Source organism: Lottia gigantea (assembly GCF_000327385.1).
Source record: "Lottia gigantea unplaced genomic scaffold LOTGIsca_131, whole genome shotgun sequence".
Lineage (NCBI taxonomy): Eukaryota > Metazoa > Mollusca > Gastropoda > Lottiidae > Lottia > Lottia gigantea.
Genome location: NW_008707443.1, coordinates 499775 through 571863, shown reverse-complemented (window position 1 = coordinate 571863; position 72089 = coordinate 499775). Strand labels below are relative to the sequence as shown.

Genomic DNA, 72089 nt, shown 5'->3' with positions numbered 1-72089 from the left:
GGGTTTTAATCGTATAGTCTAACATCGAACTTGAACGGTTATATACATTCATGTTAAAGTCATGATAATTGGACTGGTATTGAAACAGTGTAAGGGAGATAACTGGTATAAAACTAATTACCGCTCACCATGGACTTGATCTTAAATGAAAGTTTTGTATCTATGAAGAAAGTCAGCTCATACATTTTTTTCATAATAATTGCTGATGTGAACTATTTGTGATTGCTTAATAATAACATTATCCACAGATTATTATCGTTTACGAAAAGATGCACGTTTTACGTCACTGAAAGGCTTAATCTTTACTGATGATCAACCTCGTTGCTTCTCATCTTCACAATGTCAAGCTATTACGCCCTTAGACTTATACCTTGACTGTAATAACCGTCTTTTTGTATCACGGAATGCAGCAATTTGACTGAATAGTACTCCAGCGAATACAGCTAATCAGAGTCAATAATGACTAAATTATTACAGACTTTTTGTCGAGGCCTCTGGTTTGCTGTATTTGCTCGCGTACAATCCAATCAAATCACTGCATTTACAAACTATCTTGATAGAAGAAAAGCGGCCATTAGAGTCAAGATATAAGCTGAAAGTCGTAATAGCTGGACATTGTGAAGATGGTTGCTCCTATGCACTGGTTGGATATTCGACATAATTTTTTTTTTTACATATGTAGAGTTCAACTGAAGCATGAACAATTATATAATTTTTTTCTCGTCATTTCCATGTTGTAAACGCCCTGTTGATACACTTTGGTTGACTTACATAAGTTTACATAGTTTTATAGTTGACATATATCTATGTAAATCGTTAAGTCATAACTTTAAACATCTCATAAAAAATGTTGCTCTATGAATCATTTTCAAAGGGGTCAAAAAAGTGACAAGGTGAGGAGATCTCAGGCAATTCTTTCTTTTTTTTTAAATGATTAGAAATTTAGAAGTCCCCCCTCCCCACATCTTTTTGTTAGGATATAATACGTTTAATGGGTAGTTGCATATTTGGGAAAATCGATAATGCACTTCAATGTATTTTCAGCATTTAAAAACAGATAGTGTTTATTTGAACTCTTTTGTTATGAGATGCAACAACATTCTCTTATTCTGTACAATTGTATTTGTTTAAGACTTAAAAGTGTATTTTCATCTTGTCAATGAAGCTTCTAGAAAATAAAATGAAAGATGTTGTTTGTTTCTGAATAACACTTTGCCCAGTTATGATATTTCTACCATTTGCTACCCTTTGGTCTGAAAGGTTGATATGGACAAGAATCCATATTCTTTGGATACTAGAGTCCGCTTGTGTTGTAGGCTGGACATGACTAATATTACACATACAAAAAATATATATGTTACACACTGTAAAACGCTACCCCTATTCATGATCGCCGTTAGTTTATAACATAAAATATATATGTTGCAGACCGCAAAACGCTGTCCCTATTCATGATTGCAGTTAGTACCAATATTATGTTTACGGGATATTCTCTTTGGACAGTCATGATATTACGGAAATATACATGAAAAATGATACCCTTATACATTTTTTATTCTTACATGTGTCTGTTATCGACAATATCAAACCCATTATTCAAAGAGTAACTAAAGGGATTTACGAAGAAATAGAAAGACCACGTCCGTTTCCAACCCGGAAATCACCGTTGCCGGAACTTGCCTTTTTTCAAAGAAACTTGACAAGTATAGGGATGTTATTAATGATGAAAATCTAAAGTGTTTGATTTTGCTCTGTGACGTTGAATTCAATCAAAAACACGTCAAGTAGGACTTAGAATCTAACTAACTCGTTATGAGAATTAGAGACTACAGGAACCCGAGTAGACGACTTCAATTATTCTTATTGATTGGAACCAGAACATTCTGATTGACTTTCAAAAACTATCTTGATCTTTCATGTTAACCTGGGCGACCTTTGGCTGTATATATATATATATTGCTATCCTCACATAAAATGTTCGGATTGTGAACTGTATAATTAAAATACCTGCACATGTTAGCATTTTGCTTCTTTTATGATATAAATAAGACTGGAAGGCAAGGGACAAGTTGTTCTCAGACATCTTAGTCTGATAATGGTTACCAAGAAATAACTTGATGTGGCCAATTTTTACTTCCAACTGTTGTATACTCGAAATATCAGCCAACAAACAGGCATCTATAAACCGTGTTCTACAAGTCCAAAACTTTGGTTCAGTCATCATCGCATTTCGTTAAATTACTCTGACTTGTCAACCGAAGTCAATCTGATGTCGACGAAATTATGAAAAACCATGAAAAATCCATAAAATTCTTCGTTCACCTTGATTCCAATCGCATTATTAGCACGAATTCATGAAAGTACTTACATATCCCATTTAGAAAAAAAAAGCTTTTTTGCAAATATTGTAAAATAAAATTCACGATCTATCCCAGAAAATATCTAAAGTATTATGCCTATATAGCCTAGTAAAAAAACCGTTTTATTAAAATATGTTTTACTTGAGGATCGGTCTTTACATTGAAATCAGATAATAGCTCATTAAATAGCTGTGGTTGCATATGAATATATCTATTACATTTTTTCTTTCATTTTTTTACAATTTACACGCCATTCAGGATATTGTGGGAAAATACCTAGTATTATATAAGAATTCACGAGGAAAATATACTGGAACGAAAACGATTCCCATGATTGAGAGCATGCAAATGAAAAGCTGTGATGAAGACATCGTTGGAATTAGGGTTATAAACAAATGAAATTGAATCGTACGTAATAATTTTCTGTTTTTATTTACAGTTACTAAAAATAGGTTTGTATCGATTTTGGTCTATTAGAGCAATCAATGCTTGTATTTCTAAATTTAATGATTCACCTAATTTTCCATACGAATATTTCTATTTTAAATTTATTTACCAAAATTATTAGAAACCGTTGTTATGTGTCAAGATTGGTTATCAAATACCGAAACATTTATAGAACGTGACTAGTCCAAAAAGGTAGTAAATGAAAGTGCGCTGACAAATGCACTACCCCTTCGAATACATCCTTTTGAATTAGAGTTCGTTGTTGTGTTTTAGAATAGAAGAGAAAAATCGATTAACCCTCGCATCTAAACTGCAATCAAAGATTATTCATTAAGCATAAAATATAAAGGAAAGGGAAACTAGTTAAGTGATCCGGGAACAACTCGATTTAATTACAAACCAACATTTCAACAACTCTAGGTACCCATATAATGATGCATTCTCACGCCATCATCTCCTCTGATGAATTTATTTCGATTACAGACTCAGTTGGAAAATGATTAGTATGAGAATTGTTGTGTCGTTTTGTTTATTTCAGTTACTATGGATACGTAACGAAAGGTTAGGTACTAAGATCTCTTGACGATTGTCTGATCAATTCTCATTCCAAGGTTTTAAACGTGGTTGTCATGCTATTGTGTGGCTGTTTACAAGGCTGCAATAGCAAAATTTAAGATTTCCGACGGACATTGGTGTCCGGATTATCTGGACAGTCACCTGAAGCAAAAGGACAAGGTTTTTGCACAGCACAGTAAGTCATTTTAAAGTGTCTCACTTTTACGTTGCCATGGTTTCTTGGGCTGTGTATTAGACATGTCCTAGAGCCCATCCCTGCTATTCTTAACAGGAACATATTAATCTGTGGCATGTGTATGGAACATACCAATAAGGTGTCTGTGTTTCCTGGCAGCAGTGGTGCTGGCTGGAATATTTAAGTTCAATGACCTACAGTCTAGTTTCCCTTGGAAAAAAGGATACATTCTGCTGTGATTCTGAGCGCTTATTCTGCACGATAAAGACCAAATATGCCAGAAATAATTGTCTAGCTTCAATTTCCTCAAGGGAAATAATTGCTTTTTGTTGAAAATTATCATAGGCTCTTTGACTTTAGACTTACTAATATAACATGGAAATTCATAGATTCCAATTTTTATGAGAATGAGATCTTTTGAGATTATACACTCGAAAAATAAAATATGGAATATCGGACTTTTCTGAAAAACCTTTAGTTATTATGGAAAATTGTACGTAACGTTTTTGGTATCGTATTGCAGGTTAATTCATGAAATCGCTCTGTTTTTTGTATAGTGAAAGAGTAGAAAATCGATTTTAATTTCGTGTTATTCTAACAACAATTAGATGAAGTAATGACACATTAAAACCCCGTTTTTAAACATTAAAGCGTAAGTAAATCGGCGTGTAAAATCATCCTGGATGGATATTTCTTTTATTATCATTCATTAGTCATTGAACCATTGCAAGAAAATGTTCGACATATCTCTTTAACAAATACCACTTTTGTCCAATTAAATTCGTTGATTATCCTTCAATTCCACTTGAATTATCTGTTATTTACAATGTTTACATCCGTTGCCATGGTAAATAAATATTTGAAAATTCCGTCTGGGCGTTAACAACACGTTATGGAAGTAATCGTACTCTGAAAAAAAAACGTATAAAAGAACATATTTTTTAAGGCTTAACGATTGATTTCAAATAATTATTTCATTATTGTTAATTGGTCGATTTCACTGTCTTTTATTGAAAGTCTGAGCTAAATATAGCCTTCTTTAATAATTATTACAGACAGATAATGAAGGGATGCTATTGTGCTGTAAAAACGCTATATTAACGTGTGTAATTATAAGGCTAATCTTAAGGGTTGTTTAAACAGCCATGATTAAAGCATTTCGATTTTTTGTCTTTTTTACTTGAAAGTGAGCTTAATTCTGTCGATAATAATTTTCTTTGGTTTACTGCTTAAAGTAACTGTGTCATGGAATGGTAGTCGTTATTTCACGAGATCCGCTTGATATTAAATAAAAACCGGAAATAGTTCGTAGCATCTGTGGATAATATGTAATAAAGTGATGCGTACTACTTCTTAATTGTTATAATGGAGAGATACTTCTTACAGTGTGCAATGAGGGAAATTGTACTTGATGCCCCCCTTTTTATTAGTGGGTGGGGGGATATCTTTTTCTTTTTTGGGGGGGGGGGGGATGGAGAGAGATGATATTGACACAGTCGATAGAACTTCAAAATGTACAAATTATAGGACATAGTGCTATGCTATTTGGACTCTTCATAACGGGCAACCGAATTTAGACAATGTTTCTCTAACCGTGACTCTTTAACTACATGTAAATGAGCATAATGCTAATAACCATTAGCCTGTCTGCCACCTGACAATGTATCACTAGAAACAATGAGAAAACTTGATGTGTAAGACAATCACCTTTCAAAAAACTATCAGCCAATATCAATCATTTTTCATTCAATTACCTTGGTATCATTACAGCCTCTCAACCTCAACAAGAATAAGCCACCGAGCAAAAGTAAATTTATACACCCGGTAAGTGCCGGCATGAAAGCGTAAAATAACGTTTGATGCTTGTGAATTCATACAGTAATTTTAAGACTGGAGAATTGAATAAAATAACTTTGGAGACCGACGAATTGTGTTAAATAACATGTTGTGCTTCTTCAGTTTTAGCTCAAGATTTGTGGTTTACGATAGTGGCGTTTTCTCAGCAATACATGTATAAAAATCAGAGACCATTGCTCCCGAAAATTTCCCATCAAGAATTATTTGTGAGGTTACCTTAATTGACACTTCTGGTTAATATATATATACATAAAAAAAGAAATGTATTACTCTATAGTCTGTATAGAGCCTAAGCTGGTACAAGCTCCATATACTATCTTTAACCTACCCCATTCCAAATACATTTCAAATTTTTCTCAAGACAAGCAATCTAAATTAAATTCCTCGTTCATCATGGCTTTATGCCTTATGACAATAGTTAAAGATGAGCTCTGTCGCTTTCCTTACAACTAATCCCCAATTTGTGTTGAACTGAAAACGACCTTTAATATAATAATGGGGTGTTCTAGTCAAAGGTTGTAATTTCTTGTCATTTTGCCCAGCTGTCAGACTTAGACCGTCTTTAACTGCTCTCATCGTTCAAGACATCTGTCTATCCTAAGTCGATACCATTGTATAGGGAATCTTGGACCTAAAAAGCAATACGATGATCATAGTCTGTGTGTACATGATAAATCTGATGCTATCTTCCCATTTAGATTTCGAATGGATGATACAATTCAGAGTAAAATAACAAAGACCCAATATGATGTAATTCGCCATTCTAGATCATTCACCTACATGGACGATTTATTTTAACTTCATACTTGATTTGTTAAAACGCCCCTTGAAGTTGTCTATTTATACATTTTTGGGTCAGTGACGACACTGACTTGTGAGTTAGCTTTTTTATCGACACATATCCACCTCTCATTTAAAGTAAAATCAACATCACTAGCTTTCACATTCCTGTCGTGGTTTTAGGGTCATGTGAGCCTATCTCTTGTCAATGTAGCCATGTCGTATGAACTATTTGACTGTCACTAGGGGCAAAAGCTGTTTAAGGGAACAGATTTTATCGTTACAAGGTAGGAACATCTTTTACACTTACCAGATTTGCTGCATTGTGTCATAATGTATATGTTTTGCCAATTTGTTCTAATTATCTCAAGTTATGGTGACCCGAAGTAGATCAATGAATCTTGAGACGATTTAGAATATGTGAAAAGCGACGTGTGCAGTGATTCGTTGAAAATAAGTTTTATCATATCGAAATATATGGGGTCTTAACTTACATCGATGGGTAGATTGGCACCTAGTCGTTACAGAGAAATAGAGAGAGATCGTCCACAAAACCCTTATACAACGATAAACGTCTGGTTATGATTTTGAGGACATTTAAGTTTTAGACGCTTACACCCTTTTCTTGTACCGTGTTAGATATAAATAGAATTTACCAAATAAGCAACATTATCAAAGGCTCTGAAAGGGTTGATACCCCAACCACAATGATCATGTGATCTGGAAGAACTTGCTTCCACTATCTACTTACCAAACGTTCAACGGTGGTGCTAATATTCAATTTTTGAATTTGAACTTGAACTGAGCTCACAGGTAGAACTTAATTGGCATTATAATAATTAATCCTATTAAAGTAAAAATAAATAATAGTAATAGAGAAACTGCAATATGTTTGAGCTATTTTATTGATTGTATTAGATTTGAGTGTGCACTTCAAGTTATTGCTCGAGTTTTTATTATATTTTAACTGGACTAATTGATATGAAGGGGAGTATACATTCTCTGAATGAAACTAGTTTGTGGTATCATGTGTAAATGAAAAACTCGTTTAACCGTGAACTTTGATACGACGACTAGTCTAGTTATCACGGTGGGTGGGTACCCGTATCATATAGTCTGGCGAATTGAATTGAATGAAGTTCATCTAGTTTGTTGTATTGATTATGAGACATGCATACACCTGTAGCAAGTTGGATCTCCCTCTTAATGATGAATAATTAGAAAGCAGATTGCTACTGTAAGCAGTGTACGTCTCTACAATTCGAGGAAAAGAATGAATCTATCTTACAATTTATGATTTGTGGTACAAAAACCATGACAGGGAATATAATGTCCATTTATCGTATCCTTGTTTGACTTAATTAGGACGTGCAACGCCATCAAGTAGAATAGTCACATAAGCCTGCTCCTTTTTAATCTTCCAACTTGGAGGTATCTGAAACGTAAACATTTAAAAACTGACAGGCATCGGATAATCAGCCTGAATCACTGATGTGGGAAACTGGTCTGAAAATCATTTGATCTGTCCCAGGGTTTAGGTTACTAGAATGGTGTAATAAATCGCCACTGTGCTGCTCTTCTAATGTCTTTTGTTAAAATCTACTTCTAAATCTTCAGGATGATCAATGATACACTTTCACTTGATGGGCTGCAAATTATCAATGCCAAAAAACAGTAGAAGGCACCGAGGAAAACAATGTTATCACATCAGCATGTAGATTGCAATTCTGGTAAATGTATTTATAGTATCCGGACAACACTAAAGATGGCGGATAATGAAGACAACATCAAAAATTACAAGATGGCGACAAATGATACTCGTTTGATGTGGATTACCTCTAAAAGCATTATTGTGTATTTCCTGAAATGAATATAAGCCAGGATCTTTACCACATTTTGTCTAGATAATCACCCAATGGGAGTCAATAACATTGGGCTGTACTATAGGAAAGTTGGTTGACTATTAATGGTACAACTGCTGCCGACATCAGGCTTCATATACGATTCTTGTTTGAAGCAAATTGTTAGTAGAGACAATCGTTGTTGTATTGTGTGCATTGTAAGATATTCTCATATATTTCTGCTTATCATTTTAATGACGATATCAGTTTTGGCTCAATAGACCACTATTCAAATGATGATGAAGCGTTGTTAACTAATTGCAATTAGAAAACTCATCCGACATCGAGAAATGGCACGCACAAAACTAATTCATTAGCTATTGCCCCAGGGTAAGATAAATGACACCATGCATAAGGTCATTTTATGTGATCAGTTTCTCAATTCATAAAATAGATAACTATTTGAATTGCATATTCGTTCATTGAATCTGTATTTCAAACCTGACCAGAAATACGAAATGAAATATACGTTTTGGAGTACTGAGCTAATTATAGTAATGATATAAGGAAACGTTTTAATGTGTCCCTGATACATAATGGCAAGAAAATTTCTTCTGAATAAATGTTCAAGTATTGGAAAATCTTCAGGTTCTGTTGTGTGTACTACTTTACTAATACCAATTATTTATTACTAGGCGTTATATTAATTGTACTAGATTAATAACCTTAAGTGATAATATTCTATTAATAGTAATAATTAATGAATGCTATCGGATGAATTTATTTTATTGGTAATGTATTGAGACCTTCACATGCTTTGAAGTAGCTGGCGTTGGGAAATGTCACTTTGATCCGATTTCCATGTTACCGGGTACTGAAACTAATTATCATTATACAGGAATGTGTCTGTTTACTTTATAGATTCTGAATTTCCTGTGTCTGTGAGCTGTTGTCCTGTCCAAGAGTGCATTGCTTTAACAAGAACTACCTCCATTAAATACCATAATTAACTTCTATTTTCAAAATAAGTTTCGGATCCTTTTAGGCCTATTTATCTCGAAATTTCAATTTTCTAGCGGATTAATTTGGAGATGAATAACTCGTTACCACAACGGTGTCTGTGTCTCTTAATCGAGCAAGCATAGACCGACATGACTTTTGTCTTAGAATATTTGTTGTTCTTTTCACTATTCTGATGGATAAAATAAGTCAACAAGCTCTTTTTAAAACTGCATATGGCTTATCCAGTACATCTTATAGGATAACTGGCAGATACCAAAACTCTTTGCAGTTTGCTGTTGAATGCAGGTGCCAAGATAGAATGTTAATATAATACAATTCTATGTAACATCTTGTCTGATTGTGTTGGTTAACGACCTTAATCAGTCGTTTCGTAAATATAATGTTAGTTTAATTGCCTAGTGAAGACAATTCTATTTTAGAATATCACACGTCATAAGGAAAGAATGTTGGTTCTAAGAGTCAAGAGCAATATTCCCATCTGGGCGACATTTACAAGTAGAAGATAATAACTACTTTAATCTCAGAATAAACTTGAATTGTAGAAGTCATTCTTGTTTGATTACACAAACTTACATTGATCTCTTATGTTATTTAGAGACAGAAATTAATTCTTTTAAGGTGAATAATTTTATACGGTTCATTGTATTTAAGCACATTTTCATATCTTTGAGTTCTCTAAATGGCCTGTCTGTGGTTATCATTACCTTTACAAAAATCAGGGCATCAAAATTTGACTACATTGATATCAATATATTGATCGACATATACAAAACAAGATTCCTCTTTGACTTTGTTGGGTTGATACATAGATAGATTGCTCTCTTTCTTGCTATACGATGTATACATTTTGTGAATAATGATCTTACTAAAATGAATTAGAAGAGAGGTAAATATGGCGGACACCAAATATTTGTTTCGTCACATAGAAGAGCTGTGTCAATATGACGTAGTTCAGTTTGGCACGCTAGATCAATACGCAATGTCACTTTCGAGTGCACCAAGCCAAACAAGAGCCAAATATATAGGGATATTTTACCTGCTGACAATTGGTGCATACTAGAACTGTGCCTTATATATGAACTCATAAGTTGTCATTGCGTTGGTGGAAATAAGTCAATGTCCTCTACAGAAAATAAGTAATCGTGTTTCGTTAGGTTTAGGTTACACATATACTACGAGCATTTACGGTATCGTTTAACGTATCTTGATAATGTAGTGCATTCAAGTGTATAAACTCTAGGACTATTTTCTTGGTATACATTTTTTACAATTTTTTTCATTGTCCAGCTTATAAGTCAGAACAGTCTGATGCTCCTGGTCATTCTGATGCTCCTGGTCAGCAAATCTTCCCCTAAGGACATTTCCCATCTGCATCTGCATCATCAGCCAAACCATCTGATATTTGACATACTTTAATATATATAATTTATAAAGTAATATAGTGTGTTCTGAACGGAAACAATACACTAATTAAGAATTGCGAACTCTGACCTTTGAACATGACCATGACTAATATTGAGAAAATTTAGGTCGCACTATTATTTCAATTACATATTTGAATTCGGACTTCCTTTTCTGAATGCGAAGCTATGGAAAACGTAGCTTTTGGCGAAGCCTGATAATATAATCATTGGTATTCGAATATTTAAGGATTTCTGAAAGGTTTGTGAATTAGATTATATACATATATAAGTTAAATGAACCTTGTTAGGTTATTCAAGTCAATGAACCAATGACTCCGAAGATGGAGACCATTGGCATTGTTTACGCTCCTCCAATTGGCCATTGCTGCCAGTTGGAGTTGTTGCTACTTTTCGATAATCCATGCTTACTTAATTGACCGGTCCGATAGTCTTTTTATTAGAGAAAGAATAAATACATTAGATTTGACCTCAGGGCGTGGAATTTTGATTGCTTGATATTTTGACAGTTAAATAACGAATGTACCCAAAATAGTTCAACTATATATAGTGTATCAATCTCGGTTGAATATTTCACATGGATGGATGATTTGGGAAAGACAGAATGATATACGGCTCTTGTCGGTCAGATCTCAGAACGTAAGAAAGCATGAGTTCTGAACTGATCCAAAAAGGTCAAAAAGTCGCCCGTTATCGACTTCGCCCTAATGCATATCATATATTATTGAATTATTTTAAGATTTGATTTCGTAATGTACTCTTTGACTTATCATCTTACTTTTGCACTCTGTTTGGGTGTGGTTTATTGATTCATTGGAAACAAGTACGTTGTTCTCAGGGATTATTGCACGATTTTATCCATTGATTAGATACATATATATTATGCTGCTATGTACAAGCATGCTCTAGATTGTGGTAGATATGCAAATAGACGAAGTACGGTTCTTAAATTCTAGTGTATCGAATGCTGTATCAGACTTGGTACCATACACGGCTGTAATATGCTAGGCTGTTTTGCAATCGACCGACATACTAACACCTGTATCACCATGGTTATGGATCATTTACTAATTCTATTGGATCGCACAATTTAACTAATAATCAAGAGCTATAGACTAGGTTTACAACTCGTTAGAAATAGCTATGCTATCCAGATAAATAATACATGAATAAAATACAAGACTTCAGCTTATTTTTCTAAAATTGTATAGGCTTGAATATTGACATTGTATGATAATAGAAAAGGATAAATATATAGGTTTTAGCTACTCATCTTACTTATCGCTACATTCACCATTCAGAGCAGGTAGAAACATGTCTTGTGGTCCAAATACCGTCCCTCCCTATACTACGTGTTAAAGAAAGTGTCTAATATTAAATTTTATGAAAAGAAATCTTATAGTTTATGACCTAAAAATAAGCTTTTTCAATTGTTGTTACGCTCAAGTTGACTTAATTCAACGTTGATCAGATCCCAGTTGCTCTCATATTATGCCAGTTACGAAGTCGATCTGATCCCCTGTTAAGTGGCATATGAAGGCATATATATGTGTGCGATGTTCTCTTCCAACTTCAAAGCTACTAGGCTCTGCAAACACTCAATATGTGTGGTACTCTTTGTAATTCTTTTTCTCTCATTACACCTTTTACCACTGTATGGTTAAGTTCTTTAGAAACAACGTCATTGGAACCTTTTCACTGGATGGTTATTTGGCATCTAGCCTGAAGGGCTGCTTTTTGATAGAATTACATCCATACGTCTACCTACCTAATATTTAACAGCTGAAAAGAGATGCAGTTGTTCATTGTCAGTGTTCAAGGATCGTATCCTCCTTCAATCATTAGATGGTCGTGAACCGTAAAAAATTTGGCATGAGAAATTTTTACATTTGCTTCAACAAACTTTTCAACAAAAGGGTCAATGTAGGACATTATTGAGGGGATTAGCCCGTGAATATCGTACGAGTTTCAATCAGTTATTGTACCTTTAGGATTAAAAGGGGTTTGGAGGGTTCTATTTCGTATATGAAATACAATACCAAATCTTATGTATATATAATTGATAGGTTTTGTTGATGGTTATTGATTAAATGTATTTTGGTGTTAGGGTTGCTCGCGTCCAAGGGAGAACTCTGTGTCATGCACAAAGGTATATCTTTTTATACTTGTATATCATTCTTCACAATAAAACAACGCCTCAGTCATCATCATTATTATTATCTCTTGAATCTTCCAACTTCTGATCAGAGATCTCGTGAAAACAATATTTGTATATTTTCTAGGAGATGTCAACGATCGAGGTAACTATTGTTTTATGCATTTTTTGTGACTCTTAACTTTAATGTGTAAATTAAAATTTTGATTGTAAAAGGGGGCGTTCCTACACATTTTCCGGAAAAATCTACGATTTATCAATTAACAAACTTGATAATTACATTATCTGGTAAAGATAATATCAGTCGCTGTTTATACGCCCCCTAATATCACTTTAATCATTATTATGGTGTTACAGAACTAGCGGATTCGAACCGATTTTATCATGCAGTAGCATTGTTCAGAAAGGGGGTAAGTAACGCTATGACTTCAGTTCCTCGCTACCAAATGTACTTGATGTTCCCTCTTTTCTTGTGTGCGTCCCTTCGATATGGTATTGGTTAATTGATAATCAAGTGCCTCAATCAATCAATCAATCAATCAATCATTTTATTGAGTTTATTTATCGTGAGGTATATTTTGTTAATATCTTAACTGAATCCGAAAGTTATCCACTTTCTTGATCTGTCAGTCGTTTACTGTGTTGCTGAAAAATATTGTTCATGAATCCACGTATGTGAATATTTTCGGTTTCTCCTATGTCTTGCACCTAAGACTTTTCTTAGTTTTCAGACAACCGACTCCATCTTACTGATTACTCGAGAATCTCAATATCGAATTCGTGGGAATGAATACAGAACTTAAGTAAATTAGTTAGTAGCCTGTAAGTTAATTAGTGATATTGAAGTCATCGATTGACTGGAAAACGCAGCTTGAATCTAATTACACTCGTGACATTCTCTTACTCATAATGGTGGGAAGGAAACGATAGTCATCATTGTTAATCAGTAGATGATCAAATGATAGTAGGTTTAACCTCATCTACCGTTAATCTTCACATCAAGCTCAATATTGACTTAGATGTTTAAAGTCACTGTATGCTCGCTCTGGAAACAAGAAGTAGAATCGGATATCTGTTTTGCAACCGTTAGCTATCATAGCAAAACGAAGACTTAGGTTCTCAAAATTTAGTGCTTGTATTCTTAATTTTTGATACAAGATCTGAAAGCTCTTGTTGTACTCTTAACGCGAAATGATGAAGATTTTAATGTATGCTCTGCAGTAGATATTGGCAAATGAAGAATTGACACAGTCAAAAGAAAATCCAGAGACGCCCTTGTACCCCCATGGAATGTTCGCTGTTACTTACATGTACTCTAGGTTGGAACCAAAGCTTTATGGTAAAGGGAGATGTACCGAGCTCTCATGGATATTTTAATGCCAAATTTCATTTTCGACATGACATTTTGTGAAAAATGTTCTGTCAGATAGTACCTTTAAATCTTTATAATAGTCCATCAGCTGTGTATTATGGAAGTTCACATAATGCATTATGTTTAAGATGGTAATCTTGGTTATCATTCCTTGTTCTGGAGCTTCCCCGATTCCGATCACATGCTCATTACCGTTCATTCACGATTGTCTAATGACGATTATAGCTTTATTTTATTATTTACACTGTAGAATAATACACAGATTTATTATCAATCGATACAATCGTATTATCGAATCTTGTTTTCGTGTGATTCATTCGTCATGCTTTTCTAGTCAAAGCAATTGCTGTTAAAAGGTGGGCTGTTCCTTATCGAAGTCTTCTAATATAGGATTTGTGCAACTATGTACTTTGAAATGAGGGATATGAGATGAATTTTGATACCGCACTGTTCTGAACATTAATATTTGGCTCTTATGATGGTGGCAAAGAGGCTTCGCAGATCCAAGGAGTTTTAAAGAGTGAGATTCGGGTTTTAATATCTAAAAAGATTACGAGGTGAAGTCAAGTGTCATACAACAAAGCGCTTGAGATCGTCAGAGCGCTCAGAATTGCCAATAGTTGAAAGTTCTCGTTAAGGCGGTGCATGAGTTCTTGGGAAAGTTATGTGGGAATTTGAAATCAATCGTCTATATTTATTAAGTATATTTACTATGAATATTGCGAGATGATCTGCACTTAGTAGCATTCTCAAGTATCATAGCAACTTGTTTACATACTCAAATAAAAGTGTTGTTACTTGATTGTGAAAATGTGTACATCAACGTTACATTTCTGAAAACCATACGATTTTATCAGAAAAAAAAAGTAGGCGAGTGTTGCAAGCTTATCTTCTTGTGGTTGAGTTTATGTTTGTTTAGTTGAGAGAAGTAATTCCAAATAGTGAGGGATTTTTAATATAGCGACAACTAATCTCATTCAACGCCCAATATTTCATTCACATCGTCACGTGATGCTAATAGGGATGCCTTACAAACTCCTAACAAAGGATATTGCTAGGGTAACCATAGATACGCCCCAAACAAATGAACAAAGAAAAAAGGAGAGTGGTGTTGACTTTGTCATAAAATACTATTCATGCAACCTGTTTGTTATATTTTGTAGAACTGTCACAAAGATGAAGATGTCAAAAATAAAATAATAATTCTTGGAATAAACGATTGGAAAACTTTTGATTCCGTGTTTTGGTGGAAACTAACGTACCACGTGTTGTACACAAGCAGACGACAACACCAAAACGAGGGTGAGTTTAATCTTAATGGGTTCCATTGTTAATTTACTGTAAAGGGTTTGAGGATTTTAGAGAAAATTCGTACCCAGGGTTCTTTGTTCCAAAGAGGTGACAAAATCATATTAGATGAATGATGCATGACGGATTTATTGATACGATTCATTATAAATTACAAATTGCTTTATTTTCTTTGAACAAATGTATGAATGCATAATTGTGTCCGTTGCATTCGGAAAAGATTATTTTAGAACATTTATTAACGTGCAAATGAAGACCTATATAGCAAAAATATATTGGTGTATGCAGTAAGAATATCATCTGGTGTTCCAGTTAAACCTGGCTACGCATCACGATACTCTTCTCCGGCCTTCCAGATAGTGGAACACAACATAAATGATTATAGTACTTAGAGCATTCGGGAAAATTATCCTCTTATCAGAATAATAAAAGTCGTGCAATGTGCTTTCTCCTTCTCGATTGCGGTCTTTGACATGCGCAGTATGAGGCATATGCGGCATCAGTGTACCACTTACGTTAGTTATAAAAGAAATTTAAGTCTTAATTCGGTCGATTATAGAAATTATGTCAGTATAGTATTATCTGACATCCTTTCATTTCTTTCCTTTGGCATCAAACTTCAATAATATTCGAGACGTGAGGTTTCCTGAGAAATAGCCACTTCTTTAGTGGTCTGATATTGATGTGAAGTCTATAGCATCCACAGACAATTCCATCTTATTGGAACCAAATGCACACATTGTATTTGCATATTGCTTCGTGACTAGGTTGAATGGACGTGATATCACGAGAAAGCCATCCATCTCATCCACTATACCATTGCCTTGTTAATTTAGAGTGGAATATCACAAACTAGTACTTAAAAATCGTCTCTGTCAAGTTTCCTGACGATCATATTATTTATAAGGCGCCATTGTTTAATAAATATTCAGTGAAGTCTGCCAACTGATCATTAGCAAGTCTTGTTAAAATAACGTGTAGAATAATGTTACTATCCATCTTTTGTATCGTCTGTCTATCTTACACCTCAATTCCGCTCACTTGAAACAATTTTAAAATTGGTGCTGTTAAAGCACCTCACTGGATCCGTCTTAGTCAACATGGGCTAATGTAAAAACAATGACCGATTCAAGAATTTTCGAAAGGATAGCATAAATATAAACGGTCCTTATACAGTGCATGTACATATAAACTGCTGATCTTAACGTAAAGTTTTACAAAGAGTGTGGACATTTTACTACTACCAAGCTTCAGTAAAATGCGTAGGAAATGGAAATTCGAAATCTGCAGTCACTTGTCATCTACTCTGTGAATTAAAAACGCATATCAAATGCTATCTATTTTCAAGCAAGAATACTTTATGGGGATTTTTTTTTACCGAATTTACGTCGAGGATTAGGTTAATATAGGTCCACACATGTTAGTGAAAGATAATCTCGAGACTTAGCAACTTGATTATCTGTTACAGATAAAGCCAAGTCCTTTTATCACATTGGACTTTCCCCGTCTCTGACAACTCAAGAACTTGACAAGTAGACGCCCCACAAGGTTTCTGTTAAAGATGACATGCTCAGCAGGTTGTAACAGGAGATTTCAATGTATTGTCACGGGGCGCATCACCCTGTTGATCACCTACAAACATAAAGTGGATTCTGCGATATCACATAATTTTAATATTGCCCATATTATGAACCTTGTATTTAAAGATTACGCCTTCCGTAGATTGGTCTTTCAAATACCAGATATACGAGGGTAGAAGGGTAGATTATGTCATTACATGTATATTTATTACCAGAAAATTCTTAAATGCTGAAGATTTAAGGATTTGTCCATCAAACACCACAGAGACAATTATGCCGTATTAGTGTGTAAAATACGGAAGCATCATGACCACCAAATTCTAGGTTCAATAATTTTGTTTGTCCGAAACGTATATCCTGTTCCTTTCCTTGTCATCATTGTTCCATTGATGAGGTGCTAAGTCTTTCATTTAAACTGAGGTGTCATCGCGAATACAATTTCTAATAGCCGATAGTTTAAACTGTCTTGAAACAATGTCACGTTTCGAACCAATGATAGTCAGACTACTGGTAGCCTTAGGGGACTATCACACATGTCAATAGCTAAACTGGCTTTTGTTTAATGTTTACTTTAAGGAGTAATAATTTTTCTGATAATTATAGCCCGAAACAATAACAAGTTTTTCTTTCTTCACCTCTTATCTATTACAGAAAACAATACTCCTTAATCCATCGAGATTACATAACGGGCTATTTAACCCTTTGTTTGGGTTATGAGATAATACCATCGTTCAAATTTTTGAAGGGAGTCTTCTTCTGACGACTATAGACCGACTTAAACAAATAGATTATTGTTTAATAGATATACGGCAAGATAAAGAGTTATTGAATGACCCTTTTCTATAATGTGTCTTCTTAAAGGAATTAGGATCTTTTAACACGTATAAGGTAATCTTTAATGATGAGGTATTAACATTGTATGGAGGTGCTACTTCTTTCTGCTTACTTTAGTATAAGAACCTCTCCCTGCAGTTGGATATTATAATCTGTCATATCAGTTATTGGAAGCGGACGTTAACATGTTAGCTATCAACCAGTTGGATATTCTCATTAGGTAAATAAGACATTAAGATGTACTAACGCGACTAGGAAACTATTTAAAGCATGGTAAGAAATAGCATTTGTATATTTTGCAATTATACACCGTATTTTGAATATGCGCCTGTATCGTTTATTTTAAAGTTAACCAAACTCGACTTTTAAAAAGATACAGCCATAAACGTTATTTTTGTGTCTCCATTATATTTGACTACTATGTGCCGTTATTGTTCAATTAAACTTTTCTAACACAGGAAATGTTTCTATTGACTTTTTCCATCTCTTTAGACTAAATAAGAGTTACGTCCCTTTGACCTCCCTGCGTAACGCTGATTGGTCCAATCTGACCGTAATTTGCAAGGGTCATGACCTCTTTTCTAACACGTCCCGATATAACGGAAGGAAAAGTAGGACACGAAACGGCTATCAGCAGGTGAGATTATGTATTTACAATAAAACTAAGTATTCTAAAAAATATAGTCCAATTTTTTAAAAATAATTTGCAACGTACAGCAAATTATACGGAGAGAAGAGAGACGCGACACATGAGGTTAGCGAAATGAATCTTTAAAATATGGCGACAGTTACCTGTATTTTCTATGGGGCGTTTTTAAATAACTCGCTTCGGTGACCACGTGGCATCCCGGCTTACTGAATGCAAACTTTCTCTGTAAATATGTCGAGGATAAGTTAAGGTCACTGACTACCTTGACAAAACTGTCTGTCATTTTGTCTTATTCGTTGGGGGCGTATCATGCGTTAGATATTTTATTAATTTGAAGTTCACTTGCTTGCTTCCTTATCTTGTCTGTCATTAGATTGTGCTAATTTTAAAAGATAACCGTCGCTTGATAAGCAAACGATTAAATGACGCCCCTTACTTGAACCTATTTTACTTTTTGAACAAAATATTGTTTGACGGGAGGTTTTGTCGATTAAAGGGAGACTATAAAACTATTATGGACTGTATAAATCAACATGGATTTTTAAAATCTAGCTACTGCTAAGGATGTATTATAAGTAAAAGTCGAGAAGTCGTAGCCATGTATTCAGTTGAAACTATAGTGTTACGTTCAATAGAGTTTTGTCCTGATTAAAACTGCAGAGAGGTTTCACTAGAAGACTGCGGAAATGGGCGTAATCTTTATGTATCGTTGGGCTTGAATAAAAATTAAAGCTACATGTAAATGTTGTGCTACATTGTGCCATTTTCGCTTATGCTAATTTGTTCGTTTCTTACTAAGAACTCTTTTCAGTGATGGCAGATATTTGGTTTCAAATCGATAGTTTAACACTTCAAACTCGCCAAACGACCATTGTTAGTTTAAATGTCCGCTATGGTGATATAGTGATATCAGATACCAGCGGCAGATGTCCAGAGTAAACGTTTAACATTGAGACCAGACGAGAATAGTCCCGCATACGTTAGCCCAGATGGCGTGTGCTAGGTCAACTCTTTTGAACTTGCACATTTGCATATGGTGCTACTTTACAATTCCGTGTCAATGTCCAGCCATAAATCTAAAGGGGTTTGATGTGACCATGAAGGTAGCAATTAAATTAATTATTTGCCACTGTTGGTAATTTTCTAGTTTCATTTCTAGTATGAGTCAGGAGTCAATGGATGTGTCCGCCATTGTTGGTCAATATAACAGTAGAGTGATAATCTTCTGTTAACGTGGGATACTGTGACTAAAATTGTATAGTGACTGCAAATTCTAGAAATAATGCGGACACTTCCATTATGGATCTTTAGTGATCTATCAAGGAATATTATTCTAGTCGTTGGACATAGTTTATTAAAAGTATGAACATAGGAATGTAATGTTAAATTTTGTAGTCATTATTTCGCTATCTGATACAGCACAGGTGTTCAGTTTGCCTTGAAACAAATCGTTATTTTTACACGTATAATGTAATATATTCATTGTTAACCCGAGTACTGTTTTGAAAATTCAATAGTATCGAATACTGTGATAGAGTACGCTGCTAACGTGGGCAATTTTTTGTAGTTAGAAGACCTCATTTTCGAAGAAGCTGAATCACATCTCATACTCTTTCAGCTCGAGAGTTCCCAATTGTTGCTTTATATATACAAGAAAGTGCATTCATTAAATACTGTGCCAATCACCGACTTTATTTGTGTGTATATGTGTGTATCGTTAACCTTATTTTCCTAGACTTAATCTGAATTGGAACTAAACAACGGGCTACACTTGTTGGTGTACACATATTATCAAGATTATGTGTTTTGTAATGATAGACAATGGACACCACACTGAACACAATTTGTCTAAACATCCAGAATTTGCTATCAGTTCAATTTGAGTTTGTTTGAACTAGTAGTTTAAACACGCATTTAAGTTTTGTTGAAACAAGTTTTGTCGCCTTCACTAAGTATCTTATCAAAACCACCGAATCAATTTCCAATAAATTAGCAATATCTCTTCTTTCAATGTTTACCTTGGATCGATAACATTAGGATAAGATTATCTCTAAGATAATCTTTAAACAGAGTTAGTAATTACGTATTTAATGATACATTGTCCTTGAAAACATTGATACACATTAATCAAATACAGAATATACAGATGTCATTGTCCTGACTCAAACTTTGTGCAAGGTATCTCCCTTGGCGATGTGTCATTGGAATGGTGTCTTATGCATCAATTTTTCTTTATGACAGTTATCTTTGGGTACAAATATTCTTAAAGAAGACACAGTCAACGATCACGATATGGCCTGCTTTCGATTTTATTGTCTGGTAGAAATGAGTGCTGATTATGGAATTTAGATTTATGCTTACAGACAATGAATAATTCGAAATCATAAAATTAAGGAAAATTATTAGGTGTGAATTGTTTCTATTTGATGAAAAAAGAAAATAAGGAAATTGTTTAAAAGATTTTGAGGAACGTTTTGTCCCATTTCCTCAGGCGACTGCAATTTCCTATCAAACGTACCTCCGATTACTTCCAGTTTCTAAAGGTGGTCGCAAAACATAACACTCCGATGAAAACATGCAGGCACGCATAAATACTTGTAATTTTCATAAAGTGGACAGTACTGTTATTCTTATTCTACGTTGAATATTATTATTGTTGAAATTACAGGTATTTGGTGAAGTTATTTAGTTACTGGAGATTTCTTGAATCAGCATATTCTACAGCTTAAAGGATTTACCTCGAGGGTAAGTAGTTGTTTTTATTTTCAAAATCTATTCAGTTGATCGACGTTTACAACAGAATTTTTAAAATGACACTACGGTAAATCAATTTATAGAGAGTTGAATTTTTACTTCAAGTTTCTATTCTATGTCATACGATGGTACTTTGTCAAAGCAAGTCGAATTTGCAATCCATGGCCACAGTCGACACCGTTTTGACCGCCAACCTTCTAATAAGAAAACAGAATTTCTCTTAACACAACTAAAACCAATTTTGTTTTGTATTTCAGGGCTGCTCCACGGCTACGTTACAGACCCTTATCATTTCTTCGTCCATATTATTGTGTTTGAAAGATGTCTGAATGTTGTCAGACGTGTGTCCGTTTGTGTCTGCATGAAGCATGTGTGTTGTGACAAGTATGTTTGTGTGAATGCTGCATGAATATGAAAAGTTTGCATGTTTGTCACGTAAATAAAAGAAGTCGAATGACTTATTTATGACATGATGTGTGGTGTTGGTGTTGTGAAATGCATGCTTATTCTTGATTGAAGGACTGAAGGATTTTGACTGTCATTTGCTCTTTGAATGGCATAGCAAACCAAAATTCAATTATAAGAAACATTTTTTGATGCATGTAGTTGCATGAAAATGTGACATTATATATCGAGTGTCTGTTATCAACATAAGCAAATCTAAATTGTGGTATAGTTTGCATGTACCCACCAAAAGAACCTAGCCATTTCTAAATTGTCTCCATGCCTTTCCATTGTTATTCCTTATTTTGTAACATTCAAAATAGTTTTAAAAAAAATGCATTTATCTTTGGACATAGGCACTAAACTGTGAACGGTTTTGGGTTCGTCTTTTATTATACCTTGTACAAAAGTATTTTTATCTTTCAGGACTATATTTGTGTTCAGCCTAAGAAATGGAGTTACTTCCCTTTTGATGATGACCACCATTATATTTTTCAAGTGAAGATCATGTTACAGTTACTGCAGTGTTGTTCAATTCAACATTTACTATCATTGAGAATGATAAATTATGAGAAACTTTATGCCAATTTAATATCTTTCACGTTTCCTTGTCACTTGTTCGTCTCGTCTAATATAAAGAACTGGACGGAGAACTGATAAGGGCTTGTGGGTGAGATTTCAGCTTAATTTATCAGGTTATAGACTCACAAGTGTCTTTCAGATACAGCATGTATATTAATTAAATACCTAAATGACGTTCGTTCTGAGAGTGATGACTTAATGTACTGTCCGATGATTTACAGTTGCCTGCGACACATGTATCGGCAAGAATAGCTCTTGTGGTTAATGATGACTATCTCGGGATGGTCTGTCTGACTTATAAGTACAAGACTGTGCACGTTGATGTAAGACTAAGACATACGTAACACGTTTCCTTGTCACTCCTTCGTCTCGTCTATAATAGAGAACTGGACGGAGAACTGATAAGGGCTTGTGGGTAACACTACTTCCATTGCTACATTCAAATGTTTCATTTTCCATGGACGAATTGATAAAGATTCCTTAAATGATAGACTACATTTGGTATTGAAAAATAGCCGAAGCGGAAAGTGGGTTTTTGTTTTTGTTTTGATTAATTTATCATGTTTGTATATATTTTTTATTACTTCTGTTGCAGCCTCACCGTTCAATTAGTTTTGTAATTGTTTTTGTATCAGGAATAAATAATATCTCTTCAAATTTTGGTTTTGAAATCAATGTTGGGTTAATCAGCATTATGTCGTAGTTTGGTCAGGGACTTGTGTGGGAGGCAGTTCTGAATTTCCAGTGTTATAAACTAACCTTCGCGCATTAGATATTAGTTTATTGTTCCACCATTCCATAATTTTAACAGCGTTTCCTGAGTATTACGATAGCGAACACCACCCCTAGAGTTCTGCATGATTACCAGTATTGAAAAAACATTATTTTGTCGTTCTTATATTTTTCTTCAGTTTTCCTTATTTTTATTCAAATATCAACATACATAACAACTAATTTTATTTAAACCAACAACAAGGTTTTATTTCTTTCTTCGAAGTTGCTTCCCTTAAAGTCTAGTTGACACTATACTAAATACTGTAAATATTATTAAGGCAAGGAATATCATACATTTCTCAGGACTAGTTAGTCGACTATTTCTTAAAGAAAGTTTGCACTGTTATCAAGAGAACATGAACGGTGTTAAAATTCATTTTAATTTTGAACACAGATTTATTTGATAATATTATGAACTCGTTGGTTTTTTCATTAATGTAAAAAGAGGGAGAATGATAACCGTGTTTTTGTTTCCACATGTTTTGGTGCTCAATGACACATCAATCCGATAATGGCGTACCAACAATATAATAAATTTAGTACATGCAAGACAAACTGGACATTCGTTTCCATACACAAATACGATTTCATACTTTTGTTGTAGTTTGCTATCACTATAGTTCAACATTTAACAGCCTCTTTTGAATTGTAATAATATTGCATAGGTAACTAAATAAATGGATGGAGTGCTAAATCGTACTTATACATCACATAGACTGTTCCTTCTTCTATTTTAACTGGATACACTTCTTGCTGAAATCAAAAGTTGAAATGTTGAAATTAAACAGTACTCGGCTGGAGATAAACTTTGAATCGGTTTCAAGTGGTGATTGACACTGCTTAAAAAGTCATTGACATAGCCCTGGTTACATTATAGTAACCATAACCTAGAGTCACGAGGGATACATTAAAAAAAAAATTATTATCAACATTGCTTAAACATTGTCAAAGTCGTGATCAAATGTTTCATAGGATAATAACAAAGTTCCTTTTATGAAGAACAAACAATCACAATCAAAAGATTGTTGAAGGTAAATAGGATCTTTTGGATTTCATAAATAAAGATAGCTTGCCAGGCAAGGTAATATCCGCCCATATACAATCACCAGTATGAAATATTCAATCTTCAGTTATACATTTCTTTTGAACTCTTTAGGGCGATACTGAATAATATTGAGTATGAGTTATTGCCCTTGTTCTTGAAAGGGGTTTAATTTTTAGCGCGTGAAAACTCTAGAAGGCAAATATTCAAACTTCAGCGCGGTACTGAATAATAAAACCAAGTTTTGTCAAAATCCGGCAAGAATCATGCCTTTAGTGTTTAAGAGCTAAAATTTCTAAGCGTTGTCAAGAATGAGATCAATAACTCCTATGAAACATATTTCGATATTTTTGATTTTCGATAGGCTTCATCCATGGGTGATAATAAACAATTTCACCAAGTTTCGTCAAAATCTGTCAAGAATTGAACCTCCTAGAATGTTTATGAGCTCAAAATGTGACACGTTGTCAAGAACATGGGCAATAACTGATACTAAATATTTTTCGATTTTTCTGATTTTCTTGTTCAGTTATTGTACTCCGTTGGTCGCCAGTGTGGGTACAGGACGAGGAAGTGGCATTTGCCCCTTTCGAAAAATGGTTTGCACTCACACTTCATGTATAACATATTTTATACAAAATAATTCTTGAAGAACCCTCTCAGACGCTCCATGGGAGCCTTGTGCCCATGGCGCTTCCTCTTTTTCATCATCTTTTCTGTACCTGGTTGGGCCAATCAAGACGGATAATGAATTATCTTCATCTTTTTCGACTTCCAATTATTGTCGTGGGAACTTTAAAGATACGAAACTCTAAACACCATTGTCCATACAAGCACCTCCGACCTGACAGGAGATAGAAAGCGGTTACCCCCCTGAGCCACCACAAACAAGAGAAATATAGAAATGAAGTTTATTAAAGGGGAATAACTTATAGTTAACAAGAAACACATATCTTACCTTTAAACCAATATCGTTTGTGCCGGTTTTGAGATCGAACATGAATGCATGCCAGGGGCACATAACATGACAGCTACCTTTATAATCTTCTATCTCTCCCTCGTATAAAGGTCCCCCTGAAACAAAAATGATTGGTCACAAAATTCATTACATCAGCAATTCGTACTAAACATTATAAATATTAAAGGTGACAAATGGCGTATAATTAAAACTGAGGCATGAAGGCCAAGATATAGATAAGATACGAACTTTGGGGACTTGTAGGTTTAAGGACGAATTCGAATCATTTCAGCTGATAATAGGCCATGTCTTTATAAGGTATAAAATCTTCAAGAGAGTAATCTGCAATTATAGTTCAACCGGACCGATCTTACTGAATGTTTACCATTTCTTCCTCCAAATTGAATAGTTACATATCTGTTAAGGGAAAATATATGGTCATTAATATTGTTACTACCAAAATCCTACATAAGAATGTTCTTTTCCGGTTGAAAGCAGTTGTGGTGGATGACAAAGTAACGAACGCTTCCAGCAGAAGCTGCTGGTTTTATATACCCTATCTTGAAGATATTTTACTCTATATCTCGTATTCCTATGCCTGTGGATTTTATGATGATGTAAATGAATTATAAAATTATCCATTTTCCTCAAATTACCCCTTTAGGATTTTTTATGCGGGTTTTTCTAAATCAAGACTCTTCACAGAAAAAAAACCTGTGAAGTCTGGAAACATTCCTAGATCTGTTTTTCAGCCATTTTCGTGTTGTTTAGCATGGTTCGACAGATTTAGTGAACATCCCCGCCTTATACCGGTAAATACGACCTTGCTACTGGCTTAATGTGACAGCAACTGACGGCATTTAAATCTGGATTTAATCGGCCTGAACGTACAACTTAAATTCGTAGTTTAGTTGCCATTGTTTGCTCGTTTCGAAATATTCCACCATCGAGTCCAGTGTTAACAGTCGCTTGATATCCTATCGGCAGATCCGAGAACATACTAATTCCCAAGTCGACTGAGAGTACCGACAGCTGAAACTCGTAATTAAGTTTCCACGAGATACTTACGTCCTCTCTGGTTCGGAATATGCGACCATCGAGTCGACGGACCCGACAACATACTTATTCGCCAGTGGACTTGATCAAGCTCTCAATGATCTCACCGGCTTAAAATATGCTGTTGAATCCTTCACGTATTAGTAATGTGAAGCTGATACAGTTTCATACCTTATGCCTTAACCTTTCATAAGACCGTGTTATCAATTAATCTTAGAATAATGATTAACTGGTCGCTGTTGTCGTCATTTCGTACACTCACAAGAAATAAGATTAATAATGGCCTTTGTGGAAGCTTTATAATTCTCGACTCAATCTTGACTATTGTTTCTTACTACTTTAGTGGTACTATTATATTATTCCCTGAACCTATTAACCCTATGTGGAACCATATTATCACATATACCGGAAGTCATAAATTGGTTACTTAGTGAGGCTGAATCGTCAGTTTTATTGGTAGAGTATTATCAAATGCTTTGTAAAGTCATGGATCAATCATATAATCTACTTTTCACAATAAACGAATCACGTCAAGCTGACAAAATAAAGAATTAAGCATGTAATTTCCTCTCTAATGAATGTTGTGTGCTATTGTTCGACATTTTCCATCCTTATCTAATTCTCGTCCATTATATAAGATCTAATTATCACATCTGTAATATAAGTACTAATGATAGATAATATGTCATTATTGGAACAAAACATCCATTAGGTTAATTTTTCCGTTTTCTTTCTAAATCAATAGATTTTTGCTATTAATCATTGTCTCTGTATCTCTTTAGTCAATACATGCCAGGTTTTTCAGTGCTGGTGCTAAACATGAAATATCAGGTTTTTAAAATGCTATATATAAATATACATTGATGTAGCTATATCAGAAAGAGTTACAAATACACCGAAGCACTTAAATTCTGATTCCCTAATATTTTGCGGGTGTCTTCAACCAAAATTATCAGGAGCATTTTAGGAATCTAACTCAAACAAGGTTCTTCTGTTTGTAGACTAACCTGGACCAGAATAAGAGCTTTTATGGTGATGCAGTAAAGGCTTAATCTGGTACCGTCTCTTAGAGAAATAGAAGCCACAGACGTCCGAAGGCTAATCCGAATTATTCCTTTATTTATAACCCAGCACATTGCAAAAGCAAGCTTCTTTTCGTGAGGTAAAAGTCAATGCTCAAAAAAGGTTATCAACAAATGGTGGCCGTGGGTTTTAATCCACTACAACAATGACGAGGTTTCGCCAGCCGATACACCTTCCAGAGTCAATGTAGCTAGTGTTTTTTTATATTGTGAACCATTATAGTTTTATGCCTAATAATGAATTACATGTATAGTATCAAGAATATATTAATATCTAAGTAAAAATTGCAAATGCTTCAAAATCTTTCGTATTGAGAGAGAAACGACTTCTATAAAAACATATCGTTATTTGCTGAAGTTGTAGGTCCGGCCATGTGAGAATGTTGCTAATCGACATTAGATACTGAAAACCTAATAAAGGTTTCTCAAACTCTGAGCGATTTCCACGTTAGAAAATAAAAATACATACCCATATGTGTACACCAAGCACTCATCACGTAAAATGTCATTTCATGATAAAACAACGCTAAATCGTATTCCTTTCCTGGTTTAGCGAAAATTCTTTGGCACCTCCTTTTGGCAAGTTCCTGATAATGTCCTATTGGCCTCCATATCAGGGTTAAATTGTCGCAAGATAATCGAGCACGGATCTTGTCTGTGAGAGGCGAAGAACGCTCCGATTTTTTAACAGGTCTTTTTTCCGATGTACTCTGTGCCATGTTGTCTTCCTTTCTTATTCGTCTCTAACATCGGATAATATAGCTTACTTGTACATATTCCTATATACTGTTTGTTTCCATGACAACACTCATTTTTTCTGTCGGATATAGATGATGTTTATGACAATTATGGTATTTTAATTATCGTGGACATAAGAGAGTTATAGTATATTGGTAACAGTAAGAACAGAAAAAAAATAAGTTTAATGCAAGAATTTAATATCCAAATAGTCATTTCGATTAAATATTTAATAGGATTTATTATTTTTAGTTAACGTAAGGTAAATTATTATTTAATTATTCAATCCTAGAAACACAGGTGCTATGCAGCATTGGTCGATATTGGAGAATTGTGAATATTAATATGATAGTAAAAATTAATATTAGTATAGAGTCTATAAATTCTTCAGTTACTTCATGTTTGATATAGTGTATTTACTATTTATTGGTAATCTTGATTATTTTCTTTGGGAATTTGACCAATACACTTCCCATCTCTGACGACAACATGGATGCGATGAAAAAGCTCTTTGCCACTGCCTCAGATAATCAAAATCATACTCTACAATAAGAAAATTATATTGAATGTCTATCTACACAGAAATACAGTAAATCCTGCTAACGCGACCAAGTTTAGTTAGCAATCACTATCAATATGGTTTCCCTTCCGAATTTTTAATATATTTAACAGTTCTCATTATCGCCTTTACAATAACATCACGTGGTTTCACATACAGGTCAGATTACCCAAGATAATGGAGTACTTGTATTGGCAATTTGCTAATCCTCAAAAAAGATATAAAATTGCCATGAAAATAGTTCTGGTGCTTTTTCGACTTGATTCTCTTTTTAAGATACAACCTTCATTTATAGACCGTTTTGGAAAATTACCATGAGTGTTTTTTTAAATATAGTTTCTGCTATTGTAACATTGCGGTAAATTTTGATATCCATACATCTTTAGAATCAGAGAATTTGTGCATTAATCAATTAATATACTCACCATCGCTCTCTACAGACGGTTCATTGTTTTGGCTGAAGGGACAGTTGCAATTTCCACTGATAGGACTTTGATTTCCTGAAATTGAATTTGTACCAATTGGTCTGCTACCGTATCTTATGACTCCAATGTATCTGCTGCCGTAGTTGGGATATCCCGAGCCGCGATAGGGAACATATCCTCCTTGAGAGCGACCACTTTGACCATAATTATAACGACTGTTACCATAATATGATCCATACGACCTTCCACCATAACTAGATCGACCTCCACTAGAGCTACCGCTATGTCGAGAGCGACCTCCGCGTCGTGAATGTCCGCCATGTGAGTGGCCACGATGTCTTGAGTGACCACCCCTTGATCGTCCACCTCTTGAGTGACCACCTCTTGAACGGCCGCCGTAGTAGTAACCATAACGTTCCCTACTTCGCTTTCCAGGACTTCGTTTCTTCAAAAGCCTCAGTTTATGAACTGGCAAAGTTTCGACTTTGGCGGCAATATTGGATTTTTCCTCTGGTAGTTTAATTGCTACGTCCTTCGTTAGCTGAGCATCCTTGGCATGATTGATATCTTTCTTTTCTGTCTTCAGTTCGTGACTCACAGCTAAGCCAATCACTGGAATCATAATGAGTTTAGATAACAGGAAAAACAATGATATTTAGTCACTTCCTCAATCTCCAACAGAAGCACTTTGTACAATGGAATTTGCGATCAAACATTTTTAGTTTATGGATAACACATGAACCTATTATATTATTAGTTGGTTAACACTTGGTGACACTTATTAAATTATTTTGAAATAATAGAATGGGTAAATTCTGACGGTACATGTTGGCTATGCACAAGAAAATGGATAAAAACCATGTTTACTTACCAAAAAGCAAGAAAATTGATATTATATATTTCATTGTGAACACCTCCAAATTTTTAAAGTTATGTCGGTTTTATAGAAATATGAACTATCAAAGGTGGACTTGGATGATAAAATACCAGTGTTTCTAGGCTCATTTATTAGCTTACTAACCCATCAGATTACATAGAGTATTGTAAATAGTAGACAGTTTAGTTATGCACATGACCTGTTTATTTAAGTTTATATACTAACAGGCAAAAGAAGCGTCAAAACTAAAAATACTGGAAAAAATTAACTGACTCTGCCGTGTTCTTTAGTCCACTAATTTAGATTTAACATTCTACTGGTCCTTTTTGTTTCCTTAAAGTTCAGGTTACATTTGTGTTTAAAATGGAGTGGTTTGCCCAAACGCAGTCTGCAAAAGTGAAATGAGACACAGTTGCTGAAACGTCTCGTCAAAATCACGATGCACGTGAATATCGTGGATATATGGGTATAAAACTAAAAGACAATCAAGACCGTCATGCTTACATTTGTCATTTAGATTTACCAGCCATGCCAAGAATATCAGGAAAAGAGAAACAACAAGCTATCAGAAGACTGCAAGCAGGACAAAGTTCACAGGTCGTTGCAAATACATTCAATGTCAGAACGATATATTGTTTGCAACATTACCAACGACCGCACGCGTAGTGTTCGTCCAAGAGTTACCACACACAGACAAGATCGGTAGATGATACGGCAACATCTGCAAAACCGATTCCGAATGGCCACTGAAACTGAAACATTGGAAACCACCAACGTGCCATCAGTCATCTGACGTCGTCTCACTGCTGACAAACTATCCTGCCACCGTCCGGCTCGTGGATCCATCCTGAGAGATCATCACCGACAGGCCCGATTGCAATGGGCTAGACGGCATCAGAATAGGCGTCAACAGGAATGGAGAAGAATCATCTTCACCGATAAAGTCGTTACTGTGTTTCCACAGTGGTGGCAGAGTCGGGGTCTGGCGGAGGAAGGGCGAACATTATACTGATATACTGACTGTGTCATAGAACGGGACTCGTGGGGTGGTCCAAGAATCATGGTTTGGGGTGGAATTGGACTGAACCAGTGGGGCCTGTGGTGTTTCAGAATATTGGTCCAGGCAGGGGTACTGGAATCACAGCTCTCCGCTACATTGACTAAGTCCTCTGACCCCACATCTTGGTATTTTTTTGCCCGTCACCGACACCACGCCTTACTGCAGAACGACGCCCGACCCCACACTGCCAGAGTCATCAGAGACTTCCTCCAGCAGCACAACATTCAATTCATGCCTTAGCCTGCTCTCAGTCCGGCTTTGAATCCAATTGAACACTCGTGGAATGAGATCCAACGCCTTCTCAATTAAGTGCGCCCAATGCCGACAACTGCAGAAGAACTGCGTGTAACGTTCCTGAGGATATGGGCCTAGATACCAATGGCTTCCATCAATCGGCTAGCCCACTCCATTATACTGAAAGATTATGCTGTAGTCGCCGCCCATGGCGGTCACACCAGGTATTGATTTTGGACGCCCAGCTGTGATGTCTTCTGGTGCCTCTCAAAGCTCACAATTTTCAAAAACATTGTTTCTACTGTGAATTTTGATGAATGTCAAACACCGACTTTCTTCAATGCCTTTTTGCATATATAAGCATTCGAAAATAAAGAAATATATTAAACATCCACGTCACGTTTCTTTCGCCTTCCAGTATACTTGAAATGAGTGAATGTCGTACTGTCTCCGTCCTTCTTATGTACACTTAGCTAGGATGACAAACCAATATTTTATTTTTTTAAAAATATATTTAGAAAACCGAAGAAAAAAATAAAATGTTTCTTTTATATCAGGATAGTACAATTTCACTTTCATATATTTGCACACGTTCGAGTATCTTGAAAAAAGGGATAGACCGTTATTGTACATGAATGACGTTGCTTGTCTTTCTTAGTCCAATTCGTACAGGAAAATAGAAAGTGAAAAGGCTAAGTTCGTTGAATCTAAAGGTATTAATGACCCCATAATATGATAGTGTCCCAGATGAATTTGTAACGGAGCGATGCGTTAGGCAGTGGGCATGAGCTTCACGCCCAAAGTAAGACATGACCTGGTTATAATTAGGGGGTTATTGTCAGCGGTGCTATTACTCAGATCATCTACATGTAAATCCATTAAGCGATTAGACTATCCCGGTGCTGTTACTTTCCCGTATATCCTGCATAAACCCCACTTAAGGCCATGTCGTAGTGTATTGGACATAATTCTGGACTGACCCATGTAAAATCCGTTTTGATGTTTTTCCCGAAACAGATAACTCGCATAGTCAAGTTTAATTCCTGATCACAAATCAACCATAATATTTTATTCTTTTATCCAAAATATATTGTTATTTCCTTCATTTTCTTTGAATGTTTTCTTTAATATAGTAGGCTTGGAAGGCGAAAATCCATGTCTTCTCAAAAACGCAACAATTTGTCTTCCCGACCTGGAATCTTTGTTGTGAGCAGTCCATTCCATCAAAACATATCTTACATCTATTGCGCTAAAGAATTGTTCTCCACCATTTAACACGTAGTTTTCGTGTCCCTCCACGTCCATTTTTATGAAAGCTTTCTTGAATGCAACGAATGGTAAAAGATCATCAAGTAAAACTGTAGTTGCTGTATTTTTATCATTTAGAGTAAGCGAGGGTGGAGAAATAACTTTGACCTCACTTGAAATGGTCGTGTTAAGACTCATCCCAAAACTATCCATCCCCTTGATAGAAGTTCCGCCAACATTTCCAGAATGACGTATAAATGAGACTCTGCTTCTGCTATCGGATAAAGCTGTATAAAAGACCTTAACTAAATGACTAAAGTTATTGACTTCAATGGATTTACACAGTCTCTGGACATTTTCATACAAAGGATCTACAGCTATAGCTTGACGTCCTAATTTCGCTGCCAGTAATGAAAATTCACCAATATGTGAGCCAATGTCAATTAAATTCAGATCTTCATCCAGAGAAAGAAAATGATGAATCAGATTCACGAGCTCTGCTTCCCATACTCCTTTCTCTTTGATAAAATACGAAACCCACCTATCATGCCAAACATTGTGTATAAAAATAGGTACAAGTCCTTCCGGGGTATTCAAGACAGCCTTTTCAAAAGACACATTTCCACTACAAAATCCGTCCCACTGTTCCCAGCCAAGAGGACTGCAATGAAATATTGATGCTCTTGACTGAATTGAATTGGTCCGTTTAGTATAACCAGAGACTGCAAGAAACATTGCCGCTGTAGATTGACTTCTTGCGACGTTATGTTGTTTTTCGACCAGGTTCAAATATATTTTTTGGAAAATAAATGGAAAAACAAGCACACAGATGAGAATGCAAATAATTTTTCTATACACTCTCCACATTTCGTCATTTATTAGTAATCCTGCAAGTAATGTTGCTTCCTGTGTAATATTTTCGAAGTAATTTGGTAGAAGGTAAATACTAATACTAGTAGGTAAAATGCTTCTTTTATTGATTTAGAATAAAAAAAAACCTAATAAATCAATAATGTAAGCAGATGTGTCAAATGATGAAATTATTATGCAATCGTTTAACAAAGATATACCATATCCTAGATGGTCCGGTGGTACCTGTAACGATGGTCATTGTTATCTTGGTGAATCACTCGAATACAGGGTTAACATGGGGAGGCTTTATCTCCGTACTTGCATTTACGCGTTTCTGTGCCAGTTCACCTATCCCACGTTATGATAGTTTATATAACTGTACACATATATTATAGAATATTTCATTGCGATAATTAAGAAGGTATTGTGTCTTATATTCAGAAAGAATGCAGTAATTCTTTCATTTTAAGTGTGTCATAATAACAAATCTCCCTTATTCGCCATGCTGTATTTTTCGTAAACAAACAATGTAACGTTGGGTCTCGTTCAAAAGGCTCAATGGGGTATAATATACAGTTTAACATTATCCATTTTTAAGTATAAATTGTTTCCGAATATATATCTGGTAATGTAAATATTTGTGCGTCAGTAATATGTTTAATATTTTCGCTTTTGCCAGAATAGTCAGTAAGTAAAATATTGTCATTTTTGTACTTTCGGTTTTTTTGTTATCGAAATGTCAATTCTTTTTTTTTTTTTTTTTTTTTCTTTTCGTCCACACCTTCCTGTGCTTAGACTGCAGTAGTTGCAGCTACGTTTCAAATTTCATAGACCTTCTATATAGGCGACGATGTGCATAAATATAAATTGGAACATTTTTGCAAAACCGGAAGTGCCACAGTTCAACATGTGCAAAAAGTCGAAAATCGGCTCTAGAAGGCGTATTTTTGCATCGATTTTTTTCGGGTTTTCATTTTTATAATCTACCTGTAATTTCTGACCTGATAGCACTTGAAAAATTACGAAATTCGAAAATTCGTCGCTCACTTTTTTCGATCAAATTTTTCAATTTTTTTGCAACTTTTTTGCTTTTGCATCGATTGATCTGAAATTTAATATGCAAAGGGACATCACTAAAGCAAATAATATGTAGTTGTCAAATATTTAACTTTACTTCCGATTTTAAACGGGGAATCAATTGAAAGTACAATCCACTTCCGGTCGAATAACTTCCGGTGTAATTGAAATAGGTCAATGAAATTTATGCTGATCGTAAGTAAATGCTATTACAAAAAAACGAAGAAAATAAAATCCAGACCGGAAGTGATACTTTGGCCGCCATATTGAAAAAACACACTTTTGTAAAACTCAAAATGGGGCCTCAGGGTAAATGTTGATATGCTCAAATTTGATGTGAATGTATTCCGCAATCGATTGCGCAAAAAACATTGGGAGCCGAATTTTGAATTTAGCTTTTGCTTTTTTGCTACTTCCGGTTGAAATTTTTTCATGCTTTAAACGATCACACCATGTGACCTTGACCTTTGATGACCTTGACCTTCATAGGGTCAAAGTTCATTGACCTTGGCTATCATTTGATACTTTGACCTTTGACCTCCGACATGTACTTGCGGTTTTATAGCTATCCGTAAAAAGCCAAATTCGCAACTTTGGACTGCTCTAGCACGTGACCTAATTAACCTAGAGGGTTAATTTTTTCGGTTTTCTAATGTGCTTCTCGTGCACTTTACATAGATATAGAACAATTGCTTTTTTAAAGCAAAATTGAATTTCGTGATTTTTTCAAATTTGAGTTTAGTTTTACCATATTTGTGTCTTTTTGATCTTCGCGTATGTAAAGTTCATTGACCTTGGCTATCATTTGATACTTTGACCTTTGACCTCCGACATGTACTTCCGGTTTTATAGCTATCCGTAAAAAGCCAAATTCGCAACTTTGGACTGCTCTAGCACGTGACCTAATTAACCTAGAGGGTTAATTTTTTCGGTTTTCTAATGTGCTTCTCGTGCACTTTACATAGATATAGAACAATTGCTTTTTTAAAGCAAAATTGAATTTCGTGATTTTTTCAAATTTGAGTTTAGTTTTACCATATTTGTGTCTTTTTGATCTTCGCGTATGTATATCTTATGACCTATTCTATGTAGAACCTTGATATTTGGAATACAACTAGACACTTTGAATATGAATTCACCTATGACAAAAAAATTGGGGTGGGCGTGACACATAATGTAGAAGCTTGAAATTTAAAACACAACGTAACATTTGGAATATCAATTACCCTATGCAAAAAAATTAAGGTGGGCGTGGCACATTTGGGTTATATTACTCATTATTAATATTTTTGGCCAGGAGCATAACTCGCAAAGTATACGTTTGTTCAAAATGGAACTTTGCATACAATTACCTCATATTGTGAGCCACTTTGTCTTAGAATTTCGGTTGTTTCCGCTTCTTAGTTCAAAAAAAGGAACAGGTTTTGGAAATTGAAAATTTTCAATTTTTGACCTTGACCTTTGTTGACCTTGACCTTTGTAGGATCAAACGTCATTGGCATTGGCTATCTATTTGTACTTTCATATTTGCTGTCCTATGTTAACTTCCGGTTTTATAGTCGTGTGCAATTAGAAATTTTGATGACGTATATCTCTTGATCTTGACCTTTTTAGACTTTCTCTTTTACAAGATCAAAGGTCATTGACCTTGGCTATCTGCCGATACTTTCATTTGTGAGGTCTGACGTCTACTTCCGGTATTAGAATCTTCTAAAAAATGAAAATTTCTCAACTTTAGACTGTTCTTGCGCTTGATCTAATTATCGTGGATGGATGATTTTTTCGGGGTCTTTTGCAATTTGCTACATTTGCAAAGTCCCACTCTGTGCCACGAGTGGCTCTAGTATTATTCTTATTATCAAATGTAATCATTGTCTTATTGTACACGTAACTGTAGCGTCAAATGTTTCAAAATTCAAATATTTCTTTTGTGTTCCATACATAGTCTGGAAATACGTTAAAACTGAATGATCTAATACCAATTTAACACTGTGCTAGTGTTTTCTGTTGAATAGAAATAGTAATTTACCTTTCAACCACCCTAATCTATAGTTCAGTCGAACAAGTGCCTTCGATACACTGGGTGAGAGAGCAGATATAAATGGATTATTGATAATCGTTGCATATTTGATCGGTAAACATTCAATTGGGCACAAATATTTTAAGCACAAGTCAGTTAGACACAGTACTTTAGACACACTCCTTTTAGGCACATGTTCATATAGGCACAGTGTTATACAGGCACAGTGATTTTGGCACACCTTCAATTAATCACATATTCACTTAAGCACACAGTTTTTTTTAGCACAATGTAATTTAGGCACGTCTTCAATTAGGCATATATTCATTAAAGCACACTCTTTTTGAGCATACTAATATTGGACAATGCCAATTTATTAGGCAAGGGGTGAGGGAATAAAAGCAACAAATAAAAGAAAAAAAGTCAATAATATAGAGCCACAATGAAAATGAAGGAAGGTCACAAGATAGAGAAAGATAGCCTTAGAAATACATAGATGGAACTTCTTCCTAGGTGGTATCGCTGTTACATAGTATTCAAATTGCATAAAATTCAAGATTTTAAGTCTATGCACAAATCCCATTTATGTTTTTCAAAAGCTTTCTTCCTACATCATCTTACCATGATGACCGACCTTTTCCCCTTATTCCACTTTAAGGGGCATTCCCCAATCCCCCGCCACTGGTCAGGTGTGCCTTATTGACATTGTGCCTAATATAGGTGTGCCTAAATGAATATGTGCCTAATTGAAGATGTACCTAAAAGAAGTGTGCCTAAAGTACCGAGTCTAACTGTCTGAGAGTAAACCAGTTCAATAGGTGATGAGGTGATGCACATTATGCCAATGGTACTAAAGTTTGTAACCTACCTAGCAAACTTCTGTGTTGCCCAATAGCCAGTATTAGAATACGAGTCAGAATACTACTGTAATCGCCCTATAAATAAAACAAGTATCAACCATAAGTATTATAAGGTGTCCAGTGGGCGAAACATTGATAGCAGCTAATGTACTTTCCACATGAGGAAGTGTATTTACCATAAGTATTATCAGGTGTCCAGTGGGCGAAACATTGATAGCAGCTAATGTACTTTCCACATGAGGAAGTGTATCAACCATAAGTATTATCAGGTGTCCAGTGGGCGAAACATTGATAGCAGCTAATGAACTTTCCACATGAGGAAGTGTATCAACCATAAGTATTATCAGGTGTCCAGTGGGCGAAACATTGATAGCAGCTAATGTACTTTCCAAATGAGGAAGTATATCAACCATAAGTATTATCAGGTGTACAGAAGGGGAACGTACCCTGCCTGGCACCACACCGTAATAGCTGCTTAACATACACATCAAACACTATAAAAACCATAGCTATATGAGCTGATTGCGTGCAGTCATACAAAACCAGAATAGGATGCACACCCACAAAGACCATCTGTTGGCTGGCTTGTCTTAATAGTTATTAATCAAATGGCAATGATAAAATCATGCAGCAGTTTGGACCTGCATACGGGGTCACCACCAGCAAGAAGGATAATATATAATTCTGAGGTGGACGGTGGGGGCTGATACACAACTTTTTTGTTGAAATAGCCATTTAGATTTATTACCGAAATAATCATTACATTCAGATATACTTTAGAATGTCAAGGTCACAATTTAAAAATTTTCTTTGCCTCCGTCGATGTTTGATTTACAGTTTAAAGCATTGTGAATGGTATTTGGCTTGAAATTCTTTACAAAAAACAAACAAACAAATAATCTTATTTATAACTATGAGGCACAGGCCTACAGTTCTAATACAAATAATATTGTACAGTGTTTGAAAGTAAGTAAAAATATTTAAAAAAAAATTGTGTTGTATACATAAATTGATATGATTTTCAATGTAAACAATAATATATATATTATAAAAAATGTTATTTATATGAAATTGATTAACAATGTAAAGCTGACAATAAAAATACATTTACTGATTAATAATTTATATAATTAGATAAGTTCCAAACTGCATTAAGATCATCCGAATTAAATAATAAAATTAGATTACTTTCAGTCTAAGTTTTAAGCAATCTTGATTGAAGAAATTTTGCCTCAGATCTCTCAAGATTGGACAAATTATCATAAAAGGGACTTCATCACCTATTTGCTTTGTGTTACATATTTTACAAATACGTTCTAGCAGGGACTTTATTTTGACGACCTTATTCTACCTCAAGGCTATGTGTTGAACTTATAAAATTTGTCAAATCGTTGTTTAAACGAAAGAGTATTGTTTGAATATGGCTAACCGATAAACCCTGTCTCTTGAAAATTCGTCGGCAACACTATTTTAGCATTATTGTAACAACATCCTGTCGATGTCGTTGACGTATTTCTTCATATCTATATTTAGTTCAGCAAGTGTTCAATATGCATGCTTAGTAGGATGTCAGGTTACATGATTTAACCTATTCTGGTCAGTTACAGACAGAGCACAGAGACAACATGTTTGCACCGGTGCTGTGGTGTTGTTCTATGGGCCTGATGTCATGTAGGGAGTTGGCAGCTCGGGAGTAGGTGAAATATAGCCAGATCTGCCTGCATCAGTGACAGGGTTAAAACGTAAGAGAAAGGTGATAGTGCTTTCTCTGTCCCACATTAAATAAAGTTTTGGTTCATTCTAATCTCGTCTATTACTGTACGAAGACTACCGAAGCTGGCTTGCTCACATATGTTTCACAATATATACTAGTTTTAAGGTTACTATCAAATATACATTCTTGATAAATGTCTCTAACACGCTGTTTAAAACCATTTATAAATATTGCAGTGTCAACAACGCCTTGGTTCATCCAAACATGACCAAAACCATACTTAAATAAAATATAGCGTACGTATGTGCACCAATTTGTTCGACCATTTATGTCCTGATTGTAAAGCATTTTATAACACAACTTTGGTAGTCTGGTATAATGCATCTTGAGCAATTTTAACAAATATTTGATTGGTTTGTGGATAATTCAAATCTTCTACATTCACGCTCAGCTCGTGCCAAAAGCATTTGTTGTCTTCATGCCAGTGCATAATAGCCACATACAAAATGTATTGTTAAATGTCTTTTCAGATTTCAGTTCGTAACACTTCAGCCCCATAATACAATATCGGTGCAACTTTGGAGTCAAATAATTTGAACGGTTAATCTTAATATTTCTATTACCAAGTTTGGGTATACATATTTTGATGGCATTTAATGCTTTAGTCGCTTGTTAAGACAATGTTCAGCAACATAAACTCTTATTTGAGTCGATTGTAAAATTCAATGCCTAAATATGTGTGCTGATTAACGACTTCAATATAATTATTTTGAAAATGCCACTTTTCTCTTCTTGATAGAATGCCTCCATTGTTGAAGACTATTTTAGATTTTTAAACACTAACATTCAGGTTCCATTTTGTACAGTAGTCGTCAAGAATATCAAGCCGTTTCTGCAAATCACTAGTCGTTTCAGCAAGAAGGGATAAGTCATAGGCAAAAAGTAGCAAGAACACGTCATCAATACTAGAATCAATAAAGATTCCAGAGCCACTCTCTGCCTTGGTTATCAGTGTTAATTCATTGGTAAGAATTGTAAACGTTGCCTTTGGATTTTGAAAAAAGATATTTTGGATAATTGCATTTATTACGAAAATGTTATAATTAGTCGAATACCCACACCGCAACTCTACCTCTTCCTCAACAAGTAAACTTTTCTCATCAGGCCGCTTTTCAAGACGCTTGTTGAGAATTCTTCATAGTTTCCACGATCTATTAATGAAATTCCCCATTAGTTCCCTGGATTGTTCCGGTCGCCCTTTTATGAAGAGGGTGGATACTACTGTGCGACCAATCCTTTCGGAAAAAACAACTGCTAAAAATACAATTAAACACTTTATGGAGTAAGGGTGGTATCTGGTTGGGTGCATGTTTGTAAAACTCGGGACGAATGAGAACCTCACCTGCAGCTTTACCGGATTTCAAATCATTTATTGCTGAAAGGATTTCACTGCGTAAATTATAATAATTTAGTTCCTCATATTCTGGACCCCTTTAGCATTGATAAACATCACTTCGATTACAGTTTAAAAAGTGTTCAACAAAGTCATCAAAATCAGCATCTGAGGATTCAACATATGGATTAAGTAAATCTCAGCACAATATTCCCCACTGACTCAGTTTCTTTCATAATATAAACTTTAATGCTAGAACAAAAAGCTGTCGTATCCATTTCATTACACAAATTTTCTAAGAGTGACATGTTTAACAGTCCTTTCTTTATCTTGCATTCAGATTTAAATCTGTTTTTAAATCTAAATAGTCATATAAGTCAACTGTAGCGTTTGTTAAGCGAAATTTGTTTAATAGTTTACACTTCGATCATTTTAATGATTGGCATACCCAAAACTTTCCACTTGCCTTATAGGTGCCCTGTCTCCAATGGACATTAAGCGAGATTTGAAACAGCAGTGTCTATGCAGTTAGAGTCCAGGCTATCATAAATACTTTGTAGAACATTCGCAAAATCTGTATCTCCTATCAAAGACTCGACGCTCTCTTTAAGTTTATCGTTTCACCTGTACCTTACCATACCTTTTGAATCAGGTACAGCACATTTCTTTATATTTTGTCTTAATTAAATATCACATGCTACAAGAACATATTTTGAGATATTGATTGTTAGGGCTTACCATTATGTAATCTATTGTACTAGAACCTTCTGTACTTAAACATGTACACGTATAACTGCCCTACAGATCCTATTGTGTTCGACCATTTAATTACAAAGCATTATTTTCGCAAAATAATTTCATTGTGACAAAATTTAATTATCTGTTGACTAAGTCTAGCACTCAGTTTAATGATCAACATTCTATATGAAAGAAGAATAGATCTGATTTTTCTTACAATCGACATTGAAAGAAATATGTAAAAAGATGTTGTAGGCCTTATAGGTTTAATTACATAGTTAAACTTTTGTGATGTTTTTTAAATGAATTGATTAGTCATTTTATTTATTATTTAAGGAATAGCACAAAAGAACAAAGATTTTAATATTTAAAAATAAGTTCCTAGTATTGTCTGGAAATTCCTGAATTAAAGTTCGATGAAAATTTTCATTTATGTCTGATCAAATGTAATGTTTAGTTTAACTCTGTAATGTGACCTCAGAAAGATCAATGTATAGACCTTTAGCGTCATATTCAAGTCAATAGTATTATGAGTGCATTTATTTACTACATTATTCAGACTATTTTGGATGAGGGCAGATTTCCAATTTACACAATACCAACTTCAAACTGTATATCCTAATGGTCTAAATATCAAACATGACAACCAGATAATACCCTTCGTTACCACCTACAATCATACTGCCACTAATTCCTCTCATATCATCAGACGCCACTACCAGAATCTTCAAGACCAATATCCTCATGTCCATGGTAGACAAACCTCAAAAACCTTCAAATATCTGATTTCTCTGATTCTGAATTTCCTATAAAGACTCTATATATTAATGCTTCATATTTTCTTATAGGTACATTTTGTTTCACAATACAGGATTTACCTTTAGATAGTTATTGATATATCAGAAGAACGTTGTTTCTTACATTTTCAACTATTTCAGTTAAAGAAATGATACTACCACAGATAGTATCACAGAGACATCCTTAGTTAACATATCTAATTATCTTAACCTTCAACTTGCTTTTACAAGACTATGTTCTCATCACCACCTAACAATATTTTCCGACCAAATTTATTTTAACAATATCATACTTATTCTAACACTATAAAATAATTTTATCATAATTATTTAAGCAGGGACCCAGATAAAGAATTTATGATGATTTTTTGCAGTTGTTTCCCTTCAATATTTTTTTTTCTGGAAACAAATGTGAAAAAAGATGCTGAAAGAGAATGTTGGTAGTTAGCTCTTACATAAAGCAGTGTTCCATTAAAGTGTGCCATAATACTTTGAGCCTTCCGATACTTTTAAACCACCTAGAGTTATGAAATCGAAAAGGGTACATGTTGTGAACGTTTCAGTAATAATTAAGCTATATGATCTACAAGATCTGGTTGTTGAACAGGTTTTAGAACAATCTAACGACGACTTTACATATGATTGACTTATCATTCCATCCTGGTCTGAGGGAAAGGAGTCGGTAGCAATCATGTCAAATTTACTGTTGGGGTAAAGTTCCTCTCCTTCGATTACAAAATCTGAAATACACAACAATGTTCGAGTATGTTTGAGAATTCGTTTTTACCGTTGTTTTTGGGAGAGAGGGTAATTTCAAAACCAAATTACGATATAGGTTTATGTTCCGAAAACGACCATCTCATGCACACTTTGCCGACTTTCCCAGGCTTTGCGTGTTTAAAATAGTAAATAGCCATACAGTACCTGACAGTTAACTACCATCAATATAGATCTATAGTAAAACTAAGCCCTCATATTACAAAGAGGAAAACATCTGAACTTAATTGACATGGTCAGGACAAGATAATTCTTTTGAGCTTTTTTTTTAAAAAATTAGTCGTGTTCGTCACCAATTAATTGATAAACAAAAAAGAATGACTTACTTCAACATCTATAAACTATAATAAATACACTATACTTACGTCCATCCTTTAGGTTACTATTACACGACTGTATCATAGACTCGTTACCAATCTCCCAATCTACAGCAGTATTAAACAAGGCCAGACAACTTAGATCACCTCTAAAATTATTAAAGGACCTTTCTTCACCACCGAGACGTACTTCCATCAATCCTGATGTCTCAAAACAGCTAGAATGAGCATATTTCACTTCGCCGTCTAGAACAAATATCAAAGATTTACAACTGATGATTCTATTAATCATCAACCAATGCCAATCACCATCTGTAACACCAGTAAAGGTGACCGCACCACAAGATGATTTAGTATTTATAACCAACCTCTGATCATCAATTGAAATGTGGAAATCTGAAGATGTGTCCTGTAATACCACCCCTTTGCTGTATTCCATTGGTCTAAAGAAGAATCCAAGACTCATTTCATCCGTCGGAATAGACACGTTTATCAGTAGATGTAATCTACTAGATCCATCAAAATAGAGTGATTGGTTGGAATTGAGCAATTCCATGCCATGTATCTGTTTATCTATTAATATTGTTTCGTTATCCATTCTCCATACATTTAACGCTGTAACAGACGGAACAGGATCAAGACCTGAATAAACACAAGATACAAACTATGGATCAGTATAATACTTATCTTAGTACATTTCAGACATTCAAAGAATTAGTACCTCCCAACTAAGTCATACTACCTAATACCGCTTGGTACCAGAGAACATCACAGATAGTACCTAAGAAGCGTATTAGTAAATTTTCATAGAAATAAATGATATAAAGATATATGTAGATATATATAAGGCTAACCTTGGTATATTTCGTAGACATTTAAACTAAATCATACTACCGAATACCAGCGACCATCACGAATAGTACTAAATTTTCATTGAAATATAGATTAGTGGGTGATCAAATTATTGTGACGTAGCTTTTGATAACTCCTTTCCAAAGAAACCTGCTAAATTCATTCTACTGTTGATAATGATAGACGTAATGAGTATGTTAGGAGGGGAACATTACAGTTACAAGACATTGACATACCTGGCGTAAAATCTTTGCTTTTAGAACATTCCAATTGCAAAACTGATCTTGCTGAACCTGTTTCAATAATACTTGCATTAAATATTTCCAGGCATCTCATTTCTCCTAAAAAGCTGTCCGGGATTCCACCCAGCTTCAGTGACATTGCAGCTGGTTTTGTAATATTCCTTACTCCACAACTATGTTGTATTCCAGTGTCCTCAACGTTTAGTTTTAATTCATCTGCTCTAAATTCGAGGACGACTGATGTCCATTTATCGTTATATGACCAAGGAATCTCCAAACAAGTGACATCATTTACTTTCAGACTTACATTACCAAGTTTTGTGGTTAAATCAACACTTTCAGAGCCAACATTTATTTTCAGGATAGTTCCTGAAGTTCTTCGGGTCTCAACAAACACACCAACAACAAATATATCAGATCTAATGATTGAGTCGATTTGTAAAGAAAATTGATCAGCTCCATAAAACTGTACAGCTTCAGAATCTATTAAATCTGTAGGTTCATTATGGTTGAATCGCCAGCATAATTTTTTGGGAAGAGTAGACAGTTGTTGTTCCGAGATCATTTCGAAACCCATAGTCTTTTTACTGAGTGGCCACAATTTCACAGGCTCCGGAGCATCTTCAACTAAAGAATAGAAAATATAAAAGTTAGTGGTAATTTGGAACAGTTCACTTGCACCTTGTACAGGCTCGGGAGCATCTGCAGCTAAAGAATAGAACATATAAACATATGGTCGAACAGATCACCTTTGTCATGAACTTAACATTATCTTACCAATTGTTAAACAAAGAAAATATCAGTGTTACACATCTAAACTTAAAGATCTGTGTTTATCTCGAGTTAGGATTTTTATATATCTCGTTTTAAAGACTCTGTAAAGAGATCAATGTTTCAATAAACTAAATGAAATTCTAAATGATACATACTAGGTACAGTGAAGATCCTTTCTTTGTTACATTCTCGTTTTAACAGATCAGATGCTGTGTTTTCACTCAATGGTGTACTAAATATGGTTACACAAGCAATGTTTCCTTCAAAACCACCAATGTCTAGTTTAACATCAGATGTCGTATAGGAAGTTGAATTATTTGTAGGAAAATCCGTTTTATAAAACCTATCATCAATAATTAGAGATAGTTCCTCCCAGTCATGATTATATTGGACAGCAATGAAGTGCCAAGTTGCCATGTTACCAATATTTTGAGAAATTGTCTCTTCAGTTGACAATAGTATTATTATATTGTTGTTCTTATCAATTTTAACTGTTAGACTTTCAAAGTAACCATAAGGAAAACGAACATGTATAATTGGTTTATCAGGCTTATCAGTTACTTTTGATACTTGAACAAAGATTGCAATACTAAATCGATCAAACGACCAATTATCACTAATTGTAGTGTTGATGTAATCTGTGGATTTTAAAGTTGCCACTGATGGCTCCTCCAAACCAACCATTGAAGTTGATAGGGAAATCCAGCTACTGCATGAACCAGGGGTGCTGTCGGGTTTAACAACTTTTGTTGCTTCATAACCACATGAACGGTTGTTGAGTGGCCAAATTGATGTCACTGATACTTCAGTCGAAGGTCTACTGTGTTTTTCTGAAATGGCCAAAAAATATTTGTTTCTATTTCATTTAAGACATGGTGAAATTTTAAATTTTGCTTAAAGACAAACGTTTTAATACACGTGTTCTTACTTTAGATTATAATTAAAATTATCATAGTAGTGATTAATAAATAGTAGTCAAATATAAAAACATTGGCCCGTAACTACATCAAGGCATATGTCTCGTGCCGACAAAAATTTTTTTACCAATTAAATAAGAATATGAATATTACATCCGCTCAATACTTCGTTTATTTAAAGTCTACGGTAAAGGTGGTTACCCTTTGAAGTCTACCGAACACTTTGCGTTGACTGACTTTAAAGACAACATGATTTTTGCCTCATAGAAAAAGACCCTAGTTTACGTCCTAAATATTTGATTTTACCAACTAAAAGAGCCCATGGCAACATTGGGAATAATTTCATATATTAATTATATTGAATATTCCTATAACAGAGTTTTAAAAGATCTGTACTGAAGTTACCTCCTTTAGATAACTTTTCTTCAATCTCTTTATAGTCGCAATTTTTATTCCGTTCCTTTGCTTTTTTATGTGCATCATGCACCATAGATACACACTGAAAAACACCAACAAATTCCCCAATAGGATTGTCAAATGAACCTCCAATACGAGCATTTCCATCTAGTTCAATCTTTCCATCAAAGTTATATTCAACCAGATAACTTCTCCATGAATCAGAAAGATTTTCATTTTCTTCCACGGTCGAACATTTAATTGGGGAAGAGCACACTATCCATGATTTGATCACTCCATTTTCCAGTAGAATTATTACTTCTTTTATTTCTGTCGAATTAGAATTTGCTTTGTAGTGGAAGAGTGTTCCATTACTTAAAGACGATTTAAAAATCATACTAATGGCAAATTTTTTATCATATTCCTTGCCGGGTTTAACATCTGTTTCAACATACCGTCTTCTCTCTCCAGTAAATTTGAGAAATGTTGCATTTAATCCACCAGAATAAAGAACATTTTCATCGCTTACTTCAAAGGTATCATTGTCTTTTGGGTTCTGTACTTGTATGAGATCCTTATCATAACGATCATCAATATGATAGCTAAGCATAGGCCAGTAGAGTTTACATCCCTTCAATGGCATTATTATTTGAACTGTAATATAAAATGTAATGTATATAAAACATTCCATGGAATTATTTTCCGGATAAATTTTTCTGTACCAATTTTAAAGAACATGAAAAAAAACTTCTAAACTTCTAGTCTTAAGTCAAATACTGAATTTGCAAAACAGTTGTCCTTGCAAAAGATCGATAGAAATTCTTACACAGTATTTAATTTAATGACAATAGGTATATGAACTTCAATCTATTTATACTGTCAATAATTTAAAAGCATAATTTTTGCTTTTCTGGGTCAAAGTTGTCAAGTATTGGGCATTTCGCCCTTTTTAGTATATAAAAGTTAAAAATGAAATAATTAGGTATGCATAGCCAGGTAAGTAAAATAATTTTAAAACCCCGTTTTCTAACCTGTGAAACCAATTAAAAAAATATGGAATAGGCGATAAAAGAGTTTAACCATACCTAAACAAATCCTATAAAAACTGTAGTTTCTTGCAAGTTTAAAAAATAAATATATTGTAAATCCAATACTTAAAGCATATTTTTTTAGTTGTCATATAGGCCCAGTCCATTAACGAAATACCTGAGAATTTTCATCATTCTTAAAACTAACAAAACATTACTAAGCTAACGAGGCCGGGTATTCTAAAAACCATCTTAGCACTAGGCTGCCCTACAATCAATGTTAGAAGGTAAGAACCTAGGACATTCTAGCGCTAAGATCGTTTCCAAAATACGTGGTCAGCACTTTTAAATGAATAGTCTTTGCTACGGACCTAGGTCCGAGCTTTCTTTATGTTGTATTCTCATTTCAGTTAACACCGATACACTGAAGATAACCATTTTCATCAAGAAGAGTTAAATACATGTATATATTTAACGAGACTGATTTAACCTGACAGATTTGTGTAAGTTTGAACATTCTCATTCAAAAGAAGTACGTGGTAAAATATCTTATAAAACTTACCTATGATGAGCGCAAAAAACAATAAATTCACAACTCCCATAATGAAATGAGTTCTATTAAGATATTCCATGAACAGTTTCTGGTCTGTAAATTGCCATCATCTGAAATAAAAGCAGTCTCCTGAATTTAAACAATTTCAAACAATAGATTACCTATGACAATGAAAGGTACTGTCTACGCTTTTGTAAAGACCACTGTGTTCATTGGTGTGATAACGACGTCTGCAGAAGATATGAAAATTACTATGGCTCATATAAGACATATTTCTTTTTCACCAAGGTAATAATTCGTGTATACTATTGCATTTACCGATGTTTGTTTAATTCGGTAGTTTGGAGGTTTTAGTACTATCATGTAAATATGCAGGGACTACCAATGACTATGTATCTGATCAAAAACCGTATAAGTGGTTTTCTACTTACCAGACATCATAAGCTTACAGAGCCCCGTCAAATTCCAGATGACTATTATAGAATCTGGGTCACTAGAAGACCATTATAGACATTAATTGATGATTAATTGGTGATGATGATAAACGGATAGACTCTTGGTGAACAAATAAACTATTGGTTACTATGTTAGATCTTGGTGTAAATGATAGACTGGTAATTATGCTAGACTTGATAGTCATCCTGATCATGATAGACGATATGTCGATTTCTGGAGATGAAAGGGGGCATTTTCATCCCAACAAAATAACCTTAATGTATATTATCCGCCAGATATATGAACCCCCATGATGCGTCTGCTTTTGACAGATATACGATATTCTGTTTTTAGTAGATGGAGAGCGAGCAGATATCAATTATTAGTTATTTGTAATTATTTCGGTTATAAAATGCTGCAACAGCCTTGCCGCAATAGAAGGTGTGGCGTAACCAAGAAGCTGCTTTTGAAAAGTAAGACTGAGCGCAAGTTCCTTTCAAGATTTGTAAAGCAAGTTGCTCAGTATTGAATATACATGTACTGAATTAATTTTAATGTTGTTCTACTTTTTGGTACTTTGCATCCACAAGCTGACACATTCACATAATTCAGCTTTTCCTTAGAAATATATTTATACATATTTTTATGAAATGAAATAAACATTTTGTCCTTTAAATGAGTTTTATTTTATATATTGAATGGTTAATCGACAATCAAAGACATAATGTGATAGGACGGTTCATAGGTCAACTAGTTTATAATTACACGGTGAAACATTTGAGATGTCTAATAAATTGTTTGTATTCTTTTTTGGATATGATCTTTGTTTTGTGGTTCTCAAGTATAATTATAATCATGATTCATGCTTTTAAAGGCTGTTATAACATGTGCAGGCTTTCTAGAGTTGTTTCCCTTTTTATTATATCTAAGCTGTTTTATGAGAAAACTGTTCTGAATAATTGTGGTTGTTATTTTGAGGAAAATAATTGATATCATAAGCTTTTCTGAAAGCAAGAGGTGAGAAAAGCAGAATTATTTTTTACATAAAAAGAGATTGAAAGATCTCAAAGAGAAAAGAGAGTGGCTATTATGTTATTTTTAATTGATTGACAAATTTATATATAATACTTTAGAAACAATTTAGGTTCTAACTTTGTTTGCAAAGATCCCTTCGAAGTTTGAAATCGAAATCAGAGTAGGTTAGTCAAAATAAAATTAAACATTCAGTTCCGCTTTACTTTACCATAGTCACTAACTGAAGTGGCTAAATTAAAAATAAACTTTAATACAAAGCGGAAGTTTGGTTTAATTATAATTAGACTGGTTAAAGCCGCTAGCCCTGCAAAATTTACTTTCGTTGTGCACACGGTGTTCATTAGTTCATTCAGGTAGAATAGTAAGAATTAAAACACGTTTTCATCTCAATGAGCGATTTACTAGTTGTTCTGTACGTCAAGCTGGGCCAGCCCGAATATCTACATTTTGTTTCCAACAACCGACTTATCCGTCTGAGAAAGTTCATACAGTATAAACAAATTTCTGTATATAACGTTTTAGACAAAACACCAATTTCCAGAATTTTTCTACCAAAATACAGAACCAGTCGTGAAATAAGTAAAATTTAGAAATTAATAAAGCGGATACATCGTCTTAAATGAAATAATCTATTGCTTTTGACATAACGTGAATAAAAATCTAAAATAGCGTGCTGTAACATTTTCTCTAATAGATATAAATCTGAAATTTTAACTACAATTTACACAAGCTAAGAACCATGTTATTTGTCTGGTATAAAGCTCTTATATAAACTAGTGTTCAATTAATAAAGAATTCCATAATACTTTGAGCCTTCCGATACTTTTAAACCACCTAGAGTAATGAAATCGAAAAGGGTACATGTTGTGAACGTTTCAGTAATAATTAAGCTATATGATCTACAAGATCTGGTTGCTGAACAGGTTTTAGAACAATCTAACGATGACTTTACATGTAATTGACTTATCATTCCATCCTGGTCTGAGGGAAAGGAGTCGGTAGCAATCATGTCAAATTTACTGTTGGGGTAAAGTTCCTCTCCTTCGATTACAAAATCTGAAATACACAACAATGTTCGAGTATGTTTGAGAATTCGTTTTTACCGTTGTTTTTGGGAGACATGGTAATTTCAAAACCAAATTACGATATAGGTTTATGTTCCGAAAACGACCATCTCATGCACACTTTGCCGACTTTCCCAGGCTTTGCGTGTTTAAAATAGTAAATACCCATACAGTACCTGACAGTTAACTACCACCAACATAGATCTATAGTAAAACTAAGCCATCATATTACAAAGAGGAACACATCTGAACTAAAATTAACATGGTCAAAACAAGAAACTCTTTTGAGCTTTTCAGTTTGGTATCGAAATGTTTCCATTTTTTTTTCGTTTTTTACACAGGGCACACAGCCTAAACTGCAACAGCTGTAGCAACAGTTTTACAACCCTATATGTTACTTTTTTTCTAGGTACTTAATGAATATAAATTGAAACATTTTTGCAGAACCGGAAGTGGTGCACTTGCAAAATGTGCAAAAACTGGTTTTGGGGGCCTGGAAGGTGCAATTTTTGATTGATTTTGCTCGGATTTTCATTTTTAGAATCTGTAGCGAAATCTCAATAACGTATGAGTTAAAAAAATTTGATTTTCAAATATTCGTTGCACACTTTTTGCATCTAAACTTTTGCAATTTTTGACCATTTTTTCTATTTTTTTACTATTTGTCTGATTTATCTGAAATTTTTATTAAAAATAGAGAATAGGGTAGTAAACAAAACTTTGCAGTCAAAAGTTTTGCGCCACTTCCGGTTTACACGTAATAAGGGTGCAAACTTCCGGTTGACCCACTTCCGCTGTAATTGATATTTTTTAACGAAACTTGTACTGATCCGTTGCCATAGATATGGCATAAACGTGTGCAAAAAAGATCGAAAATTGGAATGGTATTTCAGCCGCCATTTTGATTTCCCTGAAACTCTTCGATTTTTATTCAGCCAATTTGGATGAACCGAATTTCAAAATTTTGGTGTCAAATGAAAGAACATAAAAATTAAAAAAGATTGTTGGAAGTCGATTTTTGAATTTCGATTTTGTTTTTTTGCAATTTCCGGTTGAATTTTTTAAATTTTTGAAGTCTCATTTCTCGTGACCTTGACCTTTGATGACCTTGACCTTTAGTAGGTCAAAGGTTACTGGCCTTGGCTACCAGATGATACTTTGATATTTGACCTCCGACACCTACTTCCGGTTTTATAGCTGTCCGAAAACAGCAAAAATCGCAACTTTGGACTGCTCGTACAGGTGACCTAATTGACCTAGAGAGTTATTTTTTGCAGATTCTGAATGGGCTTTACGAGCTTTCGAACGATATATCACAATGCATTGTAATGCAAAATTTCAATTTTTTTACATTTTGCAATTTTGGAAACCTTTAACTGATTTTTTGAGTTTTTTGACTTAATTATAGACATATCTCATGAACCAATTAGTATAGAGGCTTCAAACTTGGAACATAATTTTTCATACCCCGTACTTATGTACTCATTCAAAAAATAATGACGTGGGCGTGGCACATCCGGGTTAGATTTTCATTTCGTTTACATTTTGTTGTCTGGAAAAAATATACATAGATTGCATTTTTTTGAAAAATGCTTTTGCACAGACTTACCTCATTACTTTAACTAAATTATATCAAAATCTCACGGTTTCAGCGTTTTAGTTCAAAAAAAAGGAACGGGTTTTAGGTTTTTCAAAATTTTCAATTTTAGATTTTGACGTTTTTAACCTTCATGATGGTATATCTCATTAACCAATAGATGTAAAGGCTTGAAAATAACGCATGTATATGACATTATAATTATTAATAAAGTCACTCAAAAAAATTGACGTGGGCGTGGCACATCCGGGTTAAATTATTCATTATTGACATTTTTGGCCAAAGGCATAACTCCCAAAGAATACATTTGTTCAAAATGGAACTTTGCTCACAATTAAGTCATCCTGTGAGCCACTTTGTCTTAGAAGGTCAGTTAGTTCAGCTTTATATTTCAAAAAAAGGAACAGGTTTTGGAAATTCACAATTTTCCATTTTTGAACTTGACCTTTGATGACCTTGACCTTTATTGGGTCAAAGGTCATTGACCTTGTTTATTAGTTTATGCTTTCATATTTGACCTCTGACGTTTACTTCCGCTTTTATAGCTGTCCAAAAACATCCGAATTCGCAAATTTGGACAGTTCTAACTCGTGACCTAATTAACTTTGAGGGTAAATTTTTGTGGATTCTGAATGTGCTCATCGTGCTCTTTCCAGTGATATATAATGCAAAATCGAAATTTCTGAATTTTTGAAATTTCGGTGTTTTTTTACAATATGTTAGCTTCTTTGAGCTAGTTCTATGTATTTCTTATGACCTATTTGCTGTAAAAGCTTGGAATTTGGAACACAACGAGACATATTAAATATGAATTGACGTATGACAAAAAAGTTGAGGTGGGCGTGGCACATTAAGCTTAAATTACTTATTATTTACATTTTTATCGGGGGTATAACTTGTATAACATACATTTGTTCAAAACAAGACCTTGCACACAATTACCTCACCCCTTTGGCCATTTTGTGTGAAAAGGTCAGTTGTTTCCGCTTCGTAGTTCAAAAAAAGGAACAGGGTTTAAATTTTGCATATTTTCAACTTTTGACCTTTACCATTGATGACCTTGACCTTTGTAGGATCGAAGGTCATTGACCTTGGCTAAAGATTTATTCCTTCATATTTGATGTTCATCGTCAACTTCCGGTTTTATAATGTTTGTATTTTCAAAGTTTGATGACTCATATCTAGTGACGTTGACCTTAAATGACCTTCCCCTTAACATGGTCAAAGGTCATTGGAACAAGAGCAAAGTCCCACTCAGTACCACGAGTGGTTCTAGTTTTTTTATTTTTTTAAAAATAGTCGTGTTCGTCACCAATTAAATGACTTACTTCAACATCTATAAACTATAATAAATACACCATACTTACGTCCATCCTGTTGGTTAATATTACACGACTGTATCATAGACTCGTTACCAATTTCCCAGTCTACAGCAGTATTAAACAAGGCCAGACAACTTAGATCACCTCTAAAATTTTTAAAGGACCTTTCTTCACCACCGAGACGTACTTCCATCAATCCTGATGTCTCAAAACAGCTAGAATGAGCATATTTCACTTCGCCGTCTAGAACAAATATCAAAGATTTACAACTGATGATTCTATTAATCATCAACCAATGCCAATCACCACCTGTAACACCAGTAAAGGTGACCGCACCACAAGATGATTTAGTATTTATAACCAACTTGTGATCATCAATTGAAATGTGGAAATCTGAAGATGTGTCCTGTAATATCACCCCTTTGCTGTATTCCATTGGTCTAAAAAAGAATCCAAGACTCATTTCATCAGTCGGAATAGACACGTTTATCAGTAGATGTAATCTACTAGATCCATCAAAATAGAGTGATTGGTTGGAATTGAGCAATTCCATGCCATGTATCTGTTTATTTGTTAATATTGTTTCGTTATCCATTCTCCATACATTTAACGCTGTTACAGACGGTACTGGATCAAGACCTGAATAAACACAAGATACAAACTATGGATCAGTATAAGGCTAACTTTGGTATATTTCTTAGACATTTAAACTAAATCATACAACCGAATACCAGCAACCTTCACGGATAGTACTAAATTTTCATTGAAATATAGATTAGTGGGTTATCAAATTATTGTGACGTAGCTTTTGATAACTCCTTTCTAAAGAAACCTGCTAAATATGACTAATTCATTCTACTGTTGATAATGATAGACGTAATGAGTATGTTAGGACGGGAACATTACAGTAACAAAACATTGACATACCTGGCGTAAAATCTTTGCTTTTAGAACATTCCAATTTCAAAACTGATCTTGCTGAACCTGTTACAATGATACTTGAATTAAATATTTCCAGACATCTCATTTCGCCTATGAAGCTGTCTGGGATTCCACCGAGCACCAGTGCCAGTGCAGCTGGTTTTGTAATTGTATTTACACTACAACTATGTTGTATACCAGTGTCCTCAACGTTTAGTTTTAGTTCATTTGCACTAAATTCTAAGACGACTGATGTCCATTTATCGTTATATGACCAAGGAATCTCCAAACAAGTGTCATTATTTACTTTCAGACTTACATTACCAAGTTTTGTAGATAATTCAACACTTTCAGAGCCAACATTTATTTTCAGAATAGTTCCTGAAGTTTCATGGGTCTCAACAAACACACCAACAACAAATATATCAGATCTAATGATTGAGTCGATTTGTAAAGAAAATTGATCAGCTCCATAAAACTGTACAGCTTCAGAATCTATTAAATCTGTAGGTTCATTATGGTTGAATCGCCAGCATAATTTTTTCGGAGTAGTGGACAGTTGTTGTTGCGAGATCATTTCGAAACCCATAGTCATTTTACTGAGTGGCCACAATTCCACAGGCTCCGGAGCATCTTCAGCTAAAGAATAGAAAATATAAAAATTAGTGGTAATTTGGAACAGTTCACTCGCACCTTTGCGATGAAATTAAGAATATCTGTTGTCAATTGTTCAACAAAAATGGTGATACACATATAAACCTGAAGATTTGTGTCAGTGGCGTATTTAAGTAGTAATTTTGTTTGCGCCAGACTTTCACTTAGAAAATCGTGTTTGAATATATTCTCAGGCCTCCCACATTAGAGAATTTTCAAGGCAGAGTCCTCTGACCCCCCACCATAGCTAGGGTCCTCGAAAATCTGCAAAGGTAAGTCAGGGCGCCAGGATGCACCCACCCCTCCCCCTGTCAACGAAATCCTCGCTACCCCGCTGATCTGTGATTATCTTAACCAACACTTAATGGGTCGCTTTAATCATCACAAGTAATTATAAATCAATTACAAAATCAATACATACCAGGTGCAGTGAAGCTCCTTTTCTTATTACATTCTTGTTTTAACAGATCAGATGCTGTGTTTTCACTCAATGGTGTATTAAATATGGTCACACAAGTAATGTTTCCTTCGAAACCACCAATGTCTAGTTTAACACCAGATGAGGTTAAGGAAGTTGAATTATTTATAGAAAAATCTGTTTTATAAAACCTATCATCAATAATTAGAGATAGTTCCTCCCAGTCATGATTATATTGGACAGCAATGAAGTGCCAAGTTGCAATGTCACCAATATTTTGAGAAATTGTCTCTCCAGTTGACAAAAGTACTAATATATTGTTGTTCTTATCAATTTTAACTGTTAGACTTTCAAAATTTCCATAAGGAAAACGAACATATATAATTGGTTTATCAGGCTTACCAGTTACTTTTGATACTTGAACAAAGATTGCAATACTAAATCGATCAAACGACCAATTATCACTAATTGTAGTGTTGATGTAATCTGTGGATTTTAAAGTTGCCACTGATGGCTCCTCCAAACCAACCATTGAAGTTGATAGGGAAATCCAGCTACTGCATGAACCAGGGGTGCTGTCGGGTTTAACAACTTTTGTTGCTTCATAACCACATGAACGGTTGTTGAGTGGCCAAATTGATGTCACTGATACTTCAGTCAAAGGTCTACTGTGTTTTTCTGAAATGGCCAAAAAATATTTGTTTCTATTTCATTTAAGACATGGTGAAATGTTAAATTTTACTTAAAGACAAACGTTTTAATACACGTGTTCTTACTTTAGATTATAATTAAAATTATCATAGTAGTGATTAATAAATAGTAGTCAAATATAAAACTTATACGGAAAAATTGGCCCGTAACTACATCAAGGCATATGTCTCGTGCCGACAAAAAAAATTTTACCAATTAAATAAGAATATGAATATTACATCCGCTCAATACTTCGTTTATTTAAAGTCTACGGTAAAGGTGGTTACCCTTTGAAGTCTACCGAACACTTTGCGTTGACTGACTTTAAAGACAACATGATTTTTGCCTTATAGAAAAAGACCCTAGTTTACGTCCTAAATATTTGATTTTACCAACTAAAAGAGCCCATGGCAACATTGGGATTATTCCTATAACAGAGTTTTAAAAGATCTGTACTGAAGTTACCTCCTTTAGATAACTTTTCTTCAATCTCTTTATAGTCGCATTTTTTATTCCGTTCCTTTGCTTCTTTATGTGCATCATGCACCATAGATACACATTGAAAAACACCAACAAATTCCCCAATAGGATTGTCAAATGAACCTCCAATACGAGCATTTCCATCTAGTTCAATCTTTCCATCAAACTTATATTCAACCAGATAACTTCTCCATGAATCAGAAAGATTTTCATTTTTTTCCACGGTCGAACATTTAATTGGGGAAGAGCACACTATCCATGATTTGATCACTCCATTTTCCAGAAGAATTATTACTTCTTTTATTTCTGTCGAATTAGAATTTGCTTTGTAGTGGAAGAGTGTTCCATTACTTAAAGACGATTTAAAAATCATACTAATGGCAAATTTTTTATCATATTCCTTGCCGGGTTTAACATCTGTTTCAACATACCGTCTTCTCTCTCCAGTAAATTTGAGAAACTTTGCATTTAATCCCTCAGAATAAAGAACATTTTCATCGCTTACTTCAAAGATATCATTGTCTTTTGGGTTCTGTACTTGTATGAGATCCTTATCATGACGATCATCAATATGATAGCTAAGCATAGGCCAGAAGAGTTTACATCCCTTCAATGGGGTCATTGTTTGTACTGCAATATAAAATGTAATAGAAACATTACAATATACGATTTCAGCGACATCTAGAAGCAAAGTGCACATAAAACAAAAACACAAAAAATAATTTAGATGAATTACAATAAATGATTAACAAATCCATCCTGTCTAAAAGCTTTCCGGTAAAATTGTACTTGAACATTTAATTTTATAGAAAATGTATGCCTTAATTGGAGAAGTATTGTTCAATCATCGCGAGAATAACGACAGCATTAGTAGCATTACTATATCACAATGCGTGTACATAGCACAATAACTTTGGTCATTTTTTGTCACATACTAACTGTCCTTAGTCCTTTTTTCTATTAACTTTTGTCTTGTGCCAATTCTACGTCATTTTGACATATTTATCCCATCTTTGGTCTGTGGGTCTGAATTTGGTGGGTCGACCCTCTTATAAATACAATATTATTGATAGGGTATTTCTTCATTTGATGAGTTGTTTTTGCAGACAAAATTTTCAGAACAAAGTCTTCAAGTATGCAAAGGAAGTTTTTTTATGAAAATGAATCTTGTGGAAATTAGCTTTGGTCGATTTTCCGAAGAAAATCTGAGAAAAAGCTGTACCCTTTTTATACGCCCACACGTAAGATGGGCGTATATTGTAATCACCCCGTCGGTCCGTCGGTCCGTCCGTCCGTTCACATTTGGCTCGTGCTCACTCTACAGGCTACAGTTCTTTATGGATTATTTTGATTTTTATTTTGTATATCAATGTTGTTATGAAGTCGATCCCTATTGATTTTCGTGATGATCGGATAATTTTTCACCGAAATATCGTGTCTGACTTGACGTTTTTCTCTATTGGCTATATTGTGCAACTCGTGCTCACTCTACAGGCTACAATTTTTTACAGATTCTTTTGATTTTTATTTTGTGTGTCAATGTCATTATGAAGATGATCCCTATTGATTTTCATGATGATCTATCGATTTTCATGATGATCGGATAATTTTTCACCGAAATATCATGTCTGACCTGACGTTTTACTCTATTAGCTATATTGTGCAACTCGTGCTCACTCTACAGGCTACAATTGTTTACAGATTCTTTTGATTTTTATTTTGTATGTCAATGTCATTATGAAGATGATCCCTATCGATTTTCGCGATGATCGGATAATATTTCACCGAAATATCGTGTCTGACTTGACGTTTCACTCTATTAGCTATATTTTGCAACCCTGTAGTCACTAAAGACTGTTTAATCATTTCTGACAGCTGCCAGTGGGTATGTTACCTTGCCAAGCTATCTTTTCATTTATTTAAAGAAAACTCGAAACACATCGAATATAAGTTATAGCTATTGTTCTTGGAAACTCATGTGATGTTTCGAAGACAATTTTTCAAAATTGTACCATCTGTCGTTTCGACACCCCACATTTGATATTCGAAAAAGCATTGCATCAAAGGCAGCCAATATACATAAAGAAAATGTGAATTGCGAAATTATTACTCAGATTGGTCATGCTCTAGAGACAGATTCGACATTCGTTTGACCAATCGTACCAAAGTATCAGAATGTTTTAGCCAGGCTTATCAGTAATAATACAAAACATCTCAATGTCAAAGTTTGACCCTTTTCAAATCCATGTGTATCCAGATTTATCCGCATTTGAAAGTTAAAATGATGAATCGTCTTGTTTTCATATTTAAAAAAGACATATTGAAATAGAAAGTGAAATTGCCAGTTTGAAGTATTTTTGAAGAAATAGTGCGAATTTTGTATATTTCTAGTGTTTCCCCAAGGCCCGAATCAACCACCAAAAGTGGCGAATCTGTCCCTTTAAAATTCTATCAAAACTGTAGTTCTTAACAAATTCAAAATCCAATCTTTCGAGACGAGACTAATACATAGAAGCTTGCATTCTTCAGGAAGATCAGTTAAATATTATGATAGGACTTAGTTTACTTACCCAAGACGAGAACAAAAATTGAAAAATTCAATTCTCTCATTCTGACTGTAATAAGCTCTATCAAGATATCTTACGATCTGTTATATACCACGTATAAAATATCATCTTAAATAAAAGCAGTCTTCTCGTTGAATTTAAACAATTTTAAAAAATGAAGTACCCATGGCAATGAATAGAATTGTCTACGATTGTGTGTACTATTTAGCTCGCTAACGACGTCTACAGAAAATATGAAAGCATTGATGATTCCGGAATACTATTTATTATGGGATACATATATTGGAGGAAACATTATTAAACGGACGTTCAAATTGTTATCTCGGATTGTTTTTACATGCGTTTTGTAAAGGATCACCGCTTAGAGGACTTGTTAAGTTTGACATTAACAATGCAAAAAAGACATATCTATAGATAAAATCAAGTGAAATAATATTAACACACCGTGGCTTTCTTAAAGAAATAAGACAATCTATTTATTTGACCTTACTCGACATTTACTAAATTGAATGACAGTATCAAAAAAAAAAATAGATCAGTACACAAAAGGTAATAAAAAAAGAACAAAAGGGGACCTACGTCTGTGGCAACCTTGGATGAAAAACGTCGATAAATGAAAAATATTGAAACACGTTTGAAGATTGATACATAACAAAAATCGTTTTGGTCGGCCTGACTCCATCTGAAATTTACATGAAAAATTCCTTTGCAGGAGCAATGAGTAACAGCTGTTTTAAACTGTTTAAAAATTTTGGGCGCTCTGTCACGAATTGATTAAAGCGCCGAGAACGTATCAAAGCTTAACAAAGCGTAACAAAGTTCAGCAAAGCTTGACTCAAAGCGTAGGAAAGCTTAACAGAGCTTTATTCAAAGCGGGGACCCCAGTCTTCACGGTCTGTCACCACTTGATCAAAAGCGGCATGAAATCGGCCATTTCGAGCTTAACAATGCACAACAGAGCTTGATAATCGTATCAGAGCGTAATTTTAAGCGTCATAACCGCATCAAAGCTTAATAAAGCTTATCAAAGCGTGATTTAAAGCGTAACAAGGCCTGATCAAATCGGGAAATAATTCGTATCAGAGCGTAACATTACTTAGGAGATCGTGATAATTTTTGAAAAGTAAACAAAAAATGATGGCGCTTTGCTCGCCGATTTAAAGCGCGGCATTCGCCGTTGGTGTGAACTAGGCATTAGTACAAGTTCGACATGGACCATAACTTTGCTCCTATTGTAACGGACCAAAATCTTGATCCATACACTTACGTACAGTACCAGGGAGTTGTAACAAATTTTAGTCTATAACGAAGTAGTCAAGAGGCGAAAAGCACCGCACTGCAAAATATTCCAGTGATAATATCATGCTGTATCAATTAGATATCGTGGTGGGTGACCGCTTGAAACGTCGTATATGCCATATTCGGTCATTTTCACTTATTTGTATTGTTCGAAAGCTCATAAAAGCGCGGATCTTTTGATCAAAACATTGTAAATAACCCAAATTCACTAATTAAATAACACGTATATTAACAGACAGATTTAAAACTTTAAAAAATATTATATACGAGGTTTCAATCTTTCTGCAACAATAAACCCCCCCAAAAAAACAGAAAAACCTCGAATACTGCAATGTTATACGATTGAATAGGTTAGAGTTCTGGAATTATTATACGAGGTTTAAATTGTCAAAGAATGGAAACAGATAATTCAAATTTAAACAATATTATGTGTGTTCAAACAGTTTTGTGTGTTTTTGTCGAAAAGGAATTTCTCTTCATATTACGTTATACGAGGTTTCAACGGTCACCTACTATATCTTGGCACGAATGTACAATTTTTAAAAACACTTTTGGGATTATGAAAACCAAGAAATTTAAAGTGACTGTATGTAGATAATATAGCAAGTTGGAATATAAAATAGGAAACACATCATATACATAGTTCGTGAATTACAGTTTAAAATAATAATTATGGTATAGTGATATTAATTCTACAGAATGGTCATCGCCGTTATTCGGATGGGAAATTAGATGGTACAACCTCCAATATTAACTGTAAATACATGGTAATTGAATCTGAAAATATAAAAGAACATGGAAATTATCTAAATTAATTATCAAATTTAGTATCAGTCTTCAGCATCTTAGCCCTTTGACTCACACACACACACACACATGACATTAGACTTATAGTAATTTACGTTATGTCGAAACTATAAGATGACAATTAAAAATGCCAACGTCTCTAGAATCATTTTCATATTTTCATCAGTATGGGTTAAATGTATTTATTTTCCATCAAATTATGTGACGTAGACATCAGCTTGTTGGATCAGAGAATTTATTTCATTAAGCAAGATGATCGATTTCAAGCATATTCTATTTAAATATTAATTTGTCAAAGACAAATTTATAATGAATTAATTAAATGATGTATCATTCAATTCTTTCCTTTTGAACACCAATTGATTTTTGTTAAAGATTTTTAGTTACCTATTCCTTTCAATTTAATATTCCAATAAACAAAAGGAAAGTAGAATATTAGACCAGCCATAACGAATAAGAACGCATACAGGAATTCTATTTTAGGTTCATAAACTATCGGTGCAATAACAAGGTAGATTGAGATCAATACTAAAACTATTGGTATAACAATGGGAACCTACAAGACAAAGGGAATTTAAAATAAAAAAAAGAACCATTTAAATACATGAATTTTCCTCTGTTCAAAACACAATGATACAAACACATTGGGTTGATAAAAACTCGTGCCCAATTTTTCCATAATCAATTTATAATCATTTCCATTTATGTATAACATATTAGTTTGCTTTTAGAAATAGATATAGCAGAAAACACAAGAAAATGAGAAAAAGACAGTTTGCAAGGTATTATACGCGCAATGGCAGCTGACTTTAATTGAAAATATTTTGCAGTACAGAAACAATTACCAAGATATTTATATATTCATCCTTCAGTCTTACACTTCTTTTGAACTTTTTGGGGCGATACTGTATAATACTACTAAGTTTCGTCAAAATGTGCCAAGAATGGGGTCTTCTAGAATGTTTACAGGCTAAAACTTGAACACGTTTTTACGAACAAGGGTAATAACTCAAAATATTTTTCGATTCTTCTTCTAATTTTCGTAAGGGTTTTATCCTTGGGTGAAAGCAAACACTTACACCAAGTTTCATCAAAATCTGTCAAGAATTGCACCTTCCAGAGTTTTAACGAGCATTTCAAGAACAAGGGCAATAACTCATACTAAATATGATATTTGAGATTTATCTGATTTTCAATAGGGATCATCCTTAGGTGATTACAAACAATCATACCAAGTTTCGTCACATTCAGTCAAGAATTGTGCCTTCTAGTGTTTACGAGCAATTGTGGACGGACGGACCGACGTATGTGGATGTATAAAAAGCAGGACCACAGTTGTACCAAACAAACACAAAATGTGAGAACCAAATAAGGTAGTCGCTTATTTGAGAAATGGCTACCTTGGATTATTCAGTGTTGTATAATGTAAATAGAGAGTCGTACCTTGTAAGGTCTCTCTTTGTTTTTCATTTTGAATCTCAATATAATGAGACTTAAAAATGTCATACCATAGAAACACCAGGCAGTAAAACTGAACAGATCTATTAAACCTCCAATATCACCTGGTATTATCATCAGTAGTGATATAAATATCTAAATATAAAGAGTACTAAGTTATGATGTAATATTATCATCAGTAATGATATGAATATCTAAATATAAAGAGTACTAAGTTATAATGTAATATTATCATCAGTAATGATGTAAATATCTCAAAATAAACAATACTAGGCTATCACTAGTATTACCACCAGTAATAATAAAAATATCTAAATATAAACAATACTAAGATATCATCTGGCATTATCATTAGTAATGATGTAAACATCTAAAAATAATACTAGATTATCACATGGTATTATCATCAGTAATGATATAAACATCTAAAAAACAATACTAGGTTATCACCTGGTTTTATTATCAGTAATGATATACACATCTAAAACTATACTAGGTTATCACCTGGTTTTATTATCAGTAATGATATACAGATCTAAAACAATACTAGGTTATCAGCTGGTTTTTGTCATTATTAATGATATAAATATCCAGATATAAACAATAATGTGTTGTAACCATGTATTATTAGAATAATATCATTATCTACATTTAAACAATACTCATCCATTATCATTATTAGTACAAAATTTATCAATGATTCTCATTGAATTAATTAATTGTTGTAATGTTAATAATTATACTTACTGTACATAACATAGACGGCAATGGAGTGAAGTTTTTACAATGAACATAAGACAAAATTTCAGGCAAGAATCCATCACGCGCTGCAGCAAATACTACCCTGAAATATTTTTAATTAAAAAAAACATTGTATGTTGCCTCTTTAGTGGTTTAAAGAACGGCTTCTCGAGAGGGTAAAAAAATTCAAGATTATATAGAGTATACTGTCAATGACTCGGAATGTAAACCTTTAAGGAACAAGTATGGATATAGACCTCTTGCATTTCAGTTCTTGGAGAGATTAAAGATATAGGGACAATGTAAAAATAGAATTGATAATGGAGGACGCATCTACCACACACCGAACATCGATTAATAACATCAATTTAAAAATGTAAAAGCAAATAACAAGGCACCCAATTTGTACTATACAAATTTCAACTCTTTAGTTTTTCTTTACCTTCCACCAGTATAAGCCGATCCGTTAGCACCACCAAACGTTGAGACCATTACAGACAAGGGCATCAAAATACTAGCAGCGCCCAATACTTTATCACCCCATGTCTAAAAATACAATCGTTTTTTTAAATGAAAAAAGGACGACCCCATCCACACAATCCAATCACTATCTTGGTGTAGTTGCAAATCAAATTATTAATTCTGAAAATCATGCACACCTTTCAGTAGAATTTTGGGGCACGGGCTTGACATTCACTGATGTACCGATGACAATGTCTTAAAGATGGGTTCCCTTATTTTCATTTATGAAAAGGAAAATGCTATTACTAATATAAATAGAAAGTAGAGGTGTTCTAATGACTTTGAGAAATACCAGTTTGTCTGTCATGTCCATAATTAATTCATAATGAGCTAAATAAGAATAGAATTACCAGCAGAATTTCAATGAGTGACCAACCAAGAAAGGTAAAAAAGTATTTTTGTTGTTTATCCATACTGCACATACATGTACATTTATGATCGGTTAAAATTGTTAATCATAATATGCAATAAGAACATGATATGATTAAGAATACATGATAATTAGAAACACCAATCAATCAAATAGTTTGCTTTAAGAAAAGTTTTATCACGCTTTATACATACCACGGCAACAGCAGGCGATGCTAGTAACTGTTGAACACTCATCACAGTTAAATATGAGACATTGGTCAAAAGATAAATAACTATAACTATCACCATACTGAGTACATTGGCTAATGGCAGATTTCTAGAAAAGAGCATAAATAATGTAAACGAGCACATGGGCCATTCAAATAACAATAATAAACAGAGATAATTCTTTACCAACTATCGAGGGACCTAAACAAGGTCAGCCTGTAGAATATAGGGCTCTGTCCCATCCTAAGGACTAGACTTTTTTCTATTTCAGTTTCTCAGCCTCATTTTTATATTTTCAACAAACTCCAACGTGTGCCGAATACTGCCGCTCGATTTATCATACGGACGAAAAAGTCGTACCATGCCGATTTTGATTCGTGTAGAATACCAGATCAAGTATACAATCCTATTATATGCCTACAAGGCTCTACTTTATACGCCCTCCCTGTACTCGACGTTTGATAGTACCCAATACCAGAACAAAGACGTATGGGGACCACCACTTTGACATGGTTGCAGCCACATTGTGGAATGATTCTGCAATGAGATCTACAATGTCACTTTATGTCTGTAAAGCACAACAACAGAAGACATATCGTTTGGTGTTTAATCTGTGCAACTGGTTTTATTAATGCTTATGGACCTTTTGTCCGTTTGACTGTCCTACTATATTTTTATTTTTGATCCTTTTGAATTTATTATCTTTTAGTTATAGATATTCACAAAAATGCACATTTTCTCACTTTTGTAAATATATATTTTTTCTGTTTAAATTACAGGTATTTTATTTTAGATGGGGCGCTATTTAAATATGCGTATTGTGTTGCATTGTAACCTTCTTTCAATTGCAAAGTGAGACCACGTTGAAAAACTTTCTCAACCAGGGTATTTACTTACCTGTTAGGATTTTGTAACTCCTCTGTAACTATATTCAGATTGTTCCTATAAAATAGTATACGTTATTAGACTTTTTGATAAAGCTTTATTCAGCTGTCTCATATATATCCAGACCTATGATACACAATGTTATTCTTTTAAAAAGGTGGATGTGTTCTGAGCATGTTTATACAATATTAACCTATAAAAGCACTTAGCAGTATAAATAATATGTTATCTGATGATCAACTCACCAGCCATCATAAGCCCACAAAGCATTGTAAAATGCCAGAGCAACGATAAATGGTGATTGGGTTGTTCCCTTGAAACCTGTTTCTAATACAGAGGTTTTGCCTACAATATAGAGTCGCAAATATAGGGAAAGAATTATTAATTCAAAGCATAAATTGAAACCATTAATCAAAGTCGAGGGTGACAAGCAAAGATTGTAAAATAAAATCCCCTTATAAATGTTCAACTCAAGGGAAATAACTTGTACTATAATATTCAAGTGTGTAAAATATTTTTAAATGGGACAAAGGATTTATATAGGCTATATTTATCAATAGCTTTTACGCTGCCAAGTAAAGATGGCTTTTTTGGATACACATCAATAATCTCGTGATGTTGACCATAAGACTTTTAAATAAAAACATTTTGAGGATTGCTTCGATTTCAAGAGTTTATAACGAATCTATTGGGACAAATATACGCCAGTGATTGTTTACTGTGGATTAGTATATAACTGTTCATAAATGAAGGATAACAAATCGTATATTTACTCATTAAATCTAACAGATAGCTTAGGGCGTAGTTTTTTTAGGATGTCTGTTTTTGTCCAATGCAGAAAGCATGAACCGTTTTACGCCTAGTGTGATGTATGAATTACCCTGATATACTTTAGGTGGTACCTTTCTATATTTATTCAGCTTTTTTGTTTTTGGCTGACTTCGGCATAGGGGTCAAACACAGTGGGAGTTCCTGGCAGACGACCAGTCGCCATTCTGCAATTGGTATCATGCTGGTTTAACCAAACTGGTCCTGGCTGATGCATTATACACATGTACAACATAGATTTTTGTTTAGATTCGAGAAGTCGAGTTCGAGTTCCAATATTTTACATAGACTCACCTTCCCCGAGTTTCACAAACCCACCAATAATGATAATAACAAGGGATATAACTTTAGCAAAGGTGAAAAAAATTTGAACTTGCGAGGCTAGTTTGGTACTCCAACTATTAACAATGCCAACTAAAACTGCAAGTAAATTTATAAACATTTAGAAATCATGATACTCTAGGTACACCCTTGATAGGCATAAGATACTCTTGGAACACATGGTGGTGGTAATAATATATCCTTGATGAGCAGATAGGCTTTTGGTATCCATGTTAGACCTTAGTATTCGCCATAGGTAGCCAAGTCAGAATAGATTTGTCATGTTGGTCTCTTGGCCGCCCTAATAAATGATTACTGGTTTCACGAGCCGTCATGGTGCTTCAAGAAACACTTATCTGATTCACTTGCCACGCTTTTTGGCTAAGATGGCTTTTTATGGTTGTGTCCAGCAGAAGCAGCTGAATGGTTGACAGGACCATTTAAAAGGGCTTATTATGTATTTAATTATTATGTTGAATACTTACTAAGAACAATGACGGCGATAAGTTTTACTGGTATCTGAGGACCTCCACACAATTCAAAGAATGAATCTGTGTAGGCTGCAAACGTCAAGGCTATTATCGCTAAAGACGATGTTCTTGTTACTATTACAGATGTCCAGGAAAACAAAAACGCGGGTATGTCCCCCAGTCCTTCTTTCAAGTAAACATATTCACCACCAGATTTAGGCAATAGTGTCCCCAATTCGGCATACGATAATCCACCTATGGAATTGAACAAAACAAAACTCTTAGTTTAGAATAAAATCTCGGGTTTATAGCCCTTGAACAAGTTACAGCTAATATTATATTAGGAAGGAAAGGTCGTAAAGATTTTATTGTATATACATTGCGATCAAAATCTAAATTTAGTTAGGAGGTTCAAGGTTAATACATTGTGTTCCCAATAGTTGAAAATTAGTAGTTGACAACAAAGGGTTACTGCTCTCCTGGCAAATACACAATGCATGAAACTTTTAGAAAATCAAACTCTTTGGGTTCATGTAGGCTCATGTGAAATGTTTGCCCCCAAAACGCTTATATCCATGATATCCATTATAGCATGAGAAATCAAAAAGCAAAAGAAAATTACCTACCCAAGGTTCCAATTACACCAGCTCCAACCCAAACTATTAAACTGAGACCAACTGAACCCGTAGACTTTAAAACTCCTTTTGGTGATACAAATATACCTGACCCTACAACACGATGTAAGCTAAATTAAAAGAGTAAAAGGTTTGGCGTTGATAAAAGGGTAGTACATTTATTAACGTTAGGCGTCATCCGGAGAACCTTTTTAAAAGTCGAAACCATTTCAGTATTTGTTTTCATAAAAGTTTAACCCATACGTTAACCTAGTCCTTGGAGAACGTGTACTTGCCAATAATTGTTCCAACAATCATAGAAACAGCACCAACAAGACCCAGATTTCTCTTTAAGGCTATTTTCTCCACTTCCAATATAGTACTCGGTGTATCTTTGTCTTTATCAGGGGGTGGTTTTCTTGATAATACCTCCATTCCATCGTAACTGTTACCTGTAATACAACAAGAGTAAGTAAAACATCAATATCTACATATCGACAATATTGTGTGCTCGAAGATGTCTACCATCTTATTGTTCTATTCTAGGCTTGATATGAATATGTTGATAAATTGTTCATCATTTTTGCAGTGTCAATTTATGTCCTGAATGTACAGTCACAAAAAACTGCTTATTTCAGTTTGAAGGCTTCTAGTTATTTTATTTATACGCCTTTTTACAAGTTTTAAGTGGGCTGTGATATTACTCTTTAAGCTTTATGTGCACAACATATTATTATGTATTTGACTTTGTAAACGCGATAGGGGCCACCGTTATTGATTAAATATTATGTTACATATCTTATCCGACCCATATTATATCGATTGCAGTTGGTGTACTGGAGCAGAATATTGAAAGTTTGGATCAATAGATTCTGACGACATCTATGCCTATAAAAGTTAATTAGATATTAAATGTTTGGTAAAAGCATTGAATTGATTTTATGACAAAGACTATAGTTTCGAATGCTTATAATAGATTTTACAAAAGTATTATGTGTATTGTTCAGTAAGGGGATCCGTCACATATTATGTACATAGTCATTTAGTAGGGAAACCTAACGTACGATCTGTCAAAGCCCAAACAGAAGCTCTACAAATTTAGGTTGCAATTGGAATTATCACTAAATTTGACCTCTGAGAACATCAATTGAGTAGTATATTGTAGGAAATTAGTATATTATATTATCTTTATCCGGGATTTTGTTTCGGGATGACAAGTATGTATTGGTCAGTGGCGTTACTACGCGTGGCCAGGGGTTGGAGGTCCCACCAGAAAAGATTCTGGCTAGGCTTTGCCCCCACCCCCCTCCCAACTTTGATTTTTTTATTATTTTACATAGTGAAAGAATGGTCTGTGGCTCCCAAGAAAAATTTTCCTGTCCCTGCTAGGCCCCCTCACCTGATGTTACCTAGAACCGCCACTGGGGCTAGTTGCGCATAAATGTAGCAATAGGAAAAACTTGTATATAGACGACTGTAATCTTTTAATAGACGGCTTTTAAAGGGAGAGTTTCGCCATCCATTTGACATAGAAACGGATTTTTTTCAGCAAAGCTAATCAGTAGTATTGGTCGCAGCTCATTGTCAAAATTTTCAGAACTATCCAGAATTATCTGCGTTTAAAAGTAAAAATGGTTAAGAATTATGCCAATTTCGCACATTTGTAGTCTAAGTACATATAATCAAGGCCCAGATCAACCCCCGAAAATGGTAAACCTGTCCCTTTAATTATGTTCAACCATGAAATTATTAGCACATGTACTTATTGTGGAAGTAGAAGCTACTTGTGAATTATCAGTCCTGTCCGTTTAGTACAATAAAATAATCAATAGTTTTCACAGGCGTTTGTAACAGATGATCAGTCGAAAACACCACAACCTTACGTTACGCTAGCCAAATTTAAGGAGAGTGTTCTCAACATGAACTGTGTTTTGAATTTTATAATTTAAGATATCATTATCAGGTAGCAGGTACGATGAAAAAGGTCAATGATATTATAGTGACTTCTCTTTACTTAATAGTATGGACCAACACGAATATTATCTTATAATAACAATTAATAACCTTAATGTAGAAAAGTTTTATGATAGATTTTATGCTTATATAAGTTATATGAATTATATAAAATATGTATCAAACACAGTCGTTTTGCATTTACCATCATTTCAAATAGTCAATCAGTTAAAGAAGCAGACGATTTTTTGGATTACAAAATTGTAAACGTTTCTACCAGTAGTACATAATGCACAATGTATATCACATAATGCAGATTTTTAAATACATATAAAGTTCGCAACGTGAGTGAATACAATTCGGTTTAAAGAGTACTTTGTATAATCTTCTGGGGATTGGCGATACAGCTACAAGGGCTCCAAGTACAAAAACATTCCTCCATGCATATATTATCAATGTTATAATGTCGATATAACGGCGCCCATGATATCTATATGGAAGAAGAAGGCTTTCTAAAAACTTACACCGCCCTCACTACCAACTATATTTTCTCTATTATAGACACACAGTTAGCAGAACTGTATCAAACCTAAAGGCCTACACCCACTACAGGATTTTACAGCATGATGCATAAAGGTCTTACGTGAAAGATGCTGCATAGGATGAATTCCACGTGAGCTTGAAATGCCAGAGGTCGTCCTCTGGTAGCAAATTTCAAAATGGCATCAAATACTTATGTAAGTCAGAAAATAACGCTAGTAGAGCAGAGGCGCGTATCCCATACAAACGCTCGTCTGGATTATTAAGTGTTTCACGCGGCCTTTATAGCTCTGGGGTCATCAACACAATAATGCCGTATTAGAATGGTAACTACCAGATCCAATAAAAGGTTTCAAAGCGAGGTGAATGCCATAAATTGAAAATGAAAATGTGGACGTCTTGATACGGGGAGGCATACAGGAATATGACAATATTTGTTATGTAAATACTTAAGGATTCAAAGTGGGTCAAGTTTTGATTAAAGAAGTCAACAATGGTCAACCTAAAAGGGTCATGGTCCGCAATGTCGTTATGACTTACCACCTCATACGAAGCTGTTCAAGTAAACCACATTCCCAATAATTTATGGATAAGAGGCGTGGTTTAAACGACGATAAACACGAATAGGTTTCAGGTGTAGTTTGAAAAATATCACTAAATAATAACATGTAGACTCCATTTATATATGCTCCAAAACAGTTCATAATAATCTCCTCTGGGTTTTGATTCGATGAATTGACAATGACAAATTTATGCCTACATATTGTAAACACTCGAGGAGTATTTTGCTCTACGTTCAAAAACGAACAAGTAGGCCTACATGTACAAACTTGCTCCTTGAAGTTGTGTAGTCAGCTTAATATAAATTCTTTGGAAAGAAGAATTAACAAGAACGGTCGCCTTGTGGTAAAAGACAAACAAATTGCGTCAACTGGATAAAAATTCCCTCCCTATAAACTGTATTCAATGGAGAAGAGGGTTTTCTTAAACTCGAAAAGTTGCAAAAAAAAGTCACAAACATGACGAAATTTCAGACTCTCCATACGTTTGTGCTGAAACCATCTCACAAGCCTCATTATCGTTCGCATAAAGGTCGATCCATCTTAATATTTAAATTCATCTTCAAAAACTTGACTAAAATGTTCTTTTAGATACACTAAGTTGCTGGTATAATTGCAGGCTGGAGGCATCATGAATAATTATCAAAATGAATGGTCTTACCTTTCGCTTCACCCAATTTCAACGACATCGTAATATGGTGTATATGATAAAGTGTCAACAATTATCCTCTACGGGACAGTATTAATAAACCACGAATATGTTATATGACACATATAAACAAAACATAAGGGTTGATAAAGTAAATTATACTACTGAATTTGAGCCAAGAGTAAACCATCTTAACGAATTCTGCTTGGATTTCGTAGATCCTGACTTTAATAATACACTGTATCGCCATTACTTATTAAGTGTCCTTTGCGATTTTTTCATTGTTTTCATCAAGTTTCTTACATGCTTTGAAATAATTCTGATGTTTTGGGATGACAAGTGTACGTATTGACTTTTAATGTCATAATATTATTCTTCAGGTCTTCTATTTGTTGTAAGAAAATTTCAAAAGTTTATAAAAATAATATTTTTGTCTTTCTTCCTGTAATCTTAGAATGAGTTCTCGAAATGTTTTTACTTATTATCAATGTTGCCCACTATTTTGAATCTCAAACAAATTGTAACAAAGCGCTGTTAGCCAATGATTTGGTCGATTTGGGTACGCACTTTGGCAAATGGCCTATTTGGTTACGCGCTTTGACAAATCGTGTATTGTGGGTAAATCGTTGTAGGAGTTTCGCGTGTATAAATGCACACTTCGATCTGTGTCGATACGATTTACTTAAATGAAATTGTATTTTGGCAAGCCAGGCGGAAAAACCCCAAAATGTTTAATTAAAAATGAAAATCAAACTATTTTTACTTTTTTTTACTTATTCAAGGGCAATAACTAAGATAGTTCATCAAAATACGGACTCACTCCACTTAAACATTTTATGTAAATGATTGTATACGAATGTAGTCTAGACTATTTCTATAAATCTTCTTTCTCTCTCCCTTTTGGGGTTTTTGCATGCCTATTTTTGAGTAATTTTTGATCTAGATTTGGAATTTGATGTCTGAAATTGCATTATCTTTAAGATTTGGTGAGATGATGAGACTTAAAGACGGAAGGATAATTCTAAAAATAGTCGTTTTGTGAACTACCAAACTCTAGCCTCAATGAGTATAACAGGTAGTAGTCTACTTTCATTTTTAGTAGCTCACAATTTTCATGGTCATCACATATTAAAATTTTGGATTTTGAATTAAGGATTGGTCC

At 34.3% G+C, this 72089-nt stretch overlaps 7 protein-coding genes across 7 annotated transcripts; 1 reads left to right on the top strand and 6 right to left on the bottom strand.

Moving 5' to 3' along the window:
• Window positions 1-23048: 23048 nt before the first annotated feature.
• On the bottom strand, window positions 23049-27810 carry LOTGIDRAFT_205126 (hypothetical protein). The gene is made up of 3 exons (XM_009049217.1): window positions 27540-27810; window positions 24933-25048; window positions 23049-23685 (listed from the first exon to the last, which is right to left on the bottom strand). Exons 1-3 carry the CDS (start codon window positions 27787-27789, stop codon window positions 23602-23604), a joined length of 450 nt encoding a protein of 149 aa, XP_009047465.1. The 5' UTR covers window positions 27790-27810; the 3' UTR covers window positions 23049-23601.
• Window positions 27811-27988: 178 nt separating this feature from the next.
• LOTGIDRAFT_238125 (hypothetical protein) lies at window positions 27989-29736 on the bottom strand. The gene is made up of 3 exons (XM_009049216.1): window positions 29664-29736; window positions 28793-29404; window positions 27989-28351 (listed from the first exon to the last, which is right to left on the bottom strand). Exons 1-3 carry the CDS (start codon window positions 29695-29697, stop codon window positions 28248-28250), a joined length of 750 nt encoding a protein of 249 aa, XP_009047464.1. The 5' UTR covers window positions 29698-29736; the 3' UTR covers window positions 27989-28247.
• A 445-nt stretch (window positions 29737-30181) lies between these two features.
• LOTGIDRAFT_225089 (hypothetical protein) lies at window positions 30182-31355 on the top strand. The gene has a single exon (XM_009049215.1). The coding sequence runs from the start codon at window positions 30730-30732 to the stop codon at window positions 30967-30969; it is 240 nt and encodes a 79-aa protein (XP_009047463.1). The 5' UTR covers window positions 30182-30729; the 3' UTR covers window positions 30970-31355.
• Window positions 31356-32031: 676 nt separating this feature from the next.
• LOTGIDRAFT_172344 (hypothetical protein) lies at window positions 32032-33078 on the bottom strand (the record flags this gene model as incomplete). Its single annotated transcript, XM_009049214.1, has 1 exon — window positions 32032-33078. The coding sequence occupies one exon, from the start codon at window positions 33076-33078 to the stop codon at window positions 32032-32034; it is 1047 nt and encodes a 348-aa protein (XP_009047462.1).
• Window positions 33079-42133: 9055 nt separating this feature from the next.
• LOTGIDRAFT_172343 (hypothetical protein) lies at window positions 42134-46580 on the bottom strand (the record flags this gene model as incomplete). Its single annotated transcript, XM_009049213.1, has 5 exons — window positions 42134-42402; window positions 42805-43398; window positions 43845-44558; window positions 44780-45454; window positions 45947-46580. The coding sequence occupies 5 exons, from the start codon at window positions 46578-46580 to the stop codon at window positions 42134-42136; spliced, it is 2886 nt and encodes a 961-aa protein (XP_009047461.1).
• Window positions 46581-52978: 6398 nt separating this feature from the next.
• On the bottom strand, window positions 52979-56756 carry LOTGIDRAFT_172342 (hypothetical protein; the record flags this gene model as incomplete). Its single annotated transcript, XM_009049212.1, has 4 exons — window positions 52979-53610; window positions 53899-54531; window positions 54968-55642; window positions 56120-56756. 4 exons carry the CDS (start codon window positions 56754-56756, stop codon window positions 52979-52981), a joined length of 2577 nt encoding a protein of 858 aa, XP_009047460.1.
• A 3803-nt stretch (window positions 56757-60559) lies between these two features.
• LOTGIDRAFT_225086 (hypothetical protein) lies at window positions 60560-67764 on the bottom strand. The gene is made up of 12 exons (XM_009049211.1): window positions 67522-67764; window positions 67238-67339; window positions 66627-66866; window positions 66115-66240; window positions 65238-65337; window positions 65005-65049; window positions 64093-64216; window positions 63449-63552; window positions 63013-63109; window positions 62251-62400; window positions 61195-61363; window positions 60560-60777 (listed from the first exon to the last, which is right to left on the bottom strand). Exons 1-12 carry the CDS (start codon window positions 67658-67660, stop codon window positions 60713-60715), a joined length of 1461 nt encoding a protein of 486 aa, XP_009047459.1. The 5' UTR covers window positions 67661-67764; the 3' UTR covers window positions 60560-60712.
• Window positions 67765-72089: the final 4325 nt, after the last annotated feature.

Bases quoted from the DNA above. Each gene is read 5' to 3' on its own strand.
- LOTGIDRAFT_205126 (XM_009049217.1), bottom strand. From the start codon at position 27,789: ATGGCACAGAGTACATCGGAAAAAAGACCTGTTAAAAAATCGGAGCGT. The intron at 25,049-27,539 runs GTATGTATTTTT...TTTTTGTTTCAG, and splicing joins TGCTTGGTGTACACATATGG to GGGGACCTTTATACGAGGGA. The intron at 23,686-24,932 runs GTAAGATATGTG...TTTTGATTTCAG, and splicing joins CAAACGATATTGGTTTAAAG to CAAGAAGTGTATCCAGTTAA.
- LOTGIDRAFT_238125 (XM_009049216.1), bottom strand. From the start codon at position 29,697: ATGAAATATATAATATCAATTTTCTTGCTTTTTG. The intron at 29,405-29,663 runs GTAAGTAAACAT...TTATGATTCCAG, and splicing joins ATCAATTTTCTTGCTTTTTG to TGATTGGCTTAGCTGTGAGT. The intron at 28,352-28,792 runs GTGAGTATATTA...TTCTTATTGTAG, and splicing joins ACCGTCTGTAGAGAGCGATG to AGTATGATTTTGATTATCTG.
- LOTGIDRAFT_225089 (XM_009049215.1), top strand. From the start codon at position 30,730: ATGGTTTGGGGTGGAATTGGACTGAACCAGTGGGGCCTGTGGTGTTTC.
- LOTGIDRAFT_225086 (XM_009049211.1), bottom strand. From the start codon at position 67,660: ATGGAGGTATTATCAAGAAAACCACCCCCTGATAAAGACAAAGATACA. The intron at 65,338-66,114 runs GTGAGTCTATGT...TCTATATTGTAG, and splicing joins GTTTGTGAAACTCGGGGAAG to GCAAAACCTCTGTATTAGAA. The intron at 63,553-64,092 runs GTATGTATAAAG...TTGTATTTTTAG, and splicing joins CATCGCCTGCTGTTGCCGTG to ACATGGGGTGATAAAGTATT.